The sequence below is a fragment of the Gossypium raimondii genome, chromosome 2 (assembly GCF_025698545.1).
Source record: "Gossypium raimondii isolate GPD5lz chromosome 2, ASM2569854v1, whole genome shotgun sequence".
In the NCBI taxonomy this organism is placed as follows: domain Eukaryota; kingdom Viridiplantae; phylum Streptophyta; class Magnoliopsida; order Malvales; family Malvaceae; genus Gossypium; species Gossypium raimondii.
The window spans coordinates 46,644,099-46,716,187 of NC_068566.1; the positions used below are offsets into that span (position 1 = coordinate 46,644,099).

The 72,089-nt window shown below is 30.8% G+C and overlaps 7 protein-coding genes and 2 non-coding genes across 10 annotated transcripts in view; 6 read left to right on the forward strand and 3 right to left on the reverse strand.

Annotated features, from left to right (window-relative positions):
- The window catches only part of LOC105789231 (probable trehalose-phosphate phosphatase F), a 3,884-nt gene extending 2,669 nt beyond the window's left edge, over positions 1 to 1,215 (reverse strand). Inside the window, exons 1-2 of one of the 2 annotated variants that reach the window (XM_012616513.2) lie at positions 1,038 to 1,215; positions 1 to 100 (exon numbers count right to left, since the gene is read on the reverse strand). The exon at positions 1 to 100 is cut by the window's left edge and continues 1 nt beyond it. The gene's annotated coding sequence lies outside the window, so the exon portion shown is untranslated. Of the gene's footprint in view, positions 101 to 367; positions 407 to 1,037 lie in introns of those variants that run through there. The other variant, XM_012616514.2, reaches the window with a different exon arrangement.
- An 11,969-nt stretch (positions 1,216 to 13,184) lies between these two features.
- LOC105789232 (protein INAPERTURATE POLLEN1) lies at positions 13,185 to 14,387 on the forward strand. Its single transcript, XM_012616517.2, has one exon. It carries the CDS (start codon positions 13,339 to 13,341, stop codon positions 14,149 to 14,151), a length of 813 nt encoding a protein of 270 aa, XP_012471971.1. The 5' UTR covers positions 13,185 to 13,338; the 3' UTR covers positions 14,152 to 14,387.
- Positions 14,388 to 16,409: 2,022 nt separating this feature from the next.
- Positions 16,410 to 18,084, forward strand: LOC105789233 (probable xyloglucan galactosyltransferase GT19). The gene has a single exon (XM_012616518.2). The coding sequence runs from the start codon at positions 16,633 to 16,635 to the stop codon at positions 17,980 to 17,982; it is 1,350 nt and encodes a 449-aa protein (XP_012471972.1). The 5' UTR covers positions 16,410 to 16,632; the 3' UTR covers positions 17,983 to 18,084.
- Positions 18,085 to 20,573: 2,489 nt separating this feature from the next.
- Positions 20,574 to 22,903, forward strand: LOC105789234 (heat shock 70 kDa protein). The gene has a single exon (XM_012616519.2). The coding sequence runs from the start codon at positions 20,779 to 20,781 to the stop codon at positions 22,723 to 22,725; it is 1,947 nt and encodes a 648-aa protein (XP_012471973.1). The 5' UTR covers positions 20,574 to 20,778; the 3' UTR covers positions 22,726 to 22,903.
- A 4,333-nt stretch (positions 22,904 to 27,236) lies between these two features.
- Positions 27,237 to 28,673, forward strand: LOC105789236 (protein RGF1 INDUCIBLE TRANSCRIPTION FACTOR 1). The gene is made up of 5 exons (XM_012616521.2): positions 27,237 to 27,510; positions 27,607 to 27,783; positions 27,866 to 27,940; positions 28,023 to 28,163; positions 28,253 to 28,673. The coding sequence occupies exons 1-5, from the start codon at positions 27,508 to 27,510 to the stop codon at positions 28,520 to 28,522; spliced, it is 666 nt and encodes a 221-aa protein (XP_012471975.1). The 5' UTR covers positions 27,237 to 27,507; the 3' UTR covers positions 28,523 to 28,673.
- A 1,539-nt stretch (positions 28,674 to 30,212) lies between these two features.
- On the forward strand, positions 30,213 to 30,283 carry TRNAG-GCC (transfer RNA glycine (anticodon GCC)). Its single transcript has one exon. It is a non-coding gene; the product is annotated as a tRNA-Gly (tRNA).
- A 1,209-nt stretch (positions 30,284 to 31,492) lies between these two features.
- Positions 31,493 to 33,961, reverse strand: LOC105789235 (flavin-containing monooxygenase FMO GS-OX-like 4). Its single transcript, XM_012616520.2, has 7 exons — positions 33,325 to 33,961; positions 32,974 to 33,044; positions 32,658 to 32,810; positions 32,508 to 32,590; positions 32,287 to 32,422; positions 32,039 to 32,212; positions 31,493 to 31,949 (listed from the first exon to the last, which is right to left on the reverse strand). Exons 1-7 carry the CDS (start codon positions 33,929 to 33,931, stop codon positions 31,755 to 31,757), a joined length of 1,419 nt encoding a protein of 472 aa, XP_012471974.2. The 5' UTR covers positions 33,932 to 33,961; the 3' UTR covers positions 31,493 to 31,754.
- A 2,615-nt stretch (positions 33,962 to 36,576) lies between these two features.
- Positions 36,577 to 36,660, forward strand: TRNAL-CAA (transfer RNA leucine (anticodon CAA)). Its single transcript has one exon. It is a non-coding gene; the product is annotated as a tRNA-Leu (tRNA).
- Positions 36,661 to 41,133: 4,473 nt separating this feature from the next.
- Positions 41,134 to 42,316, reverse strand: LOC105789237 (uncharacterized). Its single transcript, XM_012616524.2, has one exon. The coding sequence runs from the start codon at positions 42,155 to 42,157 to the stop codon at positions 41,294 to 41,296; it is 864 nt and encodes a 287-aa protein (XP_012471978.1). The 5' UTR covers positions 42,158 to 42,316; the 3' UTR covers positions 41,134 to 41,293.
- Between the last annotated feature and the right edge of the window lie 29,773 nt (positions 42,317 to 72,089).

Genomic DNA, 72,089 nt, shown 5'->3' on the forward strand with positions numbered 1-72,089 from the left:
TTCTCATCTCCAAAGCTACACCGAATTTATGACAAAAATTGAACTTTTCTCGATATCGATAACAGCAGGGATTCGAAACAAGATCAAAATGTGCTTAAATCTGCATGTATTAGAGTAAAAACAAGCATTAAAATGTGTATAAGTAGTGATCCAATGAAATGAAATCACATGAAGAACATTGCTTTAATTTCTGCACAAACAAAACAAATATACCAAAAGATCACCAATATATGAAGATAATATATATATATATATGTAAATAAAAACCTTGATAACATACAAAATATCAATGAAAACCATAGCCATACATTGCAAATTATAAAAAATTGATAAAACATATAACTACTGTTAAATTATATAAGACAACCTAATCTATGGTCTCCACTCATTGTCATTTCTTTGTCTAGATTCATATAAAAAAGAACTAAATGAAATGACAAGTATATATAACTACAACACAAGTACTGCATACGTATAAAAGAAGAAACTTATATATAAATACACGTATATTGTATGTAAGGTGGGCCATTAAAGTGATGAAATTGCAGATTTTAAATCTATTCATCAACATCATAGATTAATAAAAAGAAAAGAAGAAAAAGTATTAAATCATAAAAGAAAAGAAATAATAACTATTAAGTTATTAACTCCTTGCATTGACAAGACACTGCAACTACCAAAACGACCATTTACTTTGAACCCCACCATAAAAATTATATTTTAAATTAAATTAAAATTAAAATAAGAGGTAAAACACATGAACGCCTTTCATTAAACATGGAAAAGAAAAGTCAAATATTAACGAAGATTCTGTGCATAATATCAAGTTTTTTTAAAGGATTTATATTTATACACCATTTAAACAATAAAACCGAATCTGGGTTTTCACATATGTATTGTTTTGTTCCGTTTTCATATGCATGGACGTTGAAAAAGGGATCTTAATCATTAAGGAATCAAAAGAAAAAGAACATAACAATGGTAAAAAAGGGTTTTTGAAGAAAAACCCCTTTCTTTAACGTAAATGATTAACGAACCTGATTGATGAGGTGAAACCCAGAAAAGATCTGATCTTTAAAAAATGCAGTTGTAAAGAGAAAAGGGAAAAAACAACGAAAAGGGGAAGCACGGAGATATTTGTGGAAATGCAACAGAGAATCGAAAGAGAATAAGAGATTAAAAACGAAGCCCAAAGATTGTATAAAATTAAAGAGAGTTTTTGAAGGAAAACTAAAAACGGTGAAATATATAAACGAAAGAGATGGAATGGAAATAAAATTCCTTTTAAAACGTGTTTATCAAGGTAACCTAAAGGTAAAAAAAAAAAAGAAGATTGATTTTACGATTTTATCCTTCTTATAATAAATATATTATTTATAATTTTAAATTATTAATATACTTACCTATATATATATATGATAATTAAAATATATCTGAAAAACTTAATACATAATTTGTTATCTGAGTTTAACACTTTCTCTCATGTGGTATCTGGGTTTGACAAAAGTTATATATTTTAGTACTTGAAGGTTGAAGCTAACGATGTTAGCTTTTTAATGTTTAATTCGGGTTTAAAGTTAATTTAATGAAATTTCATAATTCATTAACATATCAATAATTAGTTTTCATCAAATCTACCCTAAAACCTGAATTAAATCACATCCATCAATCGTAATTGACAAATTAAATACAAAATTAAGCATTTATAATCAAGACTAAATTTATTTTATTAAAGAAATAATGAAAAATTTGACTATATTTCATCAATCAATCCTAAAACTCTAATTAAATACTAAAAAATTAATATTATTACCTTTGGTATCAAAATATATATTTTTGTCTAATACAAATACCATATTGGACCAAAAATTATATTTCAAAGACGCTCAAATTCACATATTCGTACATTGACAAAAATGATAATCTCAACCAAGCTAAGAGTCCATTAGCAATTAATTTTAAAATTTTAAAATATTAAGAAATGATTTCTAAATTTAATGAATTAATATTATTATAATTAATTTTAGAAAAAAAATGTTGTTAATAATAATATTATAATTAGTCTAAAAGAAATGTGGAGGGTTGCTATTAACTTGTAAGTGAACCGGAAAATGACGTGTAGTTGAAAAATGAGGGGAGTTATGTTAATGCCACATGTAAGAGTATCAAGCTGACGAGGCGACGTGTCAGATTGGACCCACGACAATCGCTTTCTTGCTTAGCTGGCAGTCGTAATTGTTTTTCTTTTAAATGATATAATAATAAAAAAGGGAAATGAAATAAATTTTTTTTTTTGGTAAAACTGTGGTTTTGGATGCTCAATTTTACATAACTTGACTGAAAATAATATTTGGTAGCTCTCTTTATTATAAATATTTTTATTGAATTATTTCATTTACTAATACATATATTAATTTAGTTCATATATTATTAAAATATATATTAAATAAAATCAAATTTTAATAGAATTAACATTTATTGTGTCATAAATTAGACATAAAATAATTCCGTCAATTAAAAAACGTTATTTTAAAAGAAATATTTATTTTAGCATGAAAAATTAGAATGGATTCAATAAAATTAATCGTGATTAAATTATGTCAAATTAAAATATATAAATTAATTTTAAATTTAAATATAATATAAAAACCGAAATTAGAATTAAATGTGGGGAAAAAGGGGTGAGGGAGGGGTATTAAAAAGAAAAAGAAAAAAGGCAGCAGCCGCTTTAGCTTGTTCACCGCACAAATCTCGTGAGAGAATTCACGTGGCTTAGCCGTTTAAGCTGCCAAAGCCCACTTTTAATTGTTCAACTTCAATTAGAAAAAGTAGTTTTATAAAAATCAAAATATAATTTTTTTAGTTAATTTTTTTAATATGAAGAAAATGGGAAAAACATGTTATGTTTTTAAAAGATTTTATGATGCACAATGGGACCTAGAATAGTACCTCATTGAGGTTTGGTCATAAATACTTTTTTTAGTATCATACATGTCACATTAACTAAGTAAATTTATGGTCCTAATTTCGTACGTTGTTAATAAATCAGATGGTGACATATTATTTGAAATGAAAATTATTTTTAAAATTTATGCGTAATGTGTTTATTTGATTAACCGATAGTTCACAGAATTAGATGATAATGTTTTTAAAATGATTGTTAACCTTAAAATGATCTGATCGATCAACTCTTGTTTAGTCGAAGGGAAAAAAGGTTTTATTACGATGTGGATCTTACCTTCCCATAGACGCATCATGTTATGATCATTAACCGTTACTTTCTGAATTAAATGCAAGAAAAAGTCTAATTTAATTCGAGCCTCCGCAATTAAAACATGCAAGTTTCCTATTTCAACATGAGTTTTGTCTCGTTCTTCAGTTGTTATATATTTGTATTGTATTTGTAATAGTAAAACTATTAAATATATATAATGGTTAATTTAATTAAACATCCCTAAACTATCTCTTAGATTTTAATTGGTTTCGAAATTTCAAAACATGCTAACTAAGTCCTTAAAGTATGTATTAATTAAGTCTTTCAGCTAGCTTAGCCATTAGCAAATATGACATGGAACTTATCTAAAGCATGAGGATCAAATTGCAAGCACATATTTACTTACTGCGGGGCAATTTGAATATAATGTGTTTAAAGAATAAGTCATTATATGCTGACTATCATTTTTTTAACATGGCAAATCCACATTGTCCATGCAATAGGATACAATACTCATGTTTATTATTTCATCTTTGTGTTTTAAAAATGTTCCACATTTATTTTGAACCAGCATTTAATACATGAATTGACAACTAAATTAATTGAAATTCATGATTAATACAATATTAATACTTTAAGGATTCAATTAAAACGTTTTAAGGTCAAAAGATCAATATAAAATCTAAATTTTATATATATTGAACAATTTCATTATATATTTTGATCATATCTACTCTTTTTGACACAATACCTAGAATCATTCATAGTCTCTCCCCAACCCATAAATAGGAGGATAATGCATTTTAGTGCACTCGACCCCATGTCCTCTTGTAACATTCGTTTTCAGTGAAGTCAGAATAGTGGTTTCGGAACCACAAATCCGAGTTAGAAAGAAAATTTATTTTAATATTATTGCATGGTCTGAATTATGATACTTAATTATTAGCTGTGGTTCAGCATATGTTGCGAACACACCATAGCGCTTACAAGCGTCTTGTTATAAGTCCTCTTTGAGCTTCATGTTACTTGGTTCTTGCTAGCATCTTGATCAGTATTGATCCTGCATGTGTTGCGAACATACCGCATCTCTTTGTGAGCGTCCTGTTATATGATCGGTATTGATCCTACATATATTGCGGACATACTGCAACTCTTTATAAGCGTCTCGATATAGGCTTTTTGTGAGCTTCCTGATATGGCTCGTTTGAACTACTTGATATATGGCTATCCGGAAGCTTCCTGATAATAGCTCTTCGGAGTTACTTATTAAGCTCACATGAGCTTTCTGTTTCAAACTCTTATGAGTTTCCTGTTATAGCCGGATAAGCTTCCTGATTCATGGCTCCCATGAGCTTCCTGTTATATGGCTCGAGAGAGTGCTTCCTAATTATGTGCTCTAATGAGTACCTCCGGATATGAATTGACGGATTACAGTTTTGTACACTTTTAAGTGTACTACATGTGTATCCATCGATATTTTTATTGTGAATATTAAATATATGCACTAACTATATATAACAATACTTTAAATATAAATCCAATTTAATTATGTGCTCTAATTTAACCCAAACATTTGTTGTGTAGCACTAAATGGTGGATAAGATTAAGCAATTATTTAAAATAAGAAGAAAATAACTACTATATATGACTAAATATATAATTATTAATTTTGGAATTTTTGGTTTGTTTTCTTTTGCAAATTAATTTAATTTAATGATAGTTTTTAATTTGATTTATTGGCTATTCGCCACTTGAATAAATGGTTTCTCATGTTGGTTTCATGTATAGCAGTAAGCAAAGATTTTATAGATTCATCTATTAATTTTAAAATAATGAAAAATAAATAAATAAATAAATAAATAAATAAATATAATACAAAATAGATATGGTCACTGCCTTGCTAGATATTTTAAAATAAAATTCGATATACTCGAAGCACGTACATAGATTCAATTTTCGTTAATCAGTTCCTAAACATGTAAGATTGACAATATAACATATAAATATATTTTAAAAATATATATTTTGAAGCTGACAAAATTTTAATATAATGTTGGTATTTTTCGATATTTTGAGTTTAAGTCACACTATGTGTAGATCATATCTAGATTTATTTTAGTCTAGTCTCGGATATATTTAAGTTATGCTTTATATTGATTTTATTCTAATTATAATTATTCAAAATATATTATTTGCGATTGTACTTGTACTTGTAAACTCTTTAAAGGACAATAAACTTTAAGTCCATGTTAGATATTAAGATATTGGATTGTTAAAATAGGTGTCGATCGATAATGACAATATAATGATTGCAAAAATAAAGAAAAATAAGAACATATGATTTCACGTGGAAACCCTTTCGGAAAAAATCACAGGTAGAGAAGAAGAAATTCACTAATGTTAAAAAACAAATGTTACAAGAGGAGTTTCGACTACATCTATTTAAAGGTTGAAAAACCTTATTCTAATCAATGTTAAATAAAAGAAAAGTAATTCTATACAGATTCTACTTATGTTGTATGGTCTGTATTTTCTTTAACAACTCTATCATAGATTTTATTAAAATTCTATTGGTATTCCTTGATAATAAACTCAGTAATGAAGTAAAAAATATTTTTTTAGAGCATCGTAGTAACAATCATGTCCTATTGATACCACGGTTGCTTATACATTAAGGTTGTTTGAATCAAATTTGTTTACGGATAGGAATATCAATATGAAGAGGAGTATTGAACTGACTGATTAGGGAATCGAAACAGATCGGTTAAATTGAGAAAAAATTTGATTAAACCGATTGAACTAGAATTTTAATATTTTTAATTAAACTTGACAAACCAATCGAATCGATAGTCTGATCTGTTCAACCACCAACTCGATTTTGAAAACTTTGTTACAAACCTTCTATTTTCTTAGACTGTAGTTTGCCTTCCTCCACTCAAAAAATAGAACGTTAGATTTAATAGCAAATTGATCATTTAGTTAAAAATTTCATTTTTTACTGTTAAAAACTGGTTTCTGTACATTAGTATGCAATATACATGGCACGCCACGTGTCACAGTCATGTTACTCCGTCAACCATGCCAGTTTTTAACAATACAAATTGCGTGAAATTCTATTTACTATTTGATCTAATGTACAAGTACTAATTTGCTAATTTTTTGAATAGAGAAAACAAAATGTAATCTAAGTTTTAGTAATAGGAAATTCCATGATACTTTTATCTATATATTCAAGATTTAATCAAAATTTTTACACGTAGTTGGTTTAATAACAATTAAAAATTGGTAGGATACTGTAAAAGTTGTAAGAAGTAAGAAATGACTTTCAAAGTAAGTTTGGGATCCTTAAATATCTTCATCTGATGACAAAACTACAATCTCGTATTTTAATTCCATTGACATATACAATGTTTGATTTTAAAAAGGCATATAAAATACAATGTAATAAACAAGAAAATTACAAAGTGAGAGTTAGGCAAGTAAGGTTTCGCTGCGGTTACGTGAAACCACCTTGGATACACGTGGGCGAATCCCTGTCCCTATCCTAAACGACAAAACTCCAGACCCCACATCTTCCAATGCACCCAATCATTGACACCGCTTCTCTCATGACGTGGCTGTTTTTCATGTATGGAATTTCACGATTTACGAGGATGTTGTTGGATGACGTGGCTGTGATGATGTGACGAGAGAGACCTGACTCGGTGCTGAGTTTACCTCATTCTTATCGGTCAAATTTTTATTTTATCTTCCTCTATTTTATATAAAATCTAGAAAAAAAATATAAAGTATAGAAAATTATAATTTTTTTGTAAAAAAACTATTTAAAAAATAAAACTATTTAATAATGTATAAAATTATAAATAATTAAATATTTTTTATTAATATTATAATATTAAAATTTTATATTTTTTGTTTTTAATAATTTTAATAATTTATATGTTTTTCTAAATTATATATTTTATGAATTTATATATATTTTTATTTTATATTTTTTAATATGTATATACATTTAATAAAAGAAATTGTTTGTTTTTACATAAAAATGCCACTTAGCACTTTGTGATTGGGTATAAGATTTTTAACATCTATTAAAAATTGGACTAAATTATATAACGGAGGCATACGTTAGGTACTAAATTAGGAAGTGAGTGTACTTCAGGTACCAATTTGGGCTAAAAAAATTTAGGTACCGAAGTGGAAAAATGAGTATATTTTAGAGGCTAAATCTTGAATTAAGCCTTGAATTTATGATGGTAATTTGGATTATGAATTCGAACATTCGTAAATATTTAATCTGTCGTAGATTTGAATAATTTTTAATTTTTAAAATTACTATCAAATGGGAATTCGGAATAGATATTCGAATAATTCAAAATATGCATATATTGGACTAACCATTATTCTTAATTTTATTCAAATTATAGTTGACTTTTATTTCTTTATAAATTCAAGAGAGTTTTGTTTACTTGTGTTACAAGTTAAAACAGAAAAAAAATATAGTAAAAAACATTTAAACAATTCAAATAGAAGACTAGGTCGTGTTCTTCATCAATTTATTCAAACATAGGTAGAAAAAAACACTTAAATTATATTAAAATAACTTTCACCATTAAAATAAAAAGAAATTACTGGAGGCATTAAGAGGTAAATTTATGGAGAAGAATATTTGTGAAACTTTTTCATCATCGCTTACATCATTAGACAAAACTTGTAAGATTAATTTTCTTTACGATTTGTTAAAATATGGGGAGGAACATGGTTTTCCAAGCTTTTTGGATGGATGCATGTTCTTCCATGGAACCTACTTTTACCTACTCATCTAGACTTTTATCAGTCATGGACGTAGTCTTTACGATGGAATGGAGTTATGTCGGATTTTTTAAATAAAAATTCTAATCTAAACTCGAGGTGAATCTGGTTTAATCTATTTAAATAATCTAAATCCAGATTGAATACACCATCTAACTTGAAGAGGAGCTTACTTCACGAAAGAAAATTATTGTAAACTTGATGGATGAAAAGATTTGATTGTTTGAACTTTCATATAATAACCCATCATATAAATTTTGACAAAATTTAAAGTTCATATCTCGAGTTAAATAGAGTTTAAATAATTACGTATGGTGTTAATATTATATATGAGATTAATAGGAATCCGATACTGTCAAATTTATGGACGCTTATAAAAAGAAGGAAAGCGTATGATTAGATAAAAATCATCGACAATGGTTTGTCTCCCCAACTTTGGTCCAACCAACAAGATCATTTTTGTCCATTGGTCGAACCCTTGGGTGCCATCGTAAAAAAAAGTTAAACGATTATTGTTAAATTTATTAAGTTTAGTTATTTCCACATATTATTCACTAAAAATCAGTAAATGGATTAACGACTGTCATTTGTGTCAAGATTGAAATTTAAAATTTGAAAAAGCATAAGGATTTAGAGTTATCCAATTCAGGGGCGAAGGCAAAAATTTTCTTTTAGAGGGCGAAATTAAATTGTAATTTTTACGATAGTAAAAATATAATTTTATCATTTTAATAGCCTCAAAATTTTATCATTTTTAGGGAGAACTAAAGTGTAACTTTACCTTTACTAATTTAAAATTTTAAAAATTTCAAATGGCCTAAATGAAAAATTTTTCATTTTAAGGGGACTGGAGTTCCTACTTGCCCCTGGTTTCGCCCTTACAACTCTATGTATAAAACAAAATTAATAAGTGCACTACTATTGTTTAGGTCAAGACTAGGCTAAAAGCAAAATTTAACCGTCCAAAAATTGAGAAGACGGAAAAAGGTCCCCCACCGAGGGTTAGTTGCCACCAAATTATATAATTAAGCAGTCATTGAATTGAGTTCCGCTTCGTTCGAAAGTGAACCCTAAAACCCCTTTTTTTCCTTTTATAATTTGTGACCAGCAATGTGCAGTTGTGCCTGAAATATATAAAAATGACAGCTTGTTCCTATAGCTTTTGCTATCAAACAAGTTTCAATCAATTATTACAAACTCCTTGCTGTCGGGTGTCGGCCACGTAGATATTTCACTAGTTCGGCGCATACCCATTTAGACTTATGAAAAGGGTTTTAGGTAACACTAATTTGGGTTATTAAATTTTTTAATCATTTCATTTCAGATGAATTTGGAGTTCAATCGTCTTTTTTAATTACCAACAAATATCCCAAGGTGTTCCCACTTCAGGTATATCTTCACATATTTTAACTCCTATCAATGTTTTAATAATTGGATAAGTGATTAAATTGATTAAATTATTGGTTTTTATTTACCCATTTAGGCGTGAAGTAAAAAAAAGTTTTAGGGTTAAACTTAAATTGTAATTTTACAATAGTAAAAATGTAATTTCACTTTATTCTAATAGCCTATATCTTTATCATTTTAAAGAATTAAATCAAATTTTTATCATTTTTAGAGGGGACCAATGTACAATTTTATCTTTACTAATTTAAATTTTTAAAAATTTTGAAAAGCATAAATAAAAATTTTCCCATTTTGGAGCCCCTACAAACCCCCTTAGCTACACCTTTACAACCATTGGTTCAACAATAATTAAAATATCATAAAATTAGAGGCCAGTTCAACCCTTAAGTCTAGAGCCCAGATTGATTTTTTCTCATTTTTATTTTTGTATTATCAATTATTAGATTAATTGATCGGTTCGGTCTGATTCAAATAATACCGTCCATACCCTCACACACAAAAAAGAAATGCACTCTGCGGAATAAATACCAACTATCATCAAGTAGACTAATTGATATCTATTTTATACTGTGCACTCTTTTATTTTATTTGTGAGAATGTGGGTTTAAATTTGTGGATATTTAAAGGAAATTTGAAATTATGACACATTATCGGTGGGTTAAGTTATAACATTTTAAATTCATGATTTTATACATTAACTCAAATTAAATTTAGAATTCAGAATTGAATCGATAGGACTAAATTGAGAATTAAAAAGAGATTAGTATAGCCATGAGATTCACATTCAAGATTGTTAAAATTTTTAATTACAGCCCATCAACTACCACATTTAGCCACTTAAAATATAATTTTATTCTCTAATTATATGCACTTAACATTAACTGTTCCAATCTAAAAGATTGCATGCAATCCTACAATATTTTTAATGTGTTTCATTTGCATGTGCCAATTTTTGAATTAATTTTTCAATTTCACATTTTAAAATTTTATTTATGATGAATAAAATAATTTGTATATGTATGTATGCTCCCATCACCGAAAGTGGATATTAATTTTCCATCTTTCAACAAATAATTTCATACAATTAATTAATCAAGTTGACAATTGGGTGCATTATATTCCCATGATCACTTACCTTTTTTTATTTTTATTTTTTTAAAAATCTAATCATAATTTATGCTTGGGTCACAAGTAACTCCCATGCCCCAATATAAATATTTTCAACTAACTTGAATTTTTGGTACTACTATAAACTTAATGTGGACTCAGATTCGAATTTTTTAAAATGACTTAAACTTGAAAATTCGACTCAAACAATACTCAAGGGTGGCACCAAAGAGGATAGACAATGGGTTTGGTCCCTTTTGATTTGATCAATTGTCTTCCAGGACCATAACATCTGTAATTTTAAAATTAATAAAAATGGAGAAAATTTTATTTTGGCCCTCCAAAATTTCACAACTCAATTTTAACCCCTTCAAATTTCTGGCTTTACCCCTTATTGGATCTGAAGTAAAAAATCAACAACACAGATCCATCTAACTTGAAGTTGCCTTGAATTTTAAATTAATCCAAATTCGAAAATAAGACAATTTGAATAACCCAAAAACCCAATTTTGCATGTGCGTTCTCATTAATGGTGTTTGAGCCAAATAAAAAACCAACCAAGATATCATTATAAAGAGTGATATGGAAGTAATTGGATTGAAAATCGATACGAATTAAATGAATCAATTAAGAAACAATTAAATCTGGGAGTGAATCAATTTTTTTAATGTAATAATTTTTAATCAAACTGATAAATGATTAACATTGGTGCTCATGCATGTCTAGCGCAGGAGGAGACAGAGACAGGGAGACAAGACAGTTCTGTGAATTTTCCTCAATAGGAAAAGAACCAATTACAACAGTGAACAACGAGCGTGTCTTTTTTATTATTTGTGTGTGCATGGACTAGAATCAATTTGGCTTATAGATAACTTAATAAAAAGGAACGAATTCCAATTATCGACAGCATTTTGTCTGGACAGTGGACTTTAAGGTTGTAAGATATTTCAATTTCTTATATGCAAAATTATATTATATTATGTATTATGTAGGGTGAGACCCATTAATGGCTAAAACTCTCCAAGCTCAGGTGTTCAGAGCCAAGTTGGCCCTGCAAAGGTACTCTCGTATTGCACATTATTGTGACGATTACTGATTTTTCAAAGATTTTCATGAGTTGGAAACCTACTTTGTTGTCTTAAATAGCTTTGTAAGAGCTTTTCATCTACATGCACCCTCTCCCTCAACTTGTCATAAAAAGACAATAATCTCTAAGATCATCAAATTAGGTCTCATTAATTTCAATTGATTTCGATGGCAGATAAAAATGGAAGAAAGTGACATTTGATTCCTTTGATTTAGGTGGAGAAAGCTAAAGTTTCGGTGCATGTCACATGCACAAGCAAAATTCTATATTCTAATTAATATTATTTACCGTTTCAAATTTTTAAATTGGACGAGATATTATGCGCTTTAACACGTTCAAAATTATGTTTTTGAAGTTATTATAATGACAATGATGTCAATTAAAGACGAAACGTAAATAAAAATTTTGAAATTTTTACTGAAAGGGACCAGCAAAGACCCCTACCTCTTCGGCTTCGTCTCGAATCAAAGGGTCCAAGGCCCCTACCAAACCAGACTACAAATGCCCTTTCAAAAATGAATTATTTTGGATGGATTCTGTATTAAATAATTTGACTCAACTTTGTTAACATTTATTTTCAACTTTAATGAACTTTGGTTCATTTTTTCTATTTTGATCAAAGCATAAAAAAACATACAAACGAAGAAAAACAACTAAAATTTCTGGTTATGGCAATCCCTTGTTTTTGTTCCAATGACAAGGACAAGCTCACCGTTTTCGGTTCTGTTTTTGGATCCATTTGTAAAAAGGGAAACCCAAACTGTGGGCTGTTGAAATTTGGTCTAAAGGCTTTCTTTTTATAAGTTACAACAAATACACAGGCTTTTTACATTGTGATCTGATTTCCAAGCTATGGTAGTTAGTAGATGTATCGATTTTGACTTGAATTTGAAAATTTGATCCGATTAATTTGTGTTTAAAGTATTAGCGTTAGCTTGATTTAATTATAAAAAGTTAGTAACTTGAAAATATTTAACCCGAACTCAGAATTTAATTGAATCATTAAACTTATCCAAACCAAAATCAACTCGAAATGAAGAAGTAGGCCAAAATGTTAGAATTGAAAGGGATCAAAATTAGGAGTGTAAATGATATACTGGTACTCGTAAGTTATTCAAGTTTGAGCTACTATATATATTAAAAAGGAAACGGGCTTAATTGAGCTACTATAGTTCAATTATATCTCTAGCTAAGCTTGAGCTTAAAAATAGATGATCGATCAAGCTCAAGTAGAATATCAAGTCTTGAATTTTGAGTTATCAAACTCAACTTGACTTGATTATACCCTTAATCAAAATCCAGAATGATATGAAGTATCTTAAAATGACTTGAACTCGAAATAATTAAAACACAAAATGATACGAATCCATAAATTCGAATAATTAAATTTTCAAAGAAACTTTAAACCCGAAACAACACCAATTTAACTTCACAGTTTGAACCCAATTTCCAATTCATCAATGGGCTATTATTCCAGTAAACCCTAAGATTAAGAACAAAATGAAGGCCCATACTTTTGATAGGCTATATATTACCTTCCCATTTTCCCCTCTAAAACCACCCTTTTGTCGTGCTCTGTTCCTTTCTTTCTTCGTACTACAAAATCCAAGAAAGAAAGAAACAGCCACCAAGAAAACCACTCTCTCACCACCGTGAGTCTCCTCCACCGTCGTCACCTTCCGTAGTCACCACCACCATCATCTTTCAAACAATGCCGGGACCCTTTTCTTTCTTGTCCCGCAAGAAACCCACCTCACTCCCTTTCAAAGACTATTACGAAAACTGGTTCAACACCCTCAAAAACACCCTCCTCCCTCTCCTCCACCAATCCCTCTCATCTCCTTCTCCTTCCCTCCTCCCTTTCCGCCGTGACCTCCTCCTTCAACACTTCCTCTTTTACTACGACTCCCTCGACCAAGCCGCCGCCGTCGACGTTTCTCAAATTCTTTTCCCTTCTTGGCGTAACTCACTCGAAACCCCATTCCTTTTCCTCGGTGACCTCCATCCTTATCTCTTCACCAACCTCCTCCGTTCATTCATCGACGCCGCAAACAACAACAAAACCCAAAACCCAGAATCACTCGATAAACCATATCAAGTTTTAACAGCTTGGATTAACCCACCAGAGAAACTAATCCTACGGATCGAACAAATCGAATGTGGGTTAAGACTAATGGTTCCCCCATTGATTTCAAGAGTAAGGAAAGTCCAAGCAGCTTTTATTCGGAAAGTTGCAGAGAAATGGGATTCAAACGAAGGGTTCAAAAAGAAAGGGACAAGAGAAGCTGTAAAGGCAGAAATGGAGGAAATGTTGGATGTGTTAATGGGGGCTAATAGATTAAGAAGGAGTGTGATAATTGAGATTGTGAATGCAGCCAATGTTTATCAAGGTGCGTTGTTTCTTGAAGGGTTAGCCCAATTTCTTGTTGGGTTTAAAGATACGGCATTGGTTGGTGAATTTCGAAGATGTAAGATGATGATGATGATGGATATCAATGGAGGAGGAACTCACTGGGGATTTTGAGAATTTGGTTTTCATAATATATATTATTCTGGGGAACCTGGAAATTTTGAGGTTAGTACTTAGTACACCACCATTTTTCAAGGTTTTATTTGCTTCAATGGCTGTCTTTACTTGAATCAATTTCACATAGTTTTAGGGTGTAGTATCCGATTCAATCATTTTTAGATACTGTTTGTAAATTTCGAAGGATTAAAGAAGGTTTATATTAGCTTCCATTAAGTTTACAATTTCGACAACGATTACAGCAGACTGTATTTTTATAGTTATAATGATAATTTTAGTCCTTATTGTTTTTTTGTCAATTTAATTTTTTAGTTAAATTTGATTCTCAATCTTTTAAAAAGAGTTTATTTATTATTTTTTAACGGTAATATTAAAATTGTAAACATGACAATTCGCATGTATTTTTTAGATATTTTTATAAAATTTAAATTATTTGATTACATGACATATAAAATAAATAGTATCATATCGAATAAAGTACAAGTAGAATGCCGCATAAATTGTCATGACAACATGTTTAAAAAAATTATGTTTTAGTCAATAATATTCCTGTTTGAATAGTTAATTTAAACTCTTTTAAAAAGTTAATGGCTAAATTTAGCTCAAAAGGAAATAATGGTTAAATTGACAAAAGATATAAATATTGAGGATTAATGTGTCATTATGCCTTCTTTATATTTTTCATGTATGTTTAACTGTCTATGTTCGAGGTTTATAATTGTTTCTCCTATTGATGTTATCTTTAAAGTTTAAACTTGCATTTTCTTTTGAGAGTAACTGCAACCAATACATATTGATAGTCTATTGACTATATTGAAATATGGGATTTAATATTTATAATTATAAGCTTGTTTTACAATCAATTTCAATCATCGTTTTAATCATTTATCAATTTAAACCTTGTGATAAAACTAGATTATAATAAACTCGGATTCAAAAACAAAATTATGTAAAATATATTTATGAAAAATTGATATAAAATATAAAAGAAGTTTTGGTTGAAATAATAAAATAGAGTGATGTTATAAAGTGATGATATTTTAATCATTATCTAAACGAGTTAATGCTCAAGGCGAAACTAGGGGGGCTGGCAGAAGCCCCGGCCCACCTTAAAATGAAAAAAAAATTATTTAAGCTTTTTAAAATTTTAAATTAGTAAATATAAAATTGTACTTTGACCCCTCTAAAAATATAAAAATTTGATTTAATCATTTAAAAATTATAAAGATATAAACTATGAAAATGGTGAAATTGCATTTTTGTTATCGTAAAAATTACAATTTAATTTTGGTCCCCCTAACAAAATTTGCTAGTTTTGTTCCTGTTGATGCCGAAGCACCAACTCAATTAAGGGCTTAATAAATAGATAATTATTTAAAGTTTTGAATGAGTTAATTATATAAAATTTTTAAAAAATAAATACCAAAATTCCAACCCAATACATCATAATCTCTATTATTTTAAATTTAGCATTTCAACTAAATTCACAATTTTAACTTTTATAATTTTTTATGAAGGAGTGATTGAATTTTAATTTAAAAGATTAAAATTACAATTAAACCTTAATATTAAAGGGCTTTTGTCAAAAGATTTCTGGGCTTCATAATTTAGCCCAAATTGGAATCTGATTTAACAGATTAAGATCCTGTCATTGATTCCTTTAGGATCCAAGATCTTTAAAGGTTAAAAAAATCTAATAAAGAAAAAAAAAGCAAAAAATGATAAAAGTGTCGTAGAGGTACTTGTACTAGAAGTTAGACGACATTTTACCCCTCTACTAGAAAATAACCAAATTAGGCTCTATATCTTAAATCAAAAAGTAAATTAGTGATTCTATTAAAAATTTTATCCCCATTAAAAGCTGGTCCTTATACATCACATAAGCTACACGTGATATGCCATAAGCTGGTCCTTATACATCACATAAGCTACACGTGATATGCCATGTGTCATTGTTTGATTGTTCTGTCAATTATGTCAGTTTTTAAGTTTTAACAGTAGAAATGTATAAAATTTTTAATAAAAAATGTTTGTTCTTTGATCTAATATACAATGTTAATTTGCTATTTTTTGAATAGAGAAGGTAAAATGCAATCTAACACTTAGTATAAGGGCCTCTATGGTATTTTTACCAAAAAAAATCGACGCGTATTGCTTGGAGAGAGTGAAAAGCCGATGCAGGCATTTGTTCTTTCCACCGACAATGGTGGGTCAAAAGAAAGAAACCCTCCAAACCCTGTTTCTACTTACACTTGTAGTTCATATCCCCCCAAAAAGTTGATAAATTAATTAAACGTTAAAAAAAAAACAACCACTTTCTTCTACTTACTAACTGTTCTTTAATCCTTCATTTTTCTTCTTTTTCCAGATTTGGATTTGAAGCTCTCTTCTTTCCCACTAAAAAAAACTGAAATTTTTTACATAAAAATATGTTCTTTAGACTTTAAAGTTTCAATCTTTTCTCCATCTTGTTCTTCAATGGCTTACTTAACCCATTTCATCCTTTTATTACTCATAAATTTAGCTTCTTCCCAACAAATCTCAAACACTGAATCATCATCATCAACAACAACCAACCCAACAACAACAGAAGATTGTAACAACCGTTGGATCTACATCAGAAACCTCCCATCAAGGTTCAATCTTGATCTTCTTACAAACTGTTCTGAATACCCAATTTTTGATGATTTTTGTCCTTACTTAGCTAATCATGGTTTAGGACAAAAAACCCATACCAAATCTCGTAGTTGGTATAGAACTGACCCTTTATTACTTGAACTTATCTTCCATAGACGAATCCTTGAATATCCTTGTCTTACAAATGATCCTAATGTTGCTAATGCCGTGTTTCTTCCTTATTATGGTGCTATTGATTCATTGAAGTATTTATATGGTCCTGATGTGAATTCTAGTTTCCAACATGGGATCGGATTGTTTGATTTCTTACAATCAGATGAACCTGGAATTTGGAACAGACATATGGGACATGATCATTTCTTGGTTATGTCTAGACCAGCTTGGGATTTTTGTCAACCATTGGATAATGATCCACCTATCTGGGGTACTTCATTTCTTGAATTGCCTGAATTTTATAATGTTACTGTTTTAGTACCTGAAGGAAGAGCTTGGCCATGGCAAGAACATGCTGTGCCTTATCCGACCTCATTTCATCCTCCGAATTTAGCTTGTTTCGAGGCGTGGATACAACGAGTTAGACGGTCAAGACGGGTTTCTTTGATGTTGTTTGCTGGCGGTGGTGGGATTGGTGCTAGCCCGAATATCAGGCGGAGTATAAGGACCGAATGTGAAAATGCCAACACTAGTATGACCAAAGACAACACTGGTTACTCACAGATATGTCATATAGTGGATTGTTCTAATGGGATATGTGAACATGATCCTATTAGGTATATGAGACCTATGTTACAAGCAACCTTTTGTTTACAACCACCAGGGGATACACCAACTAGGAGGTCGACTTTTGATGCTGTCACTGCCGGGTGTATCCCGGTTTTCTTCGAGGAAATGTCGGCGAGATCACAGTACCGGTGGCATTTACCGGAGGAGAAATACCCGGAATTCTCTGTGTTTATACCTAAAGAAGAAGTGGTTTTCAAAGGGTTGAAGATTTTAGATGTGTTAATGGGGATTCCAAGGAGTGAAGTAAGGAAGATGAGAGAATCTGTTATTGAATTAATCCCTAGAGTTATGTATAGGAGGCATGGTAGTTCACTTGGATTGAGGACTAAAAAAGATGCATTTGATACTGCCATTGATGGAGCATTGCAAACTATCAAAGACAAGCTTAATGACTTGTCAGAACAGTAACAATCCTTAGTTTAATGTCTATTTCATGTCTGTATTCATACCACTGGTGATTTTTTTTCTTACATTAATTATGGTTATAAAAGGTTTCAGTTTTTGTGAGCATGGTGAACTTGTTGGTACAAAGTATATGATTTTTCTTCATTTTTAGAAGGTTAATTTAGCTGCAAGGCATCTGTTCCATCCCCATCTAGTAACAGCAGAAGCCTAAGTTAGACCTGCACCGAAACTTGGGGTCACGATCGTATGGCTGGGCTTCACCTTTCCGCTTCGAACAGCATTGTCCAATGCCGAAGGGAATGGATGTGGTGCTCGGATTACTATATTTAGAAATGGAAGTCATACTATCTCTGGGTATCTGAAAGAAATACCTGATGGATGCAGTGAGACCAGCCTTTTTCAAGGTGGACTCGATTGATTGTGGCACGCATGGCGTCGCAAAACGAAAAGCTTCATGACCATTCATATGTATATAGAGATAAGAAGACTTTCTTGAAGCAAATTCCAATTCCGAACTATTAGAACCCGATAGATCACTGGTTTGAGCGGGAGCACTGAGATGTCTGCAGCGACATAAAATCCGCAGATAAAGCAATACAGCGTCACAAATTCTACATACCTGCCGCCGTTGCCATCGCCATGCACAAGTCGAAGCTTTAATAAACTGTTGTCCTCGGTATTGCAGGCCTGCAGAATCATTTGTATCATGAATAAATATCATGCAAGATTATATCAGTGAATATGGTTGCACTAAGACATCATCCCTTTTGTAAACGGGCATTATGAACTCAGAAGAACAACGCATATGCATGTATATATCGAATCAAATCAAAATGATATGTATAAAAGATTTTTAGGAGTATTCAATGTTTCAGTGTGTATTGTGAGCTATTAATGAAGGAGGTAACAATAAAAGAAAAAACAAAGTGGAGAAGGAAATAAGGTAAGGATAAGAACATCAACCTGATAATAAGGAGTTGTGATGGACACTACCACGAGAAGTCTGTTTAAATCGCTACAAATGAGTATAAGATAAGCCTATCAAACTTCAAAATTTTAAAATATTTTAATCACATCCTTAAACTATCAATCGTATATCAATCAAGTTCTTTAATTATTAAAGCTATTAATTTAAGACAATTTAAAATGATTTTTTAAATAAGTAAAATGTTACCGTATAACTTTTAAAAGTAAAACTAAAAACTAAAATAAAACCGAAAAAAGAGTGAGCGAGCAATAAAGCTTTTACAATATTCATTTTAAACTATGCCATATAAGATTTGATGTCTCATTTAATAGTTAAATTAATGATTTTAGTAATGGAAGGACCTTATTAATAACATCGATAGTTTGAGGATGCAATTAGAATATTTTAAAATTTAAAATAAATTTAAATAAGTATTATAATTTTAGGATATATGGTGCAATTAACTCTATAATATATAAAAATTAAGTGGACAATTTTTTTAACTGATGGGTAATTTTGTCCCTACATAAGTTAGGGATTTTGTCTTTGCCCATTAATACGGTGAAATTTAATATTTATATTCTTGAATTTTAAAATTTCGATAGTAATTAAATTTTGTTATTAATCTTGTATTATGTAGTAGTTGTGGATTTAGGTTAATTCTTTTAAATTTTATATGTGTTATTAGTACCATATTAGGTTAATTTTTTTAATTTTATAACTTCACCCAGTAGCATTAAATTCTTTAACTAAAATAAAGTGACTTTTTTTTTCGATTATTATGTGAAAAAGCAAGTGACAAGACATTACATATGTGATACTATGTTTGTCACATGAAATTTTGAAAATAGTAAAATTTAACGACTACAATTAAGTCAAAACTGAAATTTTAAAATATTAAAACGTAAAAGAACTAAAAAACCAAATTTAAGTACATGAACTAAATCTACGATTTATGCATAGTACAAGGAGTAACTTTGAATTTAGCCTATAATTTAACTAAAATATCTTTTAAGATACTTTTATTCATCAAGTGATAATCATAAGGATTATTTTTCATGAATTTGCTAAATCTGCTTTAAGTCTTCTTTATGATTTTTTTTCACCTTAAATTGTTTTATTTATAAAATTATTATTTTAATAAATAAATGTCATGTTAAAAATAAGAAAAATTTATAAATATATATTTTTTATAATTTGTATGTATCTTTTATAAAATATCATGTATTTTTATCGAAAATGAACTTCTAAAATAAATTTTATTTTAAAGTTTTTTATTTTATTTTAAAGTTTGACAAAATGTTTATTGCAAATTCGTGATGTCTAAAGGTGTTTTATGAAAAAAAACTAAATTGTCGAAGAGAATGGAAAATAAAGCGTTTGATTGGTGCGGACAATGTGAACATAAAAAAACTAAATAGTATTAATTTTAACAGCCCAATGACCTAAATGAAAAGTTTTGAATAATTTAATGACCAAATTATAACTTTTTTTTTAGTTAAGTGACTAAAATAAAATTTAACTATAATGGTGTAATTTTCCTAAATTTGAACTAAACAAGTGTCTTGGTGGGTTCTTCTAATTCCAGAATTCTCCAGGTTGCTCATCACCATGACCTGGCCTGCCCCCTTTCGTTTCTTCTTCAAATCTCTTTTACTTTCTACATTTCTCTGCCAATTTCTTGCTTATTCCCATTTTTTAATGTATAAATACCACCCTCATTCCCATTAGCTCTTCAACCAGAAAAATTCGGCAAACCAAAGTTGATTAAAAAAACTCTCAAATCCTTTCAGTTTAGTTTCTTCTTGTAACCTACTCTTTGTTTATCGATAATGGCTGCCAAAGCTGAAGGAAAGGCGATTGGGATTGATCTCGGGACCACTTACAGTTGTGTTGGGGTGTGGCAGAACGATCGGGTGGAGATAATAGCCAACGATCAAGGCAACCGTACCACTCCTTCTTACGTAGCCTTTACTGACACCGAGCGGCTCATTGGAGATGCGGCCAAGAACCAAGTCGCCATGAACCCTTCAAACACTGTTTTCGACGCTAAACGTCTGATTGGTCGTCGGTTCACTGACCCTTCGGTGCAAAGCGATATGAAGCATTGGCCATTTAAGGTCATTGCTGGTCCTGGTGATAAGCCAATGATTGTGGTAACTTACAAAGGTGAAGAGAAACAGTTTGCTGCAGAAGAGATTTCTTCAATGGTGTTGATTAAGATGAAGGAGGTTGCGGAGGCTTACTTGGGTCAAAGTGTGAAAAATGCTGTTATTACAGTCCCTGCTTATTTCAATGATTCCCAAAGACAAGCTACAAAGGATGCTGGTGCTATTTCTGGACTCAATGTTTTGAGGATTATCAATGAACCAACTGCTGCTGCTATTGCATATGGGTTGGACAAGAAAGCTTCCCGGTCTGGTGAAAAAAACGTTTTGATCTTTGATCTCGGTGGGGGTACTTTTGATGTCTCATTGTTGACGATTGAAGAAGGGATCTTTGAAGTTAAAGCCACCGCCGGTGATACTCATCTCGGCGGCGAGGATTTCGATAACAGGTTGGTGAATCATTTCGTACAAGAGTTCAAGAGGAAGCACAAGAAGGATATTAGTAGTAATGCAAGGGCGTTGAGACGGCTGAGGACTGCTTGTGAGAGGGCGAAGAGGACATTGTCATCTACTGCTCAAACCACCATTGAGATTGATTCGTTATTTGAAGGTATTGATTTCTATTCCACCATTACAAGGGCTAGGTTTGAAGAATTGAACATGGATTTGTTTAGGAAATGTATGGAACCTGTTGAGAAATGTCTTCGAGATTCCAAGCTGGATAAGAGTCAAGTTAACGAGGTTGTTCTTGTCGGTGGGTCGACAAGGATTCCCAAAGTTCAGCAGCTCTTGCAAGATTTCTTCAATGGCAAGGAACTTTGTAAGAGCATAAATCCTGACGAGGCAGTCGCTTATGGTGCTGCTGTACAAGCGGCTATTTTGAGTGGTGAAGGGGATGATAAGGTTCAAGATTTGCTTCTTCTTGATGTTACACCTCTTAGTCTTGGTATTGAAACCGCCGGCGGTGTGATGACTGTGTTGATTCCGAGAAACACAACGATTCCGACAAAAAAAGAACAGATATTCTCTACTTATTCTGATAATCAACCAGGGGTTTTGATTCAAGTGTATGAAGGTGAAAGGGCAAGAACCAAAGACAATAACTTGCTTGGTAAGTTTGAGCTCACGGGTATCCCACCGGCACCGAGAGGTGTCCCGCAGATCAATGTATGTTTTGACATCGATGCAAATGGGATCTTGAATGTGTCTGCAGAAGACAAGACAGCAGGAGTGAAGAACAAGATCACAATCACTAATGATAAAGGAAGATTGAGTAAAGAAGAGATTGAAAGAATGGTACAAGAGGCAGAGAGATATAAAGCAGAGGATGAACAAGTGAAGAAGAAGGTGGAAGCTAAGAATGCACTTGAGAACTATGCTTATAATATGAGGAACACCATTAAAGATGATAAGGTTGGTGGTAAACTTGATCCATCAGACAAAGGGAAGATGGAGAAAGCCATTGATGAGACCATTGAATGGCTTGATAGGAACCAATTGGCTGAGGTCGATGAATTGGAAGACAAATTGAAGGAACTTGAAGGATTATGCAATCCCATCATTGCCAAGATGTACCAAGGTGGTGGTGGTGGTGGTGATGTGCCCATGGGTGGTGCTGAGGCTGGGTCTGGTGGCTCTGCTGCAGGACCCAAGATTGAGGAAGTGGATTAATTCTACTCCTCACCTTGTCATGCATATGAAAATGAAATTTGATGGTGTTTACCTCTGTTTTCCATTGTATGCATGAATGCATCTATGTATCTATCTATCTAGGGAGCTTTGAGATAGAAATAAATCAAAACATTGTAGATGTATATGCTTTTGCAGCCAATATAATAAAAATTACCACTTTGGGTAAATCTTTAAGGTTACTAGCATTTAAGGCCTTTGTTTTGTCTTGGTGGAAATTTTGGCCTCTAATTCACTTGCTAACACAATGCAGCTTTAAAAATTAAAACTAATAAAGGTTAGGATTAATTCTTAAAATGGTGATGTAAACAAACTACATAGTGTGTTAAGTAATTTTATATTTCAGTAATCTTATTATTAGAGATAAATCTACATTACATAAATTAAACGTTCCTAAATAATAATATAAACAATCAATTTTGATAGTTTTCTTTATTTTTTTGTAAAAAACTCATTTATACATAAAAATATGGTCATAAACAAATCAAGAATTAAGCAATCACATTTTCACTATCGCATATTTCAATGACAATATAGATATTAGAGATGTTCCCACTGCCAGTACGATAAGGATTTACATAGAGACTCATCGCACCGAAATTCTATTTAATCTTGATGGCTGAGAGTGTCATACGTGTTGAGTCTCTTCTTGCTCCTACTTTCGACGAAGAGGCCTAATTCAAGAAATAAAGTCTCATTTTCTTCTTAATAAAATTTTAGGTTTTACTTGTCCCCTTTCCTCGTTATGTGTAACTAAATTTGTAGCCTTGTTGGCCTTTATATGTATGGTTGTATGAGACTTTTATCCTCATTTGCTTGTGTCGAAACAAGCAATTGCTATTTGCTTAGAATAAAATGTCCGAATGGAAATGCTTGACTACTATGGCCACTTTGGTTGTCGTTACTAGAAACAAGTGAAACAAAGTAAATAAATAACATCAAAAATTGTTTATGCAGTTTGGTTTCCCTACGTCCGTGGAGCTTAGTTCGGTGAGCAATTTCACTATTTTAATTCACAATATAATAAGTGAATTAAGTCTTCTCACTCTCCAAGTATAAGGACCTTACTTTCGTACTTAAAAACTAGAATACTTACCTCCGAATTTCCCATTGAGAATTTAGATTGTAAACATAGTTTGTTTACTCTTCAAATGCACTATCAACAATATGTTCTTCTATGAACAATAAAATGCTCTTTATGCTCTCGTATAAAACCTACACAAATCTCTCAATATATAAATTCAAGTTAACTGAAATATCTTTTTTTAGTTAGTGAATTTTGTTTTAATTTCAAAATGTCACAACGACCAATTTAACTAGAAAAATTTAACGACGTAAATAGTTAAACCTAAATTAAAAATTTAAAATTAGAAAAGTAAAGGCTCAATTTCCAAAAGTACAAGGACTATAAACATATTTTAATCATATAAATATTAAAAAAGTTTATTTATAAAGAATATTTTATAAAATAAAAATCATCAGATTTCTTCCACCAGCTGAAAGTGAAGCCTAAATAAACATGATTTAATAGCAGTTAATAGAACAAAATTAGTACTAAAAGCATAATTGAAACTGAAAAAAGGGTTGTGTAATGTCATGTCATCTCTACGACAGGAATGATTTGAATTTTACATAAATAGGTTTTGACTTTTGTCATTTACAAAATATGTTATTAAAATTTCCTTAATACTTTCCTTTTATAAAACACATTATTTTAAAAGTCGGGTTAATAGTTAAACTGATTAAATCTTATTTTATTGATTTGATGGTTGATTCCGTTTAAATTAAATAAATTATTAAGAAATTATAAAGTTAATTCAATCATTTCCAAGCAACTTATTCAAAATTGATTCTTTTCTTTTGAACTAATATACCGATTAATTTCTCTAGCCGATCAACCGGTGCAATCCAATTCCAACAATTATGATTAAAAATGTTTATTTAAAAATCTCAGTCCAATCTTTAATATTCTTAATAATTTCTTACAAACTTTGATATCAATACGCATATACGATAATACCAGTTTCACAAAACAAATTATTATGATTTCAGTAAGTATAATCGATAGAAATATTAATAATATCAATAATTAAATTATAATTTTAAAATGAAAAGCGAAAATTTTAATTTTAACAATTTTTAAATTTATGTATTAAATCTCAATTTCTGCATTTCTGCTTGCATAGAGAGCAACGAAATATTGTTAGCAAAAATTCATTTAAACTCTCAAATTGAGAACAGATATTTGAATCGGTTGAGTAAAAAATTAATTAATATATGGTTTCAGATAATTAAATCAATTAATCTATAAATTAATAAAATGAATAATTAGTTGGATTTTTATTTTTAAATATAATTTTTAGATAAAATGACAACCACATCAATTTAATCATTGTTGTAGTTTTGAAAACGTTGTTCCCATGAAGAGGGACAAGGTAAGTAAACGCCGTGAGAAATGCCAGGCAACCAAACACAATAAGGAACTTTAATGATTGAGGGGAATTGCTTTTATAGATTTTTATTTTTAAATTTTCAGTAAATAATTTAAGTTTTCAAAAAAAAAAAGAATATATATTACATTTTATTAAAGGGTTTAATTTTGAATTTTATCTTAAAACTATAAAAATTAAAAATTTAACATCTACACTTTTAAACTTTCAATCGAATAACATTGTTAAACATTTTCATTAAATTGTTGACTTAAAAGGTTCGGCAACTTATATATAAGAAATGAATAAAATCAACAATTCAATCATTTACGTACAACAATATTTATCGATAAGTGAACTAATATATAATTATTAAAATATTAGTCATTTTCAATGAGAATGACAAACTATCACATAAATCGAATGGATGAAAGGTGAGTAGGAGAGAAATGTTCAAAGAAAATTATGGAGAAGAAAAGAAAAAACAAAAGGAAATCCGTGAATTAAGTTATGATGTTATTTTCAAAGAAATAAATGAACCCTTCTTCATTAGGGAGCCAATTGGTCAAACATTACCCCAGTTTGGTCCGGTTTTCAGCGACCGCAAATAACTGCAGTTCTGTATTTCCGTCTCTTCTCTATTCTCGTCTTTTTTGTATCTAGGTCCGAATTTTATTATAGGTTTATATCATACACCGATTTTATTAGAGACGAAGTTAAAAAATTATTTTAAAGAGATTAGAAATGAATCATAAATTATTAGGGGTTAAAATACAATTACTAATATGTAATTTTATAAAATTTCAGGAATAAAATGAAAAATGCAAGGCCACTTCCTAGTGTTAATATTATACTTTAATCCAAACCATTAAAAAAATTGTTAATGTGAAATTTCTCAAAACCTAGAAAGTTTGCAGTGGAAGAACTTAAGGCCTTGATGCTTTCTTTTATTTCTAAAATGTAGATTCTTGATTTGAATGGAACGGTGGTTAAAATTCTTGCCGGACACTTATTTAATACAATTTAAACCGTGTTACCCAATTTCCTACCCTTAATATTGTATAAAAAATATATATATTAGTATTCGAAAGTGAGTAAAGTCGACAATGATTGATTCACATTAAAAGTATGTGATCAATTGCAAATGTATCAAAAAACAATTAGTGCACAGTGTGAAGAAATGAGTTTAGATGTGCTCATCTCCGAGGTTATATAGTAAGTAGTTTAATGTCTTTTAAATAAATCTCGGGTTCAAATCTTGTACATGAAGAAGACAATATTGAAAAGCTTTATATCCTATTTCAAATCCGACCTAGTTCAACTCGATGCGTGTGAGTTAATTATAAATATAACAAAAAAACAGTTAGTGCTAAGTATGAAGAAATGGGCTTAGACCCACTCATCTTTAGAGGTCAAATAACAAGTAGTTTGATGCCTTTTATGGTCTCAGATTCAAATAAATGTGTGCGAGTTAATTATAAATGTACTAAAAAAATTAGTGCATAGTATTAAGAAATGGGCTTAGATGTACTCATCTTATGGGGTCGAATGGCAAGTAGTTTGATGCCTTATAAGTAAGGTTTCGAGTTCAAATCGATGCGTATGTGAATCAATTATAAATGTACTCAAAAAAGATACTGCACAGTACGAAGAAATGGGCTTAGACCTACTCCTATCTAGGGTCAAATGGTAAGTAGTTCGATGCCTTTTAAGTAAGGTATTAATTTTTTTTTATAATTGGGTCCAAAATATGAAGTTAGCAAAGATTGAATCCAAACTCTTATGCCTCAAAACATAATACTTTTATCACTAAATTAAAAAGTTGTTAGCAAATTCATATCTTTTACGTGAAGTAAACATCATCGAAGAACTTTACATTAGGTTTAAGTCCGACCCAATTCAACTTAGATTTAACTGGATCCAACATGACTATAGGGGGAGATTGAAATTTTGATAGGTTTTTAGTCTAAAACTACAAAAAGATTTGCAATAGATATTAAATATATATATATAACAACTAACTACTAGTGTACCCCCTTTCCATCTCTGCTTTAAATGAGGACCCTATGGCCCCATCTTCCCCATTTGGCAACAACACTGCCATTCAGTGGCTGCCTGCTCCGACTGTTGCTGGCAGTGTCAAGGAGGCGCCGTTTCCCCCTTTTCTTCATAAATCTCTCTCTTTTTCTTCATTTTTACCCCCTCCCTCTCTCTCTCTCTTTCAATGCCATTTTCATTCATCATCAATGACCATTTTCATTTTTTTTAAAAAAGACCCCTTTATTCTTTATAACGTTGCTGACACTCTCACCTGCTTCTTCACACACACAACAGCATGGTGAAATTCCCTTATACCTTAAATTTCTGGAATTTTTTTATGTCATGGAATCTTTGGGTTTTGTTTAATTTTTGTAGAGTTGGTTTCGTTTTACAGGTTGGTCCAAGATCAGTTCCTCATTGGCTTGGAATTCTGCTTGGTGAAAAATTCTTTGATCCTTGTTTACTTCATGAATCTGCTAAGAAAAATGAAAAGAACATTTTTTGCTTGACTTGTTGTATTACTATATGTCCTCATTGCTTGCCTCTTCATCGTCCTCATCGTCGTTTACAGGTTCATTAATCTATATATGTACCATAAATTCCCCATTTTTTGCACATCAAATGCTTGATTTTTTTTTTTACCCTTTTTACAGATAAGAAGATATGTTTATCAAGATGTTATAAGGTTGAGTGATGCTCAAAAGTTTATCAATTGTTCCCTTGTTCAAGTAAGTAACTTCGGTTGAATTAACAGTAAAAAAGAACCCTTTTTTTTAGGCTTAATTTTATGAACATTTTTCAACTCTACAGCCTTACACAACAAACAGTGCCAAAGTAGTGTTTTTGAATGAAAGGCCAATGTCAAGACCATTTAGAGGCTCTGGTAATTTCTGTATAAAATGTGACCGTAGCTTACAAGACCCATTTCTGTATTGTTCCATCTCTTGTAAGGTTAGTTCATTCGTTCATCATTTCTTCTAAGCCAATCACTAGTAAAACATGTTCATGTCACTTAATTTCCTTGTCTCACATGCATGCAGATCAATCATATAGAGAGTTCCAAGCCTGGTGGGAAAAAACTTGAACCCCCAAGCAATGAATTGCTTCCATTTTTATACAAAACCAGGACTGATTTCAGCTTCTTAGATCTCCAAGAGGATCCTCAAATGGCTTATGACTTTGGCAATGGTGGTGGTGGTGATGGCAATGCAATGAACTGCAAGGCCAACAAAAGAAGCTCCATTTTAATGCCACAAGCTGAAAGTAATAGCCGCAGGAAAGGTGTGCCTCACAGATCACCTTTGAATTGAATGTTATAAACAAATATATATATTTATGTTGTCGTGTGTGCTTTTAGGAAGATAATGATAATGACCTATGGGGGATGTTTTGGCTCTCCCCCAATTTTGTAGGGTTTAGTATTATTAAAATTTAGACAATCACCTATAATTTTATTATAATTTGATTATTTCGTCCTTATTTATGTAGATTCCAACGATTAGAGTGAATAAAAAAGTTTTGGACATAATAATTATGTCGAACTTGTATGGCATTTCACATCTAAAGATGACTTGAAGTCAATTTAGATACCATGGCTCTTTTTTTTCATGGTTTGTGCTTTCATGAAATTCAACCATCCAAAGGGATGCTTGCTTTAATTAATCCATAGTGATCAATGGCCAAATAGTAAATGGAAGGCTAAGCAAAGTTTTGAGGTTTGTCACTCCATTAGCAAAGAGGGGTATTTTCTTTTTAATTTTAAGATTCTGGGTTTTGTAATGAATAAGCTAACAATGGTACTATCATCTGCCTTTTTGAAATGTTGACCATGGCACATGGTGGCATTTGAATTTTAGGTGACATCCATGTTCTCATCTAAATTTAAAATTTTTTTCATAGGGTGCCTGTAAGGCAAATTAAAGGGGGAAATAGCAAAATGCCAAATAAGAGTAAAGACATTAAAAATGAGGTTTGGTTGGAAGATAAGTTCATGCACTTGAGAGTAACATCATGGAAATTGCAAAGCCAGCATAAACTAAGCTATAAAATTTTCCATTTTGGGCTTTTTGTTACCTTATATTTTCCGATGCATGAACACATGACTAAACTGGAAACAATTTGGAAGGTTTTAGTTGTTTGTTTGCAAATTGCCACTTGAATTTTTTGTTAGGTTAATATATCATTTAGTACTCAAGTTTGACAAAAGTTATACATTTTACTACTCAAAGACAGGCAAAGTTAATTTTTGAAAGTACGTTATATATTTTTATAAGGACTAAAAATATAATTTCACCAGTATAGTACCTTACATCTTTATAGTTTTTAAGATTAAATCAAAATGTTACCTTTTTTGACGGGTCAAACTGTAATTTTATCAGATATAACAATGTTAACTTTTTATTGCTTAATTCGAGTCTTAGGGTTGATTTCATGAAAGTTAATTGCTAATATTATTAGTTAATTATAGATTTTCATCAAATCAATCTTAAAAAGTTAACCTGGTTATTTTCAAGTGCCAAATACAAATACCACGTTAGATGAAAAGAACACAAATGCCATATTTAAAAAAAATGTCAAACTCAAGTACTCAATAATAGATTCCCCGACCCCGCCTTGGTCAATATTTTTAATGTGTTGAACTACATTGCAAATGAGAAGGACGATACTGATGAAAGAAAACAAAAAGGAAAAGGAAAGAAGGGACAATACCACCATAGGAAATGGTAATGGACAATGATATTTTTGTGCACATGGTTAAAGATGTGAAAAACTGAGACAAAGTAGAACAAAAGAAAGACAATGACATTTCATCTATTTACATTATTTATCTTACTTGGGAAGGCTTAGATTTAATTAATATATCAATTTAATTTCAGCTCAGTTGACATTGTTGTTATTGTAACATGAGTTCGAACTTGTTTAAGCATGTGATTTCCTCCGATTTCAAGGTTTTAAAGAAACTAACTAAATAAATAGTATACATGTACTGCTAACAAAGAGGCACCAGTGGTCTAGTGGTAGAATAGTACCCTGCCACGGTACAGACCCGGGTTCGATTCCCGGCTGGTGCAAGCCAATTCTTTTTCCATCTCCTGTAGTGATAAAACCTGAGTGGGTAAACCCCAACAAGTGAAAGACAAGGGAGCTATGGCTGATGGGACAACATGCTGTATAGAGGTCCAACGCCATTGTCATCAAACATTCATCAAGCTGTTGGCTTCAAGGGAAATTGTGTGAACCTTATACCTGAATGTACTAGTCTTGCCTTTCAAATGAATACCCCGAAGTGACCTTCTCACCTGAGATCGCTTACCACCACCGTCCCCGCTGTTCCCTATGTGCCTACATGTCACCAATGCCAGCCCATTTTATTAGGGGGGAGAAAAAAACCCACACTTTCTCTTTAGTTTTTGATCCTCCCTTAATCATATGTAACATGTAAAGATAACCAAAAAAAGAGCTCCATTGTGAATTCCCCAGGTTTGACTCTTACAAACTGGCGCTCCTAACTTCCTATTGGGGACAAAAATACTTTTGGCTGTTCATTCATAGTCATTGAATGATCTGAAAGTTCATGCAATTCCTATTGGTGAAGTTTATTTCCATCTGTTTCGCACATTAAGTGCAAAGTCTGGGTCCTTGAAGTTCTTTTTGTTTTCGTTGCTGCAATATCTGTGTTTGGTGCTCAAATGTTGAATCTGTTGGTGCAATAGCACTAAATAAGGTGTTTGCCAGCAAATTTACGGCATTATCGCAAAGTGGGTGACATCTTAACCGAGCCACAAGCCATTGGCTACAAGCTTAAAGGACTATCTGTTGAAGAGGTTGGTTGTGCAGCACCAGTAGAAGAAAGAAAGTACTAACTAATATCAATTTGGTTGTTAGTGGTTGCTGGTAATCAAGGTTTGCTAGTAGCATTTATTTTTTATAAATTCGGCTTACCAGAGCTTTACTTGTTTTATCTAGGATAACAATTCCTACATTGAGTCCTAAACTTTTTTCTGGTCCAAGTTAATCCATCCATTTGATAATTGTTCTAACATTGGGGCTTTAAATTTTTTGTCCAAATTAGTCCTTTAAATTGACAATTATTCTCATATTGGGCCTGACCTTAACAATTATTCCCACATTAAGACCTGAACTTTAGGGTTAACTTGGACAAAAAAAATTCAAACCCCAATGTGCAAACAATTGACAAATTCAAGTACTTAGATAAAAAAATTCAAACCCAATGTAGTCAAAACTTAACTTGAAACAAAAAAAAAAATTCAAAGCACTAATACAAGAATAGTTGCAATTGATGTATAGATGATAGTGGAAGATCTATATTCAATAAAATTCATATAGTTGATTCTCCTTCAATTCTCTTCGTTTAATAACTCTTGTGATAGATTTATGTATATCGAGACTTTCATCACACAAGCACCAGTGGTCTAGTGGTAGAATAGTACCCTGCCACGGTACAGACCCGGGTTGTATACAACAGGGTGACTGACATTCTTCACCATTGTAAATTGATTTTTATTTTTCAATTTTTTGTCTCTAAAGGTTTGATGCTGAAGGGTACTTCATGAAATCCTCATAAGCTTCTGAAACCAGGTGGTGATCATCCCATTCATCACGGTACATCTCTGGTCGAAGACTCCGATTCACCGAAGCCATAGAATACATTGCTTCTCTCCATTTTTCAACACCTTGGCAACCACATTGTGTAGCAAGCCAATTATTGTACTCAAACTGCAAAAAACATATATATGAAAAAAAAACAGAAATAGCACGACAGATTCACAGTATGGAATAAGCTCAATAACGAGATAAAACGGTACCTGAGATTGACCAATGCAATGAGTATACCGTTTTGGTATGCTAGAGACTTCGAGTGTCGAGTAAAATGCTAGAATATCTTCCATCATTTCCTTTTGTGATGGAAGTGTAATACGACCGGACAAAATACTGGCTATCCATTTGCTTTGAAACTCAAATAAGGGGAAAGGAACAATCTGGTGAAAATGTGATTATGAGAATGATTAAGTACAATGGAAATTCTTAGATGATAAAAGGAATAGAAACACACCTTCCATGGTATCCCAATAAATGAAAGGTATGGGGCTAAGGCTGGGGGAAAGACGTGCTTGTATAGTGGTCCAAGACAATTATCGTCCACAGTCACAATGCCTTTTGTGTCAAGGAAAGGGAAGTGATACTTGTACCTTTTGGAAGAAGCAACAAAAAGTTAGAATGCCTTTCCTACACTATTTCAGTGTCCTGGACCGAAAAAAAAGAAATGAAGATTACCCAGTGCAGTGCATAATGAGATCAGCAAGCACTGTTTTCCCATTTCGGAAAACCACCGCACCATCTTCATGTGCATGATCTATCTGCATCATTGCCAAATATTAACATTTCAAATCCAATCATCATCCCATTAAACATATATATACGTACCATGGAATGAAACCACAAATTATTGTAACCAGGCTGTTTCGTATATGTTTCATCCGCCACTGATCTAGATGCAACATGTACTTCTTTGGCAAACGGAGCTATGTCCCTACATATGTCAACTGCACTTGCGGAACTCCCTATTACAATTACAACCTGTCAAAGCCAAAGATCAGAGTTTGTCAAGAGAAACAGAGGGCTAGAACCGGTCCCGGTCCCTCGATAGAGACTAGCAAATCCTAGGAAATCGGAAATCCCTCACTGCAATGCAGTATAGTTACAATTTAAGATAAAGAAAAGTAAAAAATCCGATACCTACTTGATCTCTAAAAGGCTCCGGAATGCGGTAATTATGGCTATGCATTTGCTTTCCTGGCCATAAATTAATGCCTGGAAGAAAACAAAGAAGCATATAAACAATATAAACAACTCATTTTTCATAAATGTGAATCAAGAATCCATTTTCTTGTCAAATTATCATATGATGAAATGAATGGTAAACCGAAACCGACATAATGATCCTCTAGCTACACTTCAAATGAATCTAAATTTCATCTGTTCGCCTAAGTATCTTAATCACAACAAAAACACATACATTCACTATCAAATTCCCATCAACTCATTGACGTATTCTACTTTAAAAAGGGGTCAAAAAAGATTCCTTCTTTACCTGGAATATCAGCAATACGAGGCTCAGTGTAATGTCCATTACAGACAACAACAGCATCATAGATCTCATCATCAAATTCAGCGTTACTTTTACTAATAATCTCATTATTATCGTTAAAACTGGACTTTTTGGACCTTACTTTCCATTTCCCATCCCCCAAAATTCCAACTTTAATCACATCAGTCTCGAATCTCACCATTTCTTCAACCCCAAATTCTCTTGCAAAATCCTTCAAATACAACAAGACTTCCCTATGACCAGGGTACCTCCTCGGATCCCTATTCTCGCCGGGTCGGGTCACGAAGGGGAAATCGATGTACCCCATGACTTCTCTCGGGAGGTTGGTTCGAAGAGAGCTATAGAGGCTAGAATGAATGATGGGTCGGTCTGGGTCTAGTCCCAAAGGGTCGGGTTCGACTTGAGGGGTGTAGACCCAAGTGCCGCCGACTTCGTGGCCGCGTTCGAATACGACCACCGAGTGACCCTCTCGTCGGAGCTCTCTCGCCGCCACGAGACCGGCGGCACCAGCTCCAATTACCGCCACGTGGCGGGATTTGACTGATAGACTGGTTGGTGGCATTGCCAGGTTTATAGCTGAGATATTCATTTTAGCACACCGAGAGAAATAATTTATAGCCATTTGTTTATATTTTATTTTCCTTTTCCCACTTTGAAACTCATTTGGTTTAAGTTTTTTAACTCATAAGAGAAATTAGAACAATAATCACATACATATATATAATTAATTTCTAATATTAAATATTTTATTTTTTTAATTTCATCAAAATAAAGTCAAAAAAATTATAATTGTTTAGTGAATTAAAAGAGAAGAGCAAAGTCCTACCAACAATGTAACTAACCGTAATAAGAATGAGAGGTGTTAAGCTTTTTATCATCCTGGCGTTGAGCTATTTTGCCACAGGACCTCTCCTACAATATTGTCACCGCAGTAGAGTTTAACCACCAAGTTCGGGATGGATTGGTGTCATTCCTCAACGCCTAGGACACCTGAATATTGAACCATAAACGAAGAAAAGCGTACGAGAAAAGGAAAAATATATTGGCTAGTGATTATGAGCCCCAATTCTTGACTAGAGGAGATACCAAAGGCCTCTGCCCTTCCATCCCATTGATAGATAGAGAGGGATGGCAGAGCTTTTGGTTTTTTCATGTTGTCAAAGAGTTGAATAATGGATTTTCCGTGTTGTCAATGAGTTGAAGAATGAGAATAGATGGCGAGTGCCTGATCGAATTGATCGGGTCATGTAGGAATAAGGTTCAAGTCTACTGGTCTGTTAGGATGCCTCAGCTGCATACATCGTGACTTAAACCCAAACCACACTTAAAGCGATGAACACTCTAAATCAAGCTAAAAGATTAAAAAAGAAGAAGATATTTTTGACATTAAATATTAACATATGTTCGATTGATTTGCCTCGTATTATTTAATTGATCGTCATTAACAAAGTAAGGCTTGCCAAAGTATCTTTCTCTCGCACTATATAGAGTGAATTTATTCTAAGCCAACTTAAGCTCAACAACAATAAGATACTTGTCCTCGAATTTGGAGAGAGCCCAAGCCAATTCCTAATCTCAAGATTCCACGGTTTTATTGATATTGCAAAGTTGTAATACCAATTCCCAAAATTTCCTAGGAAAATCACATTCCAACAAGATATGCTTTCTAGTTTCAATGATTCTAGAACATAAATATCAACAAGTATGAACATTAATTTCAATAGAGGTTAATTGATCTCGAGTAAGATGCCTATTGAGTATTTTCATCCAAGCAATAATCTAGTCATTAAAATGGTAAGTATTTTCTGTCAAAATGTGTCAATTTGAAATTTTGATTAGGTTGTCCTCACTCTTTTTAGAATCATTCTAGTTGGAACGAAAATCAATCAGGATATTAATCTAGAATAAGAGGTTGGATTGGTTGACTTGTGAATCAGTTAAACTGACGGTTGAATCATTTTTTAAAAATGTTTTTAAAATTTATTCAAATGAACTGAAATATTGATTGGATCATAAACCAGTGGTTTGAACCATCAGTCCGATCTTAGAAACTTTGGATGTCCTCATACGATGTTAATCACAAATTTAACCTTTGCCAACTTTACTTTTATTTTTTCAAATTGGCATGAACCGTTTTATTTTTAGTTAACTAGACAAATTTCAATAGATATGTTTTATAGTTAACGTGACATTATCTTATCTTATAGAATACCGTATAAAATAATTTAAAAATAAAATACTCACTTACATCCTCATGTTTTATGAACCTATCATAAACGTTTTTAAAAATATTTACCAAATTTTAAATAAAAAGACAAGTATATGATTACGATTATTTATCTATGAATATTAATATAAAAAATGAAATGTTTAACACATATTTATATTAAAATATAGTGTAATTTATGATTTTATTTAATAATATTCTTAAATAATAAAGGTTGAAATTCATCTTTTTATTTAAAATCATTTAACAAAAAAAGAGAATTAGTGTATTTTCATTAGGTTAATTGAACATTTTTCAAACCACTAGATTTCTACATCATGTGAATATGCACATTTTCTTTTTTATCATTTAATAAAATATTTTTATTTAATGTTAGTAAATTAGTATTAAAGGTAATCGTAATATATTTAATTGTTGAGGATAGATCTGACTCGTTCAAAGAAAAGTTTGCAAAGTGTCGTTCCTCGATCAATGAATTTGATATTGAGCTCGAAGTGTTTATGCTCAGTTTTATTATTAGATTTTGTCTCATGAATTTTTTGAGAGAAAATATTGACGTTTCTTTGGTGGGTAAATACGCTTCCACCTTCTGAACCCCTCGAGACTCGCAACGGAATCAAGAAACAAAACCCATTTAATTGAACTTGTTGAAGAGTTTATCAACCGTATTAAACTTATATTTAATTGAACTCATGCACATAATAAAAGAAAAAACTCGGTTTTCATGTTTGACTTTACTTTTGATTATTTATTTTTGAGCTTAGATTCGAATAAAGATTTTTAATACTAACTATTTTTTTATTTAAAAAATTAGTTAAGCTCATAAATTATTCAAATTAAATATTATAATATTATATTTAAATTTTTATATCTGCAAATACAAATGTCCTATTCACACTCTATAATCAAACCTCTGACATTTTCAAGAAAAATAGTTAAATAATTGGCTCCGATTAAGAGATAACATAGCTAGGTATCAAAAGAACTATAACAACGTTACATCAATTGTCAGGATGGCCGAGTGGTCTAAGGCGCCAGACTCAAGTTCTGGTCTTCGAAAGAGGGCGTGGGTTCAAATCCCACTTCTGACAATTTTTAATTAACTTATTACATTGGGCTAAAATTCCATGTTTTTCGTGGCCCACTTTTAGATAAATAATTTATGAACACAACGGCCAGCCCAAAAATCCGTATGGCCCCCTTTCCGAATTAAAATTTATTATCGGTTAAACGCAGAGTTGTCCATGGGCCTAAATTTTTGTTGCAGCCCGTTTGTATTAAAAATTTTTATATTATTTTTTATATAAAAATAAATTTAATACATTAAATATATTAATAAAATTAAAATAAATATTTCTCAGTAAATGAAAAAAAACCCTTAAATAATACTAAGATAAGTGTAATTAGCAAGTAAATAACTCTAAAATAGTAGCAAAATTAAGAATGAAACAAGACTTATATAATATCCAAACAATAACAACAAAATAGTATTAATATAATAGTGAAATGATAACAAAACAATAAATAAATGTTTCCCAATAAATAAAAAATGTTGTTGTTTAAAAAAGCTTACCCGAGGCTCGACTCGTTTAGAAAACGAACCTTATTTTTTGCCCAGACCTATTTTTTGAGCCTATATTTTGCCTAAACTCTTTCACTTTTCGGGCGAACATTTGGGCAGGATCGAGTGACCTTACCCATGGATAAGTCTAATTAGATGTTTGCATAGGTCGAATTGAATAAAAATTGATTTTAAAAATCTTTTAAATTTAAATAATATTTTAATTATATTTATGTCAGGTTAACTCGAGAAACTAAATTAGAAAAAAAAATTTATAATAAAATAGATAAAAGAAAGTTTTATAACAATATAGACATGTGCTCCGGAAGAGAAATATATCTTCTGACCGATGAGTACAAGAATTAAATGCAATGAAGGAAACTTTTGCCTTTGGGCGCCAAATAAATCCTATTTTAGCCCAATTTTAAGATTGTGCTTACTTTGAGTGTCCACATTAGGATTTCCCATTAATACTCTCGCCCTTTTTTTTTTTTTTGGTCTGAAATTATTAAGATATTTATTATCGACAGCCGTGATTAATTTTTTCACTGAGGTAAATGATTAATCACGAAATATGATTCATTTTCATAAATAAAAATCAAATCTCTGATCACACAAATTGAAACCAGTTTCCATACCTTTGGTGATGCTTTCCTTTTTAACAAACAAAGGAAAATGGTGGCACAAAGAAAGTGAATCAACAATAGAAAGTGTCGCTTTTTCATATAGCATGTGTCTGGTATACAGTTTTTGATCATATTATTCAACAATAAAGTTGGAAAACAATGTCTTTCATATGTCTTTTACTTACTCACTCACTTTTTTTTTCTTTTTAAATATATTAATTATAAGTAACTTTATTGGATTTTATTGAGAATAATATTCAAACAAAATTCTCTTAAAAATATTTTTCTTAGAATTTGAATCCAGTTGAAATACTTACAGAAGAAATCAAATGATGTAATTTTGAAAGAACCCAAATCAACTGAAATTGGAGAATGAATGCATTGCATTGTTTCCTAAATTTAGCAGGCAAATGGTATTAGACTAGGGTAAAGTGGAGATGAAAGATGTGACTGTCAACCACCTATCAAGCTTTTCATTATCGGTCTGCCCCAAGTGCAGTAAATGCATAAAGAGATTATTAGAGCAGGTGAGGATTGCAGTTTAGTATCATTTTTGCTGAAAATGTCAGCCAAGCATTCAATGTTCCACGTTGAAGTAATTTTAAGTATCTCTTTTCCAACATCATCATATTTCTCGCCGACATCAGCTGCTAAACAGCCCGACTACTCTTCTTCAACCTAGGGCTCTAAATCAAAATATTTAGAGGGATCATCACATACGTGATTATACTAATAAAAATCATTTTATTAAAATAAATACAAAAAATTAATACCAAAATTAATATAAAAAACAAAAAAGTGAATTGAATTGCCATGAATGCTTCAGAAAATAAAAATACAAAAAAACTCAATTGAATGAAACCGAACTCATCCCAACTAGCTATCTCCATATTTGAACTTTTGATATGACATTAAGGTTTACATATGATATGATACTTGTAATAATTTTGAACTTTTGATTTACTTGTGTGAGTTGAAAATTATATCCTAATTGATCACGTACAATGAATGATTTAAGCCATATTACTCACCATTATCACAATCACACACTTGTATTTATGATTTCGATCTTTTCTAATAAGTTTTCTCCTAAAAATTTAATTCAGTAAAATCAATTGATTCACTTGTTTTACTTACAATATGCTATCTTAGTAACCTGTTTCAATTGAACAAAATAAATGCTAAACTCTCACTTCATCTAGCCTATACAACTATGCTCTATATAAGCAATTTTAAACTTGTTGATATACAAATAAAATACAATAATAATCTTCTCCAAAGTAGAGCTAACAATATCCTAATAACATATAAGATAAATCAAAAAAATCTAAGATATGTCTTTAAGTCATCTGAGTCAATCTCTTCAAATTAAGGGAGTCGCTTTGTTTGATCCAATTCGATTAAATCTTCTATGATTTTTCTCTCCATAAGACTGATCTTCAGCACGTCCATGAGCTCAACATAGTCATGGCTCAACTGTTTTGTTTAAAAATATCATCAATTCCAAATAATACAAATTTTATTATTGAATTTTTAAATTAATCTTAAAATTGAAAATAAAGAAATTAAAAGTACACATCAAAATTTGAACAAACAACTTTTTGATGATGAAAAAGATGGAAAAAAGTGGTTAGGGTTTAGATCATCATTTATCTTTGGCTAATTCAACAACTTTGAATATGGAACCATAACCCTAAAAAGCCTTTTTGTATTATTTTTTCCTTCTTTTTCTTAACAAAATCATAATCTAAGGACCCTTTTTATTTCCATTGAGAATCATTAGGATGCAATTGGAGATCACCATCAATTCTTGGATCCTAAATCATCATTATAAAAGGTAATTGGACCTTGAAACATTATTATTTGGATTGTATTTTGCTAAATCCAAAATCCTTTAATTATACTCCATTTAGCTAGGAATTTTATAATATTGTTAAGATAGTTACTACCATCGGTCCAAAATCCATTTGGGTATGGGTCGATGTCGGTCCAAACCCACAAGGCCGCAGATTGAGCTCGCATGATGAGATTGCAGACTGAGCTCGCACGCCGAGTCTACTCCCCTGCAAAGTTGTATGTGCAAGAGAACGTGTAACCCATGTTAAATCTAAAGTAGGATATATGTCTGTATGCATGAAACCTACTTAATATGTCTTCTCAATGAACAATACACATATCATATAAATAGACAAACATCACCAAAAAAAGATGACAGAGAGAAAAATATATCAACAAAAATGAATTACATGAATATCAAATACGAGTACACGTGTAATACAAATAGCTTTATCCAATTTAACCAATACAAATAAAAAGGAAAAATGTTCAAAAAATAAAAATAAAATTAGGATGATATTGAAGGTGAGTACATTTGTACCAAACTTCAGACTTGTATTCCAAACTTTCACAACGACCCGTAATTGGACATCAAATCAATAACGTTGATTAATCAAATTTTCTTGGTCCTTAAGGTCAATTTTTTTTAAAAATATTCCACCAAATCCAAATGTCACTTTAATTCAAAATTCAATAACGTCGAAAATGAGATATCTCAATAAAATTAATTTCTTAAAAGTAAAATTAAATGAATTAAATTCTAAATATACAAAAATATAAGGGCTTGAATCCTAATTTAACCAAAAGATACTAATGTTAGAAAAATTTTACTCTCGTTTAAATTGGGCTAAATGATAAAATTGGCCACTAATGTTTACATGTTTTGTCAAAATAATTCTAATTATATTTTGAGTCTTTTTTGCTATCAATCTTTGTTCTTTTTTCAAACTTTTTTTCTAACAGATTTGATGAAAGTACCGTTAAAAAAATTAACGGGATGATGTGGAATATTTTAATAAGATGTAATTTATTACTTTGGTAACTCAACAAGATAGCTACATGTGAAAATAATAAAATAAATAAATCATACATGAAATTAAAAAAACTCTTAATTTAAAGAAAATAAATGTAATTATCTAAAAAATTTCAAAATGAATGCATCCATTTGTTTATTGAGAAGTTTCAAAAGATAATTAATAAATCAAACCGAAAACATTGATTGTATGCATTCATTTTGAAGCTTTTTTTAAAAATAATTATGTTTACTTTCTTTTATTTTTTTAACTTCATAAATTATTTATTTATTTTATTATTTTTCACATAAACATATTATTAAAAATATTCCACATAGTATTTTCATCAAATTTGTTTAAAAAAACAATTTAAAAAATAACAAAGATTGATAACAAAAAAAAGGAAAATTACAATTAGGGTCATTTTGGCAAAACAGAGCCAAAATTTATTATTGAGCCTTAAAATTTTGAAATGTAACTATCTAATACCAAAATATGAAAAAGAAATATTAGGACAAAATTGATGAATTAGCATCTATGAAACCAATTTAATTCTACTAATAATAATCACAAAAAATTATATATATTTAAAAAAAAAAGAGAAAAATTAATGTCGATAAAATGCAACCAAGACGATGCACCCCTCATTAAAAAAAAACATAAAACAGAAAACAAATTAAGAAAAAATTTACAATTTGTAGATAATAAGAAAGCATGGTAATACTGCACGTGGATCAAACACGAGCAACTCGCCGTCGTCCCCACTCACTGAGTCATACCCGATCCGACCATCCTTCAACGACTCGTACCCGAACCCTACCCGTTTCGAGACCCGACCCGCAATAACCCTGCAAACCAACATCGCTTTCCTCCCTTTCCCACCACCGGCGCTCTCGTGGGCCTCACCGCTCCCGGCATACGTACAAATCGCCGCTCCTTTCCCGCTGGAAAACAGCCATGCTTCGTTCATCGAACAGTTCCCCGGAGTTGGACCCAAACAATGAAACCGCATTACTTCATTCCCATCCGCCACGCACCTCGCGTTTTCCTCGTCGCCAGAAACCAAGCCACCCGACCCAGACCGAGCTTTGACCGTCTCTCGGTACTCATCGAACCGGGTCACTGTCCTCGGCCCGTTTTGAACTTTAAAAATCATCTCAATTCGACCCGTGAAAGCCTTAGGGCTCCAACTCGTATGAAAAATAATCTCAACCACATTCCTTGAAGGATGACCCTCTGGTAACTCAGTCAACGACGGCAAAACAGGGTCAGGGTTCCGAACAGAACGTGTTGTGGTAGTAGAAGTAGAACTACTCCGGCGAGGTCGAGGCGGTGGGTTATTCGAATCGGATTCGGGTTGACTGTTGGACCTAGGAAACAATTTCGGGTTTGAATTCTTGGGCATTTTCTTAGTGGCTTTGATAACATCTTTGATGCTTTGAGAGCTTCGTCTACAACTAGAACTGGGTATTAAATGCTTGGGATTTGGGTGATAAACATCTTCAAAAGCTCTTGATTTGCAATGCAAAGATTTGACCCACCCACTTGCCATTATCGGATCCCTTTGTTTGAAGAAGAAATGGGTATAATATCGCTTCCAATTCTAAAAGTTTGTATTGAGTTTCATTTTGTTGGGAGCTTTCATTTTTGTTGTTTTGTGTTGTTTGTTTTTGTTTTTGTTTTTGGCAGGGGAGAAGAATGGAAGGGAAGGGACATCATGAATGGACATTAAATGACAAATACTGTCGTTGAGGGTGAAGTTGAATGACAAAAATGACCTCATCGTACTAGACAGACTTCACAAAGACTATATTATTTTCGTCTTTAAATCATAATTTAAATTTTGATGAGTTTCCATCTCAGCTTATTTGAAACGAATGGGATTTAATATTTTTTTATTGATTTATTTAATCGAACCGGACAGAATGATTAAATTGGTCGAATCGATAAATCAGTGACTTGACCGGTTCAATCATCGATCTGATTCTAAAAACATTGATTTCAATTCATTCGATCAATATCAATTAAAAGTATTCATAGTTTGAACCGCCATTCGAATTTTAAAAGATTCTTTTTAAAGTTTGAGATAAACTTGACCAACAATTGTTGGATACAATGGTAAAACACATTGTTATCGTAGGGAGAAAATTCAAGTTCGAACCTTGAAGGCGATATTATTGAAAGAGGTAGACATGAATCCAAAAAGAATTAATTTACATGACCAGTAAAACGAACATAAACCATTAAAAAATATTAAAAAGTATAATTTTATAATTAATTTTAAGTAATTTAAATTTATACTAAGTCGGGATAATAAATCTTTGTCCAAACTAAGCCTAAATCGAGTTGAACCAACTTAGCTATGCGAGCCACTCGGTTTGTGGACAAGTCTAGTACCAATTTATATTGCTGCATATTTTGATATTAAATTATAAATTAAATTATCAAATTAAGTTATTAAAAACAATAAATTACTTTAAATTTACGTCTATATAAAAATATTATTAAAAACTAGAAAAGTAAACTATTAATAAATATAATTAATTAAAAGCGTTTAATTTTGTGGTTTAAGAATATTAAATGTAGTTAAATGCAGGACCTGCATTGACATCTTAAAGTTCACTATCTTTACTCTTTGGATTAATAGCACTTGACATCCCTCAAATTGGCTCAAATTTTAAATTAGTCCTCAAACTCCTATATGTTCTAATTAATTTATTAAAATATCTATATGGTTTTAATTATGTTGTTCTGTTGGTCTCACTATTAGCTTGAGGTTTAAATCTCATTTCAAATATTCATATTTAAAACTCATCAATAAAACCATAAGTACGTGTTTAATTACTCATTGTATGAAAAGCTTAAATATAACATATCTAAAAAGCAATGTCAGTAAAATTAATGGAGGATATTTTTTCTTCTTTTTTATAACACGTGAGAACCAGGTTGATCATGCACTAGTTCACACATGTTTTAAATACACTCCACATCATAATTAAGTTGGCATTTAATGTTTAAGCAAATGGTTAGATTGATGGAATGACTTGATACTTTGAGACTTTAATTAAAACATTTTGAAGTTGAGGATCAATTTCGAAGCCATTATAACACTGAGATTATACAAAGCGTAGAATGGTATAACAGGGGCAGCTCACACCTTACAGGGTGTGGAAAGCCACTAGAATTGAGGCAATTCATACTATGGATGGTGTAGAGAGCCGTTAGACTAGTGGTTTGAGAGTTCGGGCTTAAGTTTTGATAGAGTATAGACTATGTGGGTTGCTTGTCCTCCTTTGCTCCGGTGCCGAGGGGATATTTGAGTGTAGATCCCAACCATTATGTTCCCTGTCCCATCGGTGGTGAATGTTAGTCGAGGGCATTATTGGAGTTTGCCTAAGGGGATTGGTGTGGCAGGATGTATTTGTGAGACGTATTGCTTTTCAGACGAGGTCACGCGGCCGAGCTTTACCATGCGAAAAGCTGAGATTTAATGAATTTCTATAGCTATCGGGTGATAGGGGAAAAGGGTCTAAATCGAGGGTAAAACTGAATTTAAACCATAATTTGAGGAAGTCTGGTGAAATTAACCCTCATTCTTTATTATTACTATTTTGATAGATTTATTCTTGATCATAAAGATACTGACCATGCTGTGTTGTCATTCCCTCGAGACTTTGAATTGAAGCAAATTTCATTGAGACCAAATTTCATTGAAGGCGTTGCTTAAATCATTCATGCTGGACAATTCCAACTTTTTAAACAGCATTCTTCATCAAGTAGCTTCTTCAAACCAAAGACAAAGAAACATTAATTAACAGACTTTGTTTTTATATATATAAACAGCGTTGTTGGTAAGCTTGAGCTTTCAATGGAACTGAAAACAACCACTGGACCTTGTCTAAGTTTGAGAACAAAAGTGGGGATGAGAATCCCTAACTCAAACATGACTTTTAACCTACTGTGTTCTTTTTTCTTTCTTTTTCTCTTAACTTTCATGTGCATTTTTTTTATGACAATGATATTTTATTTATTTGTATTGGTATTGATTTACATATTTCATGTTAATCTCGATTGGTATAGACATTGTTGTCAATGCAAGAGGATATAAATTTGAGTACGCTAAAGCGCATTATTTTCCTATTTATGAACCTTTAATATCGTAATCTTTACTATTCCATTCAAAGTCGCATTTAATTTTTATATCAAAATTTAAAAATTAATATCGTGGATGTTCTCAAAGCATTTTTCTATTTTTATTATATATATGTATAATTTTACATGATTATTTATATAAATTATAAAATTTTCTAGATGATTGCTTATCTGATTCAACCGAAAATAAAACCCAACATTCAAATTGAGATATATTTAAAAGATGAACAAGGGAAAAGTTGATGCATTCATTTCAGATATATTTATTTAATAAAACCAACAATTTCATGGTATGGCTGATAGAAGGGACAAAATAATATGCATACAATATTCAAGATTTCCTCAAAGTTCCTTTTTCTCTTTTGAAAAAGAAAACAAAAGAAATGATTAAGTGGGAGCTAAGTAGGGTATTCCATCTCCATCATGCTATTTTATTTACATAGTTTATATTATAAGAATTCCTCCTACATAATATTTTACTAATTTTTCCCATGATCCCACTTTGGACTTTGCCACTAATTGCCAATTTGGCAAGCACACCCCCTAAAGTTTAGGTCATTAAAAGATTTTATATACCAAACCATAAATTAGTTCCATAAAATACCATGACATATGGTATTTAATTAAAAAAAGTGGATTTTTGTAATAGAGAGATCATGGGGTTGGAATCTTTTTATAGGAGTCTAAACTTTGAAGGGAAAACAGGTAAGGTATATATATATATAAAGCATGAAAAAGCACTGAAATTTAAACTTAAAAAACTTCAATATTTTACCACTTTGCTACAGTTTTCTTCTTGGTAGTGAGTCTCTCTCTTTCTCTATTCACAAAGTTTGGTGCAACCATTGGGATAGTGGCCCTTGGAAATGGAGGGGACAACATTGAGATTTGCATATAGTTTATTCCCTTATTAGGCCCCATAACTATAAAATTATTGGTTTAAAATATAAAATTAAGATTAGAGAGATTTCATGATTGGATGTATAAAACATGTGTTGATGTAGATAGCAAGAAAATTTGAATGCATTTGGAGTAATTAGGATGATATTACAAAAAGTGTTTTTCTTACATAGAAAGTCTCTGTTTGAAGATGGAAAATAGGAAGTGAATTCAAGTTTCAAATTTAGTAGATGTTATGTATTAAATGAATTTGAAAAATATTGGTGGAATATGGAGAATTATAAAATAAAATTTATTTGAAAATATAAAATTAGTAGATACGTATTGATAATGATTTTATCTCTTGAATAAAACAAGTAAAATAAATATGAGGGTTTTTTTAGAGAAACAAAAATTAAATTAAAACTAAAAACTCACAAAGAAAACAATAATTAAAAGGTTAGGAAAATCAATAAGGAAAGGCTCTAGTCAAATGTAAATTCTCCATTATTTGATTCAAAAATTTGATCATCGGTGCAATGATATATTTGTTGGGGATCGACCTATATAAACAACGAAATAGAAAAGATCGAACACAAATATTTTACGTAGAAAACTCCTCCAAAGAGGATAAAAACCATGGGTAAAGAAAACTTCACTAAAACGAAAAATAATCTAGATGAGTACAGGATGGAGATAACTAAAAATAAATAAACACTAAACCTCGGAAACAAAGCTCTCCGACAAAGACACGAAATTCTCTTAAAGCTCTCTCTCAAAGCTCTCTTAATCTAAATGTGATGAAGATATCAATTATAGGGTTATAAAGGCCATTTTATAGATTGAAATTCGTGTGAATATATGATTAAAATGTCTCTAGAATATTTAAATATTAACTGGAAAAAGATAACAAAGTTTAACTAGGAAAAGAAACCTGATTTATGTGCGAATATGTCGCCACGTCGCAATGTCCCAAATCGTCTAGTCATGATGTTGTCCATTGTCGTGACGTCGGGGAACTCCTCATTGCGTCATTGTCATCTGTTGGAGGTGTTGTGATTTTGACGTCCTTGTGTAGCGATACGGGTAACGGTAAGTGCTTGAAAGAGTCTGAAAATGTGAGGCACACTCCACAATATTCAATGCCTTTAATAAATTAATTCTAGTTGCTGACTCAACGCTGATAAACCAATCTCTGCCTACATGTTCGATAACCAAGAGACAACTCGTTTGAAATTACTTTCCTTATCAATAAATAACCTTGTAACTCAACGCTCAATATTTAACTTACCGACAACATTAAGAACGAGAGAGAGATTTAATTCTAACCAACAAACTCACCTTAATGAGGTTTATTTAAGCTAGATCACACATCCATGCCACGCAGTCATATGCTTCGCAATTGTGTTGTTCGTCAGAAATACTAGAATGAATTAAACAATTTTAAATAATTTAATTATTCTAATTGACAAGACAATCATTTTAAGTAATCAAATACTGACCACATATTTAACAAACCTGAACAAGTGTAATTCAAAAGAAGATGTGTAAATACTAAAGAATAAAGAAGAATTAAGTACAAATTAAGTCTCATGAATTTATAGAATTAAACTTGATAAATTTTTACTAGAAAAGGAGTATAGAAATCCATAAAGTCAAAGAACATAATAAAACCTATTCTTAAAAAAAAAACATAATAATAAATTTAGCCATTAATGTTTACATTATTATGTATATGACCATTATTGTTTTTTGAGTTAAATTTATCTCTCAACCTTTTAAAAAATGTTGAATTTAACCATCAATCTTTTAAAAAGAGTCAAAATCGTTTTTTTAATGGAAATATTGACTAAAGCATTAAAGTTTTAAGCATGGTGGCCCGCGTGGCAATCCACGATTCCACATGTACTTCATGTTAAACTTTTTAAAATTTTTTTATAAATATTTTAAATTTAAAATATTTTAATATAACATATAAGATAAATAGTACCACATCAGTATGAAACATATTCAGATAGACACGAAAGTTGCCACGCCAACATTTTTTGAAAAATGTTTTGGTTAGCAAGCAAGCGATATGCTTCTTTTTAAAAAATTAATGACCAAATTTAACTTAAAAAATTTAGACCGATTTAACAAAAGATATAAATATTAAAAACTAAATTAATCATTATGAATTAAAAAATTTATCATTACCTTTTAAAAACTATAACATTACTTTCTTCTTAAAAGAAACATGTCACTAATTTTTAAAAAAATAAAAACAGATACTATTTTTTTATATAAATTTCTTTCTTTCACATGGTGTGACAAAACTAATATATTTAATTATGGTGCAAATTATAAAGTGTGACTAAACAATCTTTGACCAGCTTAATCCATTCATAATTTTTATTTCTTTTTGATAGGAACTTCCATTCATAATTGATATATAAAAAACGATAACTAAGGAATACAAAATTAAAATAAAGGTGTATGATGATTATAATTAAAATTAGAATTAAAGTCCAATCACATGAGTCCATTGAATTTGATGTGCAAGTTTTGCCTTTAATGGTGATCACCTACTCTCAGTAACCATCTGGAATTGCAAATACAAACATTTCAGTTCAACCCTAGGACTGTTTCATATAGATTGATATGAAATTAGGGTTCCAGTTCATTCGATTGTGTAAGAGATAATATGAATTTTTAAGAGAGAGAAGTACTTGAGAATGTGAGAGAGAGGGGGGATATTCTAAAGTCTTGATCTTAGGGAATTTTATAAAGCATGTGCAATTTTAGGGGTTAGTACGGTTCGGTCTTCTTATATTTTGTAAAATTTCATTTCAACTCTTTTGAATTTTACTCTTTTTTTTTATTTTGATCTTATAATTAATGTTTTAATATAGGATAAATTTGCATTTGGCCCCCAAATATTTTTAACCTTTTTTTTTAAATTTGATTTTTTTATAGAATTTAATAACACTTTTAGTTTAATTTAACAACATTTTTAATTCAATTTGGTAAACTAATACAAAGTAGTATCTAAATATTATTTTCGTAAAAATAAAGTTAAAATAATTGTAATATCTAAATATTTATAAAGGGTGTCAATGGCCCTTCTCGAGGTGCCATGTGTTAGTAGTACTTTATTGGTTTCATATTCTCTAAAAGTCAACCCACTTATTGATATCATTTCTCTTAACTATTGGTTATCTTGTCAAGAGATATAAGAATAAGATAGAAGGTCCCTAGTCTTGGTTGGCAGGATTTGATTATCGTAGGTCTTTAATTTACAGAATACTCTACGGGATTGGTGGGATTGCGAGATGTAAGGATAACAATATGCATATTATTGAATGACTCACGTCAAATATAGTTAAGTTGGCTGAAAAATGAATGCTGCAAGGCTTTTGAACCATAAAAAAGGCCAGCATTCGATGTGGGAGAAGACAATCGACCAACGAATAATTTCACTATTCTACTTTCGTTTTTGTTTTGACAGTGAAGAAAGAAACAAGAAGCAGACAATGACCCAACGTTTGATGAAATCATGTGATCTATCTTATGGGAAATAGGATTGAGAAAAATCGTTGATTGGTCCTTATTTATTACAAAAACACACACGCTAAGCTTGATGGTCCCATCACATCCCTAGCTTAGCCATATATGGTCGTCCTCTAATTTTGTCCTAAACTTTGCCTTTCCTTTTTGGTTGATATATGGCCTTACATTTTACATAAGGTTGTGTTCTTTTGTCTTTATAAAAACAAAACTATCGTTTTGCACAAATATTGTTTAGCATATCTATATATTGGCATACATTTTGAGATGAAAACATCATAAAATATTTTAAATTTATAATCATGGTTTTATTATCTAAATAAAAAAATTATGTAATTTTAAGGTTTAAAATACTGTATATATCCATATCCTCAAGTTTTTTTTTTGTGATGTCACTAAATTATAGTTTTAAAATCATATAATAGGAAAAAATATTAAAATTATACAAAAGCGGTTCAATAAGTAATTTTATACATGAACTTTTAATTTTGTGCAATTATATACATGCAACTCGGATTGTGGTTCAAATGTATACACAAAACTTTAACTTTAATTCAGTTATGCACTTTTAAAGAAATAAATACATCGGTTTGTTTTATATCGATAAATATAATTATTTTTATATGCAATATGTAAATATAAAATGGTATTATATCGATAATTGTGTTAATAATTTGTGAAAACTGAACTAAATCAAAATTTCATGTATAGAATTGTACAAGATCAAAGTTTATGTATAACATTGCATATTTGACTAAAGTTCATGTGCAGTTTTGAAATTTATCCCTATATAAAAATAACTTTATTTTTAATAAGGTTACATTTTATGATTCACCGAATAGATATATATACACCTAGACTTGTCTAAAATTCAACTCAATTAATCTGAATCATTCTAACTCACTTTGATCATAAAAAAGTAAATAACTCCAACATGTCCAACTTGAACCCAAAATAACCCGAACAAGTAAGAACTTGAAATGACCCAACTTAAAAAACTTGATCGAAAAACTCGAATGACCTGAAATTGAAATAACCCTAACTCAAGTATTCACAACAATACCAAATCACATATAATTCCTAAGCATTATTTTATTTAAGAATCAGGCCTCATAAATGTGTATGTAATCAAATATTGTTTCCCACATGATGGAGTTTGGATTTAAGGAGTTAAAATGGTTGGTTTTAGTTCCATTGCCTTCGCGTGACAAATATGCTTTTATATAATAATTTGTTCAATGTTGTTGGTAACTTGGGTTTTAGTTAAACATGATTTGCTGTCCCTCCAGATCATTGCATGACACACATGTTGCAAGGTGTATTTGATCTTATAATATTTCAGTTGCTTCATTGCTACTATGGCCTAATGTGACCATAATATTAGCAATGAAGTGGAAGATAAGGTCCGCTTCTGTGTGTTTTAGATAATTATTTGTAGTGATTGCTTGCCAATTTTCTACTCATTTTCTCTTATCTATCTTGTGTCACCATGACATAGCAATGATAAAGAATAGAATAGTTTTCGGAGCAAAGGATATTAAGAAAATAAACTAGCTTTGTAATCAGGCCCCGTCCTAGGGTCATCTCGAGGTGTAGTCGCTCAGGGTCTAATGTTGAAAGGGGTTTAGAATATTAGTTTTTAGAGATTAAAAAATTCTTTTAACTTTTAAAAATAATAAAAAAAATCTAACTTTTAAGAGGCCTCAAAAATTCTTTTTTTAGCTTTTAGGGGCCTAATTTTATTTTTACTAACTTTTAAGGGACCTAAAAAAATTTTCTTCGACTTCTAAGTAACTTAAAACCTCATTTTATTGTTTTACCTAGAGCCCAAAAATGTTAAGATCGAGACTATTGTAACTATGTTCTGTAAAAAGGCTAAGGGTGAGTTGGGAAGGGTTTATCATCCTTTAACCTAAATATCTTTCTCTTTTCTTGTTTGTTGCTCCATTTCTTCAAAATCTGTTTTGCCCAAATGAGTTGGCTACTTAGTATAAGATACAAAAATTGGAGTGAGTTTATTGGCCCGTTTGGTCCACAACCAATGAGCCCCCCTTTTCAAATGAGTTTGTTTAGTGTGATGGGTCATGTCGGGTTGGTTCATACCCAAGTTTATTTTTGGATCCAAAAAAAGTTTATTTTACTATTTAAAAATAAAAAATAATAAAAATTATATTTTAAGTTATATATTTTTATAACTAAATTTAAATTTTAAAAATATATTTTATTATTTAAATTGACCTGATTTTAAAATATAAAAATCATTATTCAAATTCAACCTTAATTAAACCAAGACTATTGAACAGATTATTTGGCCCTTAGATAAGTCTATCAATAAGTAGTGAGTTTAAAATACAGAATTTGGAATAAGTTTATTGGCACGTTTCGTCCACATGCAATTATAGGCTCGTTAATAGAGTGGCTAAAGGAACTCAATCCAATAATCATGCAGTGAACACAAACCATTCTTACCAATAAACCAGTGCCAACTTTGGTTAAATGTGGGCCTTTTACACTTTTAGTATAAACTTTTATCTCTAATATGATTAAGCAATTCATCGCTTTTATCTTCTGAGTCGAAATTAAGGTATTCATCATCAGTAATAGTAACTGTTTTCTTCACTATGAATGTATTTCAAAAAGATAAACGAATAATCATGAAATGTAATTCAGTCCTACGAGTAGTAATCAAACTTCTAACCTCATATTTTGTCTTCCCTATTACAATATTATGTTGAAACTACTTTTATTCCTCAATTAAAAAGTTCAGTTACCCCATAAAAAAAGGTAGAGCCTTGTCTTCTCTCTTCCCAAATTTGAGGAAATTCTTTTTCATCCCTACACAAAAAATGTTTCGTCTTTTTCCTTGAAAGAAAAAGTTCTCTCTTTTGTTCTTTTCTTTTTTAAAAATTCCAAACACAAACAAGTATTCGTCCTCGTTCAAATACAAAGCTTCATATACAAAAGTTTTCCTTTTTTTTTTCCTCTCAATTTTCTGATTCTGTGATATCATCATACTTTAATAGAATCCGAATTCAAGAATCAAATTGAAAATTTTTTTATCAAGCTTCAATATTAATGCGGACAAAAAAAATTCAGGGACCAAATTGAAAAATTACAAAATTCAAGAATTATATATTACTTTATACCTAAATTTTCTTATTTCTATTTTCAACTTTCAGCTCATTTATGCAAATAGACATGTAAAAGTTACTCATGGGCCTTGCAAAAAGAATCACTAATATATTGGGCTATTCTTGGGCCAATGCTAATGTAGAAGATAGTCAACTATAAGTGCACATTGTAAAGGTTTTATCTAAAAGTTCAATTAAGCCCATTCTTCGTATCGAAGAATGCACTTTCCATTGATCTTATGATATCAGATGTCTTCAGCATAGGTTTTTATGTTTTAGGAGTGACAAAATGATGGAGATTGCTCTAAGTTTCTGCCTACATATTGTTAAATTTTAATGGCATTGTCTATCTGCCTAGGCAGAATCACGTTGCTATGATGTTGTCAATTCTTATAAACAAATGAATAAAGTACTAGGAATTTTTTTAATAAACCATTTGATCATTCAATAATGACCTCAAAGATTTTTAGGAGATTGCTTTAGGTGAAAGTCAAAGTTTTTTTGTTGAAATGTGATTATTAGGTGATACTTCTTTCTAAAGCCTTTTTCTTGGATTGGAGGGTAAAAGCATATAACTATTCATATGCTCAAAAGAATCTAATACATCTAGATTGCATCATGATCTTTGGATAGTGATGCCAAGAAAATGTTGGCGTGATTGGTGCCCTTATTATCTAAGAAAATGAAAATTGAATCTTAGTTCTTTATCTTTCCCTATTCTTAATGCATGATTAGCCAGCTTGTTTTAATTTGCACAATGCATTTTTTATGTAGAGATTACCTAGGGCTATGATTTACTTTTTCTAATGGCAATGCACTTATTCCAAATAGAGGATACTAATGCCAAAAAGAAACTATTTCCACTAATGATGGTGGGGTGAGTGGCACAAAGTTCGAAACCTTTTAAATAAGGTTTTAAGTTCAAGTCTTGTAGATTGAAAAAACAAGCTCAAAAAAAAAAATTACGCCTAATTTAAATGTTCAGTCTGACTTAATTCTAAATTTAATCGTATCAAAACAATGTTCACAAAGTTGTTACCCTCTTATTCCAATCATGGATTGATTTTTGGTTGAACAACCAAGATCTTTTTAGGTATACATGTTTGACTTTGGCATAGTTGCGAAGGCAATGCAGCTATTATTAGGGACCATGCTATTAGATATTATATTATATTAAGGCTTGGAGGGCACTTCCTAGTGTTTAACAGGTTCATAATTTAAGGAGATAAATTGTTCTCTAATGATTGATTAGCCAAAAAGGAAAGAGCAAAGACAAACAAAGGAAAGGTGAAAAAGTTAATGATTTGGTCAATCAAAGAAAAGGGTTTGTTTGCACATATGGTACAAAGCTCACTATTGTTTCTTCATGCTTCATTGATTTCCCACTGGCTTTTATATCCATTAAACAAATCTTCTTTGATGCTTCCATATTAAAAAGTTGCTAAACTTAGAGACGGAAAAGAAAAAACCAATTCTAAAGTGGGTTATAGCTCAATCATTCACCTAAGATTTTCTTTTTGCTTGTCAGTAAGCTTATCTTATAGGGTGGTGTACTGTTTGTTGTCTAACCGACTGTTTTCTTTTATCTTTTGATGCCAGAAATTTCTGTATTTGGTAATTATATTAGATCTTAATTAAATTTGAAGTCGAATCAAGTTAAACTCTTAAATAGAAGACAAAACTCATTTAATATTATTTTCACCATCCACAAGACTTAAACCTTTTATATTATATAATTATCAAATTCCTTACCACTCATTCTAAAAAGGCCTCAGTCACTAGAGAACTAATCGCAACATCATGCTACTTAGTGGACTAATGCTGACTTCGGCTATGAAAATTGTTAGTTGCAACATTGATTTTGTATCTATTCATGAATTTATATAACTTGCCTTGATAGAAACAGGTCTAATGCCTCTTCTTTTGATTATAGAGCTCTTTGTGGGGTAGATAGAAGATTTGATTGAGGCTCAAAGTAAACATTGGATTGGTAAGTCTTAAAGTGATTCTTATCATTATTGTTTCCATGTTCTTAATATGCTTTTACTATTCAATGAAATCGCAATCACATTGCTCTTTCTAATATGCTTTACTATGTACAACTATTTTCACTTTACAGTCCCAAAGCATTAAATTAAGGTAATTTTAATTTGATTTTGAAATTTAATTTGATTAATTTGAACTCGATTTAATTATAAAATATCAATAACCAAATCTATCTTATTTGATTTGAATGGATTCCAACAAAAATAGACAAATGATTAAAGTGGTACAAATCTAAAATGATTTGGACTCTAAATAATCTGATTTGAAATGATTCAAATAAAAAAATCCAAAATCACATAGACTTTAAACCTAAAATGATCTAAACTCTAAATAACTTGATTTTAAAATAATTTAGACAAAAAACTTAAGATGATGGACTCAAAAAACTTCAAACCTCAAGCATAAAAATGCCAATCCAACCCAATCCTAAACCTAATTTGAACAAAAAAGAACTGAAATAATTGAAAATGAGCCGATCCAAATTAACAAGATCTAAAACTAACCTGACACACGCATTGACAAGTCTAGCTCAAACCCACTTCCTTTTTAAGGGTCCTACCATGGAAATTAAGATGGTCGATTTCATGGACAATGTTATTACAACGCCTGCATTTAGGATTGAACTGATGATGGCCGGTTTCAAGTTGTGTGGTTGACTAGAGATTGGAGGTTGCTGTTGAATATGATAGACTGGCTTTCCTTTCCTTTGAAGTTATCGTTGTTATTGGCGTTTGTCGAGTTGCGGGACATTTGCATATGTGTGCTTTTTGAGTTTCCTTTTTTTTTTTTTTTTAACTGAGCTTTCAATGATCTGAGTTTGATCCCTTAAAAAGCCATCTTTGGTGGAAAACAAAGCCTGAAGCCTTTTTGGACCAAGCATCAGTATCTCAATCATTTCTAGGTGATCAGGTTTAGTATGTGTGTATGTTGGATTGGGTGGTTCACAGAAATTGAAAAGTACTTTGGTTTGGGTGATTTTAGATTATTTGATTGAGTTGTTTTGAATTTGAATATTTTAAATTTAGATTAAGCCAATTTGAGTGGTTGAAATTTGAATTAATTAAAATAGATTTTAGTGTTCAAGTAAAAATTGACGTGTTTATTTATTATATGTTTTTTTGTATCTTTTATGTCTGTTTTAACGATTCATGATTAATTTTTGTGACTTCTCTTCAATGACGAAGCTAAAAATTTCTTTAAAAAGTTTAAATTAAAGAATAAATTTTAACAGTTTTGGAATAAGGCGGCTACTTGCTTTAATGCTGCCCTCTCCTTCCCAAATTAAACTCAAGTTCTCTCTTTAGAAAAGATTAGTATTTTTGGTAGCTTTTAACATGTTAAACATCACTTTTTAAAGATAAATCGGATTATGTCCGAGTACCGAATGATGAAATTATTGTGATGCCTTACCGGTCACATCATATTCTTCCATGTATGGTGGTTTATAATGATGGATTTTGATGGAATAAAGAAAAGTCCATGAATGGGTAGTACATGATTTGAAGAAGAGTAAGCTTGCATGATTGATGAAGGGTTCTATCAAATATAAATATAAATTCATATATTATATATAATTGGGATGATAGTATTTGGAACGTTTTCATGGAATTGCTTCCCTATTTTTCTGGGTAAAATGTTGAATGAAAAAAGAAAAGAAAAAAACAATTTTCCTATATGGAGTTCCCTTGAAAGACAAGCACATCCTCCATTCTTCGTTTAAGTGGTCTCAACTCCATTTTGTTGTATCTACTGCTGAATCTGAGAGCTCCTGAACAAAGCGTAGAACAGTCAAAGCCTTACGATTGTGACCCAACTTACGACAAAGGTTTTGTTGTTGAATTCAAGTAACCCAAATCCGAATTTTATCAAACTTATTTCTTCATTAAAAAATATTAATAATTCCAACGAAAATAAATGATTTGAATAAGAAATAATTTAAATTTAAAATACATGAATAAGAAAGATAAAATATTAAATTTAACTTTTAACATTTATATATTTTGTCAATGTTCGCTTTTCTTCTTCTGTTTTTGCTTTCAACTTTTTCGAAAGAATCAAATTTAATTGTCTACTTTTTAAAAAAGAGTCGAATTAATTTTTTTTAACAAAAATATTGACTAAAATGTTAAATTTTTAAACATGGTTGCCCATATGGCAATCCACGTGTGCCTCACGCTATTTATTAAAACTTTATGAAATTTTTACAATTTTGTTTGAGTTTTGTGTTTTTTTCTAAATATTTTTCATAATTTTTAAATTATTTGTTGACGTAACATATATAAAATAAATAGTGTCATGTCAGCTTGAAATGCACGTAAATTGTCATGCTGGCTATCATGCCACTATCGTTAAAAAATTAATGTTTTAGTTAGCATTTTCTATTAAAGGAAAACAATTTAACTTTTTTTAAAAAAAAAAAATGATTAAATTTAATTATAAAATATATAAATAATAAAAACTAAATTTACTGTTATATCAATTTAAATGTTAAATTCATCTAACAAACATATTCAAATGTAAAATTACTCAAACTCAAAATAATCTAAACTCGAAATATCTCAAAAATTTTAAAACTCAAATTTTCTCCACCCAAATTAATTCCATCCGAAAGCATCTGACTAACACAAATGATATACTCTCTCTACCAACTTGCGAGTCCGGCACTAGAGAAACTAATGCAACACATGTGATAGGCATAACTTGTTTTTCTTTTTTCCTTTTTGTAATTTGAACCCAATATTTATCAGATTTGGCATTTGCTATGTTGTCACTTTAAAAAAAAAAAAATCTGAGTTTGGACACATTGTGATGAGGCTGAGATTTGGGTATTTTTCTGATTGCCCCTTTTCTCGAGGACTAGGACCACTGAGCCAAATTGGGATTTTGGAGATCTGAGTATTGGAGGTGAAATGTGGACTAACCTGTCTGTTGTATTTTAGTTTTACTTTAGAGGTACTCTCCAATTCTTCATCATCACCATCACTGCCATTACCCCCCACAGCTGACTTTAACTCATATACCATTTCTCAACTACTACTACTAATAATAAACAATTCAAAGAAACCCCCCAAAAACCAATGCTCTGAGGAGTTTTTAAAGAAAAACACTTGCAGAGATTTAAAGGCAATGCATCATTTTGGAAACCCACTGTCATCTTTTTTTTACCCTACTAGTGTCATCATGAACTTGGCAGCTTGCACTAACTTTTTAGCTCTTCCTCTTTTTATATTATTGCCAACCTTTCAGCTTTTCAAGCTAAAAAAACACTGTTGTTTTGCTTATGGTTAAATTTTACCATTAGTGATATATTATGGGTAAGGTGTGTATTTAATCTTTATATTCTTTTGCATTGGTGAATTATAATCTATGAAATTTCAGTCTTAATTCAAATACTATAAGTTAAATTTGGTTAGTTAAATGTTATTATCTATTTTGTATCATGTGTAAAGTTGTATATTTAATTTATATTCTTCAATTGGATCATTTTTATATTGATATTTTTAATTTTGTAATTTCCGTCTTTACACAAAAAATAGCAATTAACCATTAACTAACATTTTTTATGAGTAATATATGAAAATAATAAGGTAATACAACATTTTTACATGTGCTAGTAGGTTTGTTGAGTCAAATTTTAGAAGTAATAGAACTTAATGATTTTAGCAACTACCCTTTGGTAAGGACTGTAATTTAAAATACGAAAAGTATAAGGACTAAAAAAGATCAAATTAAAGTATAGGACTAAATCACTTTTTGAGGCCTGAACTTGGCAACTACTCTCACATTGGGGCTTCAACTTTTTTTTATCTACGTTAGTTCATGAACTTGACAATTGTTCCCATATTGGGAGCTAAACTTTTTCTTTGTCCAAGTTAGTTCCTAATATTTTCTTGAAAACGCTAAAGTTTAAGTCCCAATATGGGAACAATTGGCAAGTTTTTTAAGCCCAATATGAGAACAATTGTCACGATCAAGGGTTAGGACAAAAAAAAGTTTAAGTCCCAATATGGAAACAATTGCCTAGTTCAGGCCCTAATATGGAAACAATTATCAAGTTTAGAGACTAACTTGAACAAAAAAATAGTTTAGGTCCCAATGTAAAAGTTGTTGCCAAATTCAAGCCCTAAATAATAATTTAAGTACTAAATCCACGATTAATTTAACCTTTTGCTAGACCCTTTTCGTTTTGCAAGTTAGGAAATAGTAAATTGATATCTTGCGAAAGAAGTGATATAATTGTAGTGTCTAAAAATGAAAAACACCTTTGGTTAACTTGTTTTTGATATTTGATAACTGTTGTTGGATTTTGACAATGCTGCTAAGCTAACCCAGTCATTGGGAACCATCCATGCTGAACAGCTTGCTTCACGGTAAATGCAGCTGTGATGGTGTTCTTTATGGGTTTTCAATCAACCTCACCAGTCCACCGGCTGATTCTTTTAAAGCACATGCAATGTCTTTTGAATGCTCGTTCAGGCTGGCCGATTAATCCCTTTTTTTTTTTATCTTAATTAGAGTTTTGGTTTTGCACTCCAATGGATACGAGTGATGTAATTAGAAAATTATTTTAGGGGATAAAATAAATAATTTTTTTCGAAAATTTAACATACAATTTTATTATATTAATTTGTGATTATCCATTTGCATTTTAAAATGTTTGAATAATTTCTTATTTGGATGATTTGCAAATCATACATTCAATAAATGAATCCAATATTCGGATGTTGAACATCTTTAAAATACTCATAAAATAATTAGCAATACATTTGGATTGATGTTAATAAATAACTACATCAATAATATATATATATATATATATATATATGATGCATATGGTTATTTTATTAATACAATGAGAATTTGATATATTTTAAATAATCTCATTAAATGAAATAATTTAAAATCTATTATATACAAAATTTGGTCTAATATCCTGGATAATCATTTTTATTTTCACCTTATTATTACATTTATGTTAAATTTAAACACATATTTCACGATTGATTTTATTTTATTTTTAGTACAATTATAATTCGAACTCAAACTATTATTGAAAAGAGAGCACCCCACTAAAATAGATTATAACTTGAGATTCAATTTTATTTTTAAATACTGTAATACTCAATTTTATTGTTATAATAAATAATTAATCTCATCGAAACTACTCTACAAATGTTAGTAAAAAATTAAAACAAAAAAGAAAAGGAAAACAGATATGCTTCCCTATGTGTGGTACAATTGAATTGTTGCCTACACATCAGCACAAACGGAAATTACCAAAACACCCCTCAAGCCCCCCAAATCAAACCAAGATATTAGTACCATTATACGTTGCATGCTTTCTCAACCCTAAACACAAATCAATGGACTCAATAATTCTACTTTGTGGGGTTTCACTTAGTTGACTAATCACCTCTTCATTCCAATGGTACAAAGAAAAAAAAGCAAAAACACTTTAATATTGGACATCTCATCTCATTAATTTGTTGTATCTATATATGTAAAGTTATAGAATTCACGTGTTTAATTATCACATATTTCAACGTACAATAATCATGGAACAAAATTATTTTTCAACAATGTTTGAACATTTGTACCATTTCTTTGATAGATAAGAAGATTTGAATCTAAGTACCCATTTCTTAATAGTAAACATATATGATGATACATCCTACTATTATTTTAACTTGTAAATGGGGAAAGAATAATAGCATTTTGTCGCCTTGTATCTTTCTTTTGGCCATGTTGATATTCATGATTCAGGAGAAATTAAACTTCATGCAAACAATTACATGTGAGATTGGGATGATTAGAATTTTTATGATTAATTTTTTTAATATTTGTTGTACTCTCGCCATAACACCCTTCATTGAATTATTTGGCAATTTCAAGAGAAAATATGACAAAATTTGGTTTTATGGCCTCATAAGAAAAATAGTTATTGTCATAGCCTTGCCTAGCCAGATCACCAAATCACATAAGGCAAGATCAAGTCATCGTCGGAGGATATGTAGGGAACAATTCTTAACAATCGTTAATTCATCACTTACCTAGGCTTGACGGTGCCCGTCTGATGATCTTATGTAGTCCCCTCACATCGGCTCTAGTAGTGTCCTTAGCTAATATCCGCCACTCTACCATTTGCACCAATGAAATAAAGTGCTTAATGTCTGAGACCCACGCTAAGCTAGTCTCCCTTTATAACTACCCAAGTTTAACACCAAGGAAAGAGGGATACATAAAAATACCTAAGACAAGATAAAAGATATAACCTACATTATGCTCGAACACATCTTCAACACCTCTAAACCACAACCCCTAGTGGCTCTCTACACCACCTTTAGTGTGAACCACCTCCATCTTAGTAGCTTTCCACACCTCCTACGATGTGAACTACCATCCTTAATTGTTATAAAAGTTGGCATTATCTCTGAGAATCAAACAAAAAGCTATTATCTAGCCTTAAGAAGCTAAAACTAGAAGCAATAATACCAAGATGCCTTCCAATACCAACACTAGGTTAGATCTAGATACTGAGATGAAAATGATATGGTAGAGGTTTATCATCCCTGTTTTTCACATTTCAACAAGGGACAATGAGTACACCATCTATTTTCTTTTGACTCATTGGCAAATTGTTAGAAGGAATAATATTGCCAAGGTCTTAGAGCAAAAAAGGATTCTTGACCTACATCCTGATAATGTCAAGAGTTGCAAGCCCAAAATGAGTTTCTTTGAAACTCAACTTTTAGAGTATGTCCAAGAAGAAGCTTAAAGGGATAGGAAGCAACTAAAAAGGAAATGAAGAGAGTCTGCCTAGAGTTAAAAACAATATTTAAGACATTAATATAACTTGTCTCCGGATGGGCAACTGAATCATTGCTCTATCCTATGGAGAAAAGATGAAGTTGCAATAAGGCATTGAAACTATCGAAACGCCCAAAACACTTGAAAAAGGTGTTGTCGACACCCTTCCATCATTACACTCCTTTAAACACCTCTCAATGAGAAATTTTTATGGAAAAAGGAATATTGGGAACTCCACCACTTATATGGTCTAATCACTGAAGGAGGAAGCTTATAGATGAGTGCTTATACCAAAATGATATAGGCCATGCCACCAATGATTGCCTCAACTTGAAAAATGCCATTGAAGTTGCAATAAGGGAAGAACAATTGGAAATGTTTGTACAACAAAGACCCCACTCTCTAAAAGAAAGAATGAGAGGGGCATATCAATAAAAATAAGTCTTAGGAGTTTTAGAGTATTGGTGTAAAAGAATGGATGGTTTTAGGATGCTGACCAACGATGAACAACTCCTTAAAAGAACAAAGATTGAAGGAGGGGAAAGGTGATTAGGCTCCCTCCAAGGTTAATTTATTGGCTAAGTAGGCCAACCCACCATTTTTCTCGAACTGAAATAATGTTTTTTAGTAAATGGGTGAATGAGGTCAAAGGATAGGATGAGAATGATATACTTATCAAAGAAAAATGTGCATAAGCTTTGTAGGAAGAAACCAACCTGGAATAGCTTGATACACTATGCTCTTAGGGACAATTGGAGACTTTTCACTAGCACTAAACAAAGTAACGTTATAACGGGCACATAAAGAAGCCAAGACATAGGGAGGAAACATACACCATGATGAATTCCCACCTCAGATCCCTTTAAAGGAATTAGAATGTTTAATAGCATGGGAAGAGGTTTGATAGGAAAAGAAGATAATTGAGGACAATGCCAACTTCCCAAGCACGCAAAGGCAAAGATTGTAATGTTTCAAACTCGACCTGATTCATCTGGTCCAGATTTCGGGTGTTACTACACAAAGCTTAACCATTAACGAAAATAATTTACAATTTCTCATTTCTTTAAATTTTTATTTGATATTTTAATTAGAAACTTATTGTATAAAAACAAGGGAAGTAATTTAAAATAATCTTATTATAAGAGACTCGATACAAATCCTTACAAAATGGAAGTTTATTTAATACATACAGACTCAAAAGGCACATTCCTAGACTACGTCACATCTCCACTGTATGCATAATAGCCCCCTCCACCACCACATTGGCATACTTCTGGTGTTGTCCCTCCAAGCAAAGTCTTTTCTCAAATACCTAAAAAGCAATAACAAATCTTGTAAGTACATGAGTACTTAGTGAGCTCATTATAACAATACATTGATGGATACTTTACAATCTTGTATGAACTACTGGGTGCCAATTATTCTGTATCATTTATTTAGGCGAATACCACCACAGTTTACCATTCTCTTTTACACTAGCTATAATGCTTTTGTCATCTTCAATCTTCCTTATCTAACTAAGGAATCCTTCTAAATGTTTCATAAATCTCTTGTCCCATAATAATTTTTTAACAAAACATACCCTCAGGGACCACTTCTAACAATCCTTACCTTAACCTATACTCTTATTCAAATTGTTGTTTACTGACATATATCATAGGCAGATACATATATGTTTGGCGAATACTTACGCAGAATTTAATGCTACCAATTCATACTCAGACATACCCTGATTCAGTACCACACATATCCATACTGATAAATCACTGCATAGACCATTTTGATGAATTCCATATCATGTTATATTAGAATCCCATATATCAAGATAACATTAACTCTGTAACACCCCTAACCCGTATCCGTCGCCAAAACAAGGTTATGGAATATTACCGAAATAAACAAATTACATATAGACATTTAATAGTATTATTTAACATTCATGTCGGATACTATTCATAAAGTCCCTTATGAAAGCCCTTGAGGCTCAAATTTCACTTTAGAATTGAATCGGGACTAAATCAGAAACTTAGAGAATTTTTTGTGAAATTTTAAAAATTTCCAAAGTGTAGGGGACACATGCCCATGTGGTCAGGCTGTGTGGCTCACACGGCCAAGTAACACACCTGTGTCTTAGGCCGTGTGGTATTTGACGTAGGGCACCCGATCGTGTCCCCAGCCCGTGTAACTCTCTGACTTGCAATACATTTAAATGCAGGGGTCACACAGTCAAGCCACACGCCCGTATGCCAGGCCGTATGATCAATTCTGAGCATTCTGTTTTAAAATTTTAAGATGCAGGGGACACACGGCCAAAACACACGCCCATGTGCTAGGTTGTGTGTCACACACAGCTGAGACATCTGTCCATGTCTTTGCCTGTGTGGACAAAATAAGGTCATTTTCAAGCCTTATTCTTCACCAAATTTCACCTTCCACCTATATAAACATTTAAACACATTCAATAGCCAATTCAAAACATTGTAACCTAGCCAAATTCAAGTATTATGCATGACATATTAATACCTATGATGAAATGTCCAACTTTCCAAGATTGCCTAATACTTATAAACATGTTTTACCAAATACACTATCATAAACTAATATCCAATATACTTATATGATTTTTCCTCATTCACCCCTTTAAACATACTCATCAAGCATATTAAGACTATTTACATATCAAAACATATCATTTAATATACATTCCAATGGCTAATTTCAACCAACATTAAATTGCCATCAATGGTAACATTTAACCTATACATGCCATTATTACCAAAATTAGTTTACTATTTATATATATACCTAAAAGTCTGGGGGATAGTGTGATGTAGCTCCGACCAGCTTCCAACCTTTACGAGCCTCCAAGTACTATAAAACAAAGTAAATAAGACAGAGTAAGCACTTAATGCTTAGTAAGTTCGTATAATGAGAAATTAACTTACCATTTATTTACTTATATAATAAATATGCATAATACATCCAAAGTAATTTGGCAATTAGCCTAACACATATAACCTCAACAAACATGTTAGTCATGTATTTCAAGTGAATAACAAGAACAAGGATAAGCTCATCAGGTATCAAGTTTCCAAGTATTTCATGCATATACAGATAATAGTTTCATTTTGATTTCACATGTTCTCATGTCAGAATTTCACCCGTTGAATCATTTGAAATCTCGATGGATACTTGGGTAGTACACCTGAAGTATACAATACTATAAATCTGTCAATTCATATCAGGGAGTGCTTTTATGAGCACTTAAACAGAAAGCTCTCTCTCAAACACTATAATGGGAAGCTCATTGAGCCTTGTAACGGGAAGCTTATCTGGGTAATATAACGGGAAGCTCACAAAGAGCCTAAAACGGGTAGCTCCAAAGAGCAATTAACAGCTAGCTCTGAAGAGCAATTAACGGGAAACACCAGATAGTCATATAACGGGAAGTTCAAGCAAGCACTAACGGGAAGCTCACAAAGAGCCTTTAATCGGGAAGCTCACAAAGAGCCTTTAATCAAGAAGCTCATAAAGAGCCATATAACAAGACGCTCATAAGATCTGCAGTGTGTCCACAACACATTTGAGTCACAATCGATCGGGATGCTCCGAAGAGTATTTAACGGGAAGCTCGCAAGAACACTATAACGGGAAGCTTGAGAGGGCTTGTAACGAGACGCTCTTATGAGCTACGGTACATCCGCAACATATGTAAGAACACTACCATTTCGGGAAATAGAATCCTATATCCATCGAATCTCATTATCCAAACAAGACTTATTTATTTATCAGGGATTTTCAGTTATGAGATCAATTACATACACATATATGAAATTTACACAATTTACATATTCAACACTCAATATAAGCATATAAATATACACAATTAAGTTACACGAACTTACCTCGACAATTATTCGTGACTTGTAAACTATTAATCCGATACTTTTTCTTTTCCATGATCTAACTTCGTTTTTGATCTATCCAGATCTATACAAGTAAATTTAACATCAATTTAATACAATTTATATTCAATTCAATCCAAGTCAAATCTTAGGAAAAATTACTATTTTGCCCCTATACTAATGACGATTTTGTCCCTAGGCTCGGAAAATAAAATTCATGCAATTTAATCCTTATCCCAAGCCTAGATATTTTCATATATATCAATAGAAGCTCATGAATTCCATGAAATTTTAAAAATTTTCCATGAGTTCAATAACTTTTCAATTTAATCCTTAAATCATGATTTCATCCAAATTCCTTTAATAAAATACCATTAAGTATCCATCAACATCTCAATTTCATCATCTAATAACTAAAATCATATAAAATTATCAATGGTATCTTCGAAAACTTTCAATGAAATAAAAAACTAATGAAATGGTTAGTTGGACCTAATTGTAAAAGTCCCAAAACATAAAAATTTCAAGGAAAGAGCAAGAATTAAACTTACATGAAGCAAATATTGAAAAACCAGATTAAACCCTCTTCAATGGCTATTTTAGAACTGAAAAATGATGATGAAAATGTCTAGAATTTCAATTTACCATGTATTTCACTTAAATTTGACAAAATTTACAATTTTGCTCTTATTTCACAGCAATTCCTTGATTTTTCTATGCTTATGCCGCCTCAGCCATCCCATGTGGGTCCAATTTCCCTTTTAGTCCTCCTTTATTTACTATTTAGGCTATTTAATCACTATTTCTTTAATTAGTAAGCTTTGCACCTTTTTCAATTTAGTCATTTTTAATTAATTAACTAGCAAAATGTTAAAATTTTCTAACGAAACTTTAATGATACCTTAATGACACCCTGTAAATATTAAATATTTATAAAAATATTTACGGCTCGGCTTATAGGACTGAGATCTTGATACCTCTTTTCTAAATCACTTAACCTAATAAAGCCTTATAAAACACAAATTACTAATTCAAAAATCTTTTAAAAACCACATTTCGCTCATAAATATTAAATAATAAAAATTTACAAGCTTATTTTCCGAATTTGGTGGCCTTGAACTACTGTTTCCGACATCACTTAAAATCGAGTTGTTACAAACTCAGATTCAGAATAATTTTAGAAGACAATATAATATCACTCACTTTCTATATTTACATATCATTATGACGGATACCATTCTTAACAAACATACACATCTCTTTTTCACGGAAACCCTTAAGACTTAATTCACTCTTAACCCAAAACGTATCAATACTTCATCTTAGCCTTACTTATTACAGAACTAAAAGAATTTACTTATATCTTATAATAAAGACAGACATTCATATTCAAATTTTACCAGATATTTTTGACAGTTCATGCCACATAAACCTAACAGAACACGCCATACAGGCAAACATACAGAGTCTCGTGTTTACTGTCCCTTACTATTGAAACCTGCTTTCTAACCAATAAATATGTTTAAACAAGCAGGCTTTTCCTAATCTAGATATAAGCAACCTGCAATCATTTATAAGCATGGTAAGAAACCTACTAGTATGATATTTTCAATACAATTCTTCACAGTTTTTGCATCAGTTTCAATTTCCAATTGTTGAATGTTTAATTGGTTAGTGAAGTAAAATTCATATTTTTAATTGTCCACAACTCAATCTCGACACTTGTAACAAATGGGATATGTCTATATGAATCATTAATCTTTTAAAATCTAAAATTTTCAAGACAAATTTAAATCAAATTATTTTAAGGATTTTTACCATCCCTAATCCCAATATATATAAATTGTTTTTCTTTTGTCCTCAAACTCCCATCTTCCCCTTTTGTAAAATAAATAAATAAACCCTTAAAAAACTTGTCCAAAACAAAAGTTAATCGGCAACAAAATTCAGATGAATTTTCTATATTATTGTCAAGAAAGCATAAATAGGAAGGAATATTTAATTGAAACCTATCTAATATATAAATGAAAAATATGACCATCTCATGTGAAGTGAGATTCAAAACAAAAACTTGCCTCGAATTGAGGATATAAGCATGTATAGTATGGGCAGGCACATGTTGTGCTGGTGAGAGATTGTATATGATATATGATATAAAAATTATGAAATGATGGAGGAAGAAGCATCGAAGTAAATTGGTCCATGCATAATATACAATAATAGGACATATGCTGAGGCAGCCGAGCGGGGCCGGTTGTTAGTGCTCCAATGAGTTGTTTCCCAACTGGTGGTTTTTGCTTATTTTTTTTCCCATTTCAAAACAAAATTTGTTCAATGTTTAGTACTTGTGAAACATGGATTTGATTGAAAAGTTGCTGCTTTCTTTGCAATTTTTTTTCCGCCCACCCACCACCCTCCCCCACCTCTCTTACCTATATAATTCATTACAATTATCAAATTTTTTTCTTATATATATATGCTCATTTTTTAAAAGTTGTGTTTGATTCAAATTTCCCATCAAATATTTAAGCGAAATTGCAGGCTTTTACAGCAAGTCCCACCATGAAAAAACACAAAAGATAAAAAAAAAAAAAATCTATTTGATCATGTTGATCTATATGTCTTTAAATATCTCTATAATTTACGTATTGCTAAAGCATCATATTAACAATACGAACGGATTTTTTTGGTGTTGTGGGTGACATACACTTAAGAATTTAGCTAGTTCAAGTATAATATCCTTGCACCCATGATCTATATGTCCTAAGAGTCTCTTCATGGGCAAAGTTTTTTAGGAGTCATGATTTAACCTGTTGAAGCATCAAGAGATGTTCCTGGGGTTTTTCAGAGTAAGAGGACAGTTTTGGTGATCCGTTGCTCATGGTATCTAAGGAGGACAATATCTTCAAATTACTAACAGATGCTTTAACACATATATTTTCTTAATCTGGATAAAAGTATTATGGAGACCCCTATTCTAGGAGTTAGATTGTTAAAAATTGGTATGGCTGACAGAATAATTAAACAATTACACATGACATGTCACGTGTACCTCATTCTAACCTACAAGGACTAATTTTTAACAGTGGAAATGTATTAAATTTTTATCAAAAGGACCAATTTGCTCTTTAATCTAATGTACATGGACTAATTTACCTATTTTCTGAGTAGAGAAGGCAAATGCAATCAGACTCGTAGTATAAGGGCCTCCATGGTGCTTTTACCCCTATTTTACTATATATATACACATGCATACATGAAATCATTTTATTTTACCATCATCATAGTTTACCTTTACCCTACATTGCAGAACGGTACTACTTGCAGGACTTTAAAGATACATGGCTAAAATCTCCATTCAAGCTCTTTGCCTTGCCTACAATGACTACGACGACGTTTCCTTTTATTCCCCAGCAAAAGAGAAAGAAAAGAAATCCATTTAATTGATTTAGATGTACAATGATCGGAAGAATGTCTCCATTTCTAGCTAATTTTTGTTAGGTTAAAAGTAGTTGGGAGGTTGATGTATCATAGGGACTAGATTAAATTAGTCAGATTAATTTAGTCTATATACTATTAAAAAGAATCAAATAAATCAAAATTATAATAAATTAACATTTGCTGTATAAACATTGTCTTGAAAATTACTATTTTTCAATTGCAGTTCAATTTCAAACATAAAATTTCATTTACAAATAATGACAAATCTTGGCACTAAGTTTTTTTTGGGGGAGGGGAAGCCTAGTAAAACTTTTAAAAATTTTAGGAGTTTAATGAAGATTTTTTAAAAAAAAAATTGGAGCCTAATTAAATTTTTAAAATTTTGTAAGATTAATGAGATTTTCCAAAAATTTTAAGAGAGCTTAACTAATATTTTCAAAATTTGAGGGGCCTAATTAAAATTTTCTAAAAAGTTCGAGAGAAAAATGAAAATTTTCCAAAATTTGGGGGGCACCATTACAGTCCACCTTTGTTTACAAACCCATAAAAAACTTTAAAAATATTAACTTTGTTAAACAATATATGTTAATTATATTCCAAAGAAAGGATTGTATGAAACTGAGATTCCACTGCATCCTTATCTATTTCCAATAGGAGTATGACAAATCAGATATTTCCTTCTTATTTTTATTATTTTTAGTTGGATTTGATTCATAGAATCCTTTCTCTTATATCCCAATACGACATTATTTGATTCATTTTAATAGTACAAAAATTAAATTAATCCATTTAATGATAGAATGACTAATTTGATCATATTCTTATAATAGAAGAATATTTTAGGTAGATTCACCACTTTTCATATATAAAAGTATCGAAATACATGAATATTTTATTAAAAAATATTATATGAGTTTTCTTTTTTATTATTATTTTTCCTACATTTCCTCTCAAGCAAGTCTTGGTTTCCTTGTTGAAGTTTTGAAGCACCATATAACATCATTAGATAGAGTTAAGGCAACAACAAACATCATACATAAAAAGCTTAATTTCTTCCCATAAAAGATTATTTTATTAGAGTACACCATCCCATATAACTTGGAAATGATGATCCTCGCTTTTAACCACTGAAATATGTACGAACAAATTAAAGAATGTGCTTAAGAGTTTTTTATGCCTAATTAAGGTGCTCACACATCAAGAATAAATCACACTTTTTTAGAAAAGCTTAGATTAATAGAATTAAATCAAGAATTAATGATTTATTTAGCTTGACATATATTATCAAATCAAGAATCCTTTGAATTGGTAAAAAATTCAATAATTGGTTTTCAACTTAAATTTTTATTGAAAAAGAATTATTGTATGGAATGAGATTGGGAACATTTAATCTCTTGAATTTTATATTGAAATTTGTAACTTTTAATAAAATGCATATTTTTATTAAATAATTGTTACATTTAGTGCTTGTTTAATATTTAATTTTTTATTACAATTAGATTTATTTGGTTAGACTAATCAAATTAATTAAAATGATAATTTAAAGCCTCATCTATTAATCTCTTATCTATTTTAAAATATTTATTTAATTTAAACCTTTTAAATTACTCTTAAACTCCTCAAATTTCGATTAATTAAATTGGAAGATTTATATACTTAAATGAAATGCATTTGGGCTCACAACTTTCGGATTAAATACAAACATTAAAGTAAAACATTACATGTTCAAATAAATATATTAGAATATTTTCTATCTTCTATAAGTCTTAACTTTTAAAATGAAAGTAATATATTTTAAATTTTTTTTTATATAATACTTAGAATTACCAATAATCTCTTCTCGGTTTTTAAATAGGAAGATAAACGTGCTTCATCGCGGTTAAACTCATATCTTCTTACACACTAAGAACAATGCCGATACCAACTAAATTAAGACTCAATCGACAAATATATTTTAAATTAAACCAAATTAATTCATACAAATATTTAAAAACTAATATTTTAAATTTTTAAAATTCAAATTTTAAGACGGAAAAAGTATATCTTTTGCAATGAGGGAGAGAAAATATTGATAATTATGACATAAATGTTAGACATTACATGCATTAAATCAAAAACCTAGCGTCAAGGCATCGTCCCCTCATGCCCATGCATGTGGATCCCCACCCTTAAACAAAGCCTTCTTTATTATTATTATTACTATTTTAAAATTCTCTTTACGAAGCTCACCTAGATTTGCATAAAACAAACTTTCCCCATTTCCATCCTTTAAACAGAATAAACCAAACTTTAAAATAAAATTTAAAAAAACCCTAAATTGCATATATTTCAAAAGTGCATATATAACAAAAGGATAAGATAAGAAAAGAAATGTTATACACTTTTAATAATTCAATTTAAATGTGTTGTAAAGTGGAGTTAAGATTTTAGAGTGTTCCCTTAACAATATGAAGGCTTGGAGCACTTTTTTGCCCTACTTATTAAAGATGATGCCTAGAAGAGACTTGTGATTGGGACTTGGTTAAGCTTCATTTAAAGTGGGGTCATAACAATTGGGGTTTTAACACACCCTTAATGAAGACACATGGGTTGGGGATAACATAGATAATTTTGGTCTCACAAAGAGTTGACACCATTATTTTTGGGATTGAGTGTTTGTGATTTGATTTCTTGCATTGCCCCCATCTTTCATACCAGTATTTTACTTGCTTAATTATTATTTAAATAAACCCATGGTTTGATATTTTGTTGCTACTATGTTTGTTTTAAAGAAAATCAAATTTGGTAAATGGGATTCTAGATTTATTAAAAAAATTCAAATTATAATTTTTGTCTTTTTTTATATTTATATTTAAGATTTAGTTTTATCTTTTAATTTTACATAATTTAATAATTTAATTTTAGAATAAATATCTAAATTATTATATATCAACTTTAATTTAATGTGTAGTGTCATATGTAAACTTTGATTTTGTATAATTTTATATATGAAATTTTGATTTGATTGAATTTTCATAAATCACTAATAACATTACCGAATTAACACTATTTTATATTGATATGTTGCATACATAAATAATTATATTGATCTAATATGATAATAAATGTCTATATTCATTTCTTTAAATGTGTACAATCAAACCAAAATCAAAGTTTCATGTATACTTAAGAACCAAAATTTAAGTTTCATGTGTATAATTGCACTAAAACAAATTTTATGTATCAAATTGCAGATTGAATCATAATTTATGTATAGTTTTGATATTTATCCCTTAATTTTATAATGTCGTTAGTTAGTTCAAATAGGTAACAACATTAACTATTTCAATTACAACGTTAAGTATTTTTTTTTCGTTGGAACCCTTCCAACTCATCATGCTGACATGGATTATAATACAAGTGGGGTTTTAAGAAAAATTCATGATAATATTTTAGTCATAATAGTTAATGGTGTTTCTTTTATATTAATGGTGTTTATAAAAGTAGATGGATTAAAAATCATGCCAAATTATAGTAAAATGATTAAATTTCAAATTTGAATATATAGAGGAACCCAAAATCAAAATTTGTGTTGGAC

Bases quoted from the DNA above. Each gene is read 5' to 3' on its own strand.
- LOC105789232 (XM_012616517.2), top strand. From the start codon at position 13,339: ATGCCGGGACCCTTTTCTTTCTTGTCCCGCAAGAAACCCACCTCACTC.
- LOC105789233 (XM_012616518.2), top strand. From the start codon at position 16,633: ATGGCTTACTTAACCCATTTCATCCTTTTATTACTCATAAATTTAGCT.
- LOC105789234 (XM_012616519.2), top strand. From the start codon at position 20,779: ATGGCTGCCAAAGCTGAAGGAAAGGCGATTGGGATTGATCTCGGGACC.
- LOC105789236 (XM_012616521.2), top strand. The intron at 27,941-28,022 runs GTAAGTAACTTC...TCAACTCTACAG, and splicing joins TCAATTGTTCCCTTGTTCAA to CCTTACACAACAAACAGTGC. The intron at 28,164-28,252 runs GTTAGTTCATTC...ACATGCATGCAG, and splicing joins ATTGTTCCATCTCTTGTAAG to ATCAATCATATAGAGAGTTC.
- LOC105789235 (XM_012616520.2), bottom strand. From the start codon at position 33,931: ATGAATATCTCAGCTATAAACCTGGCAATGCCACCAACCAGTCTATCA. The intron at 32,811-32,973 runs GTAGGTATCGGA...TGGCTTTGACAG, and splicing joins CGGAGCCTTTTAGAGATCAA to GTTGTAATTGTAATAGGGAG. The intron at 32,423-32,507 runs GTAATCTTCATT...TTCTTCCAAAAG, and splicing joins CTCATTATGCACTGCACTGG to GTACAAGTATCACTTCCCTT.
- LOC105789237 (XM_012616524.2), bottom strand. From the start codon at position 42,157: ATGGCAAGTGGGTGGGTCAAATCTTTGCATTGCAAATCAAGAGCTTTT.